This window comes from Quercus robur, chromosome 12, assembly GCF_932294415.1.
Source record: "Quercus robur chromosome 12, dhQueRobu3.1, whole genome shotgun sequence".
In the NCBI taxonomy this organism is placed as follows: Eukaryota; Viridiplantae; Streptophyta; class Magnoliopsida; order Fagales; family Fagaceae; genus Quercus; species Quercus robur.
This window is the reverse complement of record NC_065545.1, coordinates 18,586,476-18,658,564: the sequence shown is the minus strand read 5'-3', so window position 1 is coordinate 18,658,564 and position 72,089 is coordinate 18,586,476. Positions and strand designations below refer to the sequence as shown.

The window sequence follows — 72,089 nt, the reverse complement described above, 5'->3', positions numbered from 1 at the left end:
ACATTATAAAAGCATAGATTATCTAACATAATCACATAACACAGCAACACTCTTATGCAATTCACTTTCGATTACCTTCCGGACAATGTTGCGAATTGGTTCAACAATGCTGCGAGGTTCGACTGTACCACATGTAACACTTGGCAGCAAAGGAGTGAATGCAAAATAATTACGGGGCGATATCACTTGAACATCGTATGTGGGGTTGTTCAGATTCTTCAAGAAACTAGTTCCAGCCCAACCAGTTCCTAGTACCACCACCTTCTTTTTCACGTTCTCCGATTCAGATGAAGCAATGGCAGGAGCACCGTTGGTCGAGTTTGCCTCAGCATAGGAGACAAGGCCCCCACCAACAAACACAAGCCAAATAACACAAAAAATCAAATCATGAACTCACGTATCATAACATTTTACATTAAAAATCGAATTGAAAAATACAAATTCGCTCTGGAAAGGGATTAACAAAGAAACGGCCATTCAATCTAAAAACACTATTTTAAAAAATAATAATTTCCAGTTCACAAAACCGCGCTGTGTTATAACTCACAATCTTATAGCAATAGCAATTAAAATTCAATGTGCTCAAAGCACAATTTTTCATTATTCGATTAAAAAATATCTTAACACAAAATCTTTGAGCTACCTAAAATAAAAAAATATAAAAAAAATTAATTTTTTTTTTAATTCTCTGTATGTTTATGGCAGAGTTGTACGGATCTCAAACTTTCAGCACCACCAGCAACAACCTCAAACGAACCAAAAAAAAAAAAAAAATACAATCCAACGCCAACACAGCACCACCAACACCACCCTCTCCGACCATCCACTCCACAAAAAAAAAAAAAAACCAGGCAACAAACCACTGACCCAAAACCCACTCCGATGGACCAACGCCAACACAGCACAGCCACCAACACCACCCTCTCCGACCATCCACACCACAAAAAAAAAAAAAAAAAAAAAAACCCAGGCAGCAAACCCACTTACCCAAAACCCACTCCGACGGACCAACGCCAACACAGCACAGCCACCAACACCACCCTCTCCGACCATCCACACCACCAAAAAAAAAAACCCAGGCAGCAAACCCACTTACCCAAAACCCACTCCGACGGACCAACGCCAACACAGCACAGCCACCAACACCACCCTCTCCGACCATCCACACCACCAAAAAAAAAAACCCACGCAGCAAACCCACTCCGACGGAGCCACATACACCCATTCGGCATTAATAACAATCCAGTTGCTGGAGCAATTTGGGCCCAAATGCCAAATGTATTTTACAATTTGGCGTTTGAGAAGCCAAATGCTGATGCTCAACAGTTTTCATTCAATCAACTGAAAATGGAAGACAACAAAGTCCAAATACACAGCAACACAGAGAAGAAACCAGAAAACATTCACATAGAAGAAACCAGAAAACATTCACATAACACATTGAAAATCTGAAACAATATTTCATTATCACACAAAAAGTTACTTCATTACAAAGCTGTTAAAACCCATAACCTAACAACCCAGTATACAAATTCTGATAAATGTTAGGCAAAACACCGCCATTAGCCATGGTCACAGACTCAAAACCACTGTGAAATGTGGCAAAACTTAAAAGACTCAAAACCTATAAATATATATATATATATATTGCCCGTAATTTTTTTTTACTCAAAACAAAAAAAAAAACAAAAACCCAGATGCTTCGGTCTTCACTCTTCATCCTCCGCCGCCTTCTTCTTGCCCTTCCACCACGTCAAGAGCTTCTCCTTGAGCCAGAGGAAGACCCTCACGAGCAGCTCGAATGCTCTTTCACCAGCGGCAAAGAGCATGCCCTTCAAAATGGTGTGAAGGGCCGCCTTGACCGCTGGTGGAAAAGGCAAATCGGATACATGGTTTTTCATCTTTTCGATGAACTGATGGACAAGCACCTTGGCGGGTGAGTTTTCCCCAGGGCTTGAGAAAGCCCGGGAAGTGAGGAGATGGGGAGGAGTAAATGGAGCGGGTGGAGTAGAAGGGATGAGATGGGTAGTGAGGAGGAGGAGGGGACGAGTAAATGGAGCGGGTGGAGGCTTGAGAGGAGGAGAACGGGTTGGGGTTGTGGTGGTGGTAGGAGCAGAGGGTGGTGGTGGTGGTGGTGGAGGAAAGCGGGTTGGGGTTGGGGTAGTGGTAGTGGTAGACTTGATCAAAAAACGACGGAGAGCCATTTTCAAAGCTAGAGTAGAGACTGAGTTTTTTTCTTTTTTTTTTTTTGAATGAACAGTGATGGGTTTTAGGGGTGGGGTTTTAGGGGTTTTATAGGGATTGTAGGGTTAGGGATAGGGTTAGATAACCTAACCAAACGTAGTTAACCGTTTTTTTTTTTTTTTTTTTTTTACAAAGATTTCGATTTTTTAACCTTTTTCAGGGATGATGATGGGCTTTCGAAAATGTAGATGAATTGAACAGGTTGTTGTCGTTGGCCCAATTCAAGCTAGTTCAAACTTGGGCCGAGTTGAATCCCATTGCTATTTTCATTTCAGTTAAGCTATAATATCTGGCTGTACTAAAAATAATAATAAATCTATCATTTTTGTTACTCATTTTCCCACACGTGCTTAAGGGGCTAAATTCTCTCTAAGCAGTAGAATGGACACAAGCCAGCTTGGCATATATATATATATATATATATATATATATATACACATTTTTTAAATTATGATCTGTTTAACCTAAAAAAACTACGAGTTTGTGATCACCCTAAATTTTTTAAGATCCAACAAATTTTTTTTTAAAATTTTCTCTTCTTAACAATATATTAGGCCATTTCAAACAAAAAGAAGCCTTTCAAAAAAACAAAACAAAAAGAAGAAGCCCATGAAAAATTTTATTGAACTTAAATTTGAAAGTGGTGTAGCTTGTAGTAGCATTGATAATGAGACTATCGTACAACAGTTTCAAAATATGAAAACTCGTAGAAGAAAATTGTAAAACTTAATGTATTTGTGTTTTTTTTTTTCAATATATAAAATTTTATTTTTATTAGATTTTGTATAATTTAAAGTTTCTTAATGCCCACCCTCAAGAAAATTTCTGGAACCGCCATTGTCCCCAGCTCTTGGTCCCATGGGTACCCAAACCCTACCCAATTCAAACTAAGTTAAAAAAAAAAAAAAAAAAAAAAAAAAAAGGAAAATGTTCTTCTTCATTTTTAAACCTAAAAATAATTTTTCTATAGTTAATTTCAAACAATAGAGCTGAGACTTTTTTATAAAGTTTAATTTTGTCCTTTCTTTTATTTTCTTGTGAAACAAATCAAATTTTTATTAGTTTATAGGATTTAATGTACAATTTAGTAAATTTGTTACCATTTTTTTTTTTTAGGATTCAATTTGTTGCAAAAAAAAAATAAAAGACGTATTTTCCATTCCCCCATTTATGATCTACAAAGAATAAGAAACAAAGTGATCCAAAAGTATTTATAGTAGTAGAATATGTGAAAAAAAGTATAAATATGTTTTGTATACAATAATGGTCCGTTTGGATACAGCTTATTTTACAGAAACTTGAAAACATTATAACAAAATAATTTTTAAATGTGTGAATAGTGTCGTGGAACCCATTTTAATATTTTTTTTCTGAATAAAGTGGTTGTGAGACCTGTGAACAGTACATTTTGTCCCCCTAAAGCTGAAACACGTGCAGCAGCAAAAAAAAAAAAAAAGAGCAAAACGCCATACGCAAGTTCATCCAGATCCAAACATATACTAAATTAAAATTTTATAGACACACATTCAGGAAGGGACAACATAAACAAAACTCATCCCTACCCCATCATCCCTTGGCCACGGGAAATTATTATTTACTTCCGGAGTACCATAAATGCATACTCCCTCCTTTCACATGAATGGTGGGTCTCACTAATTAAATTCATGGTGGAACCCACTATTCATGTAAGAGGAGTGAGTACGCATTTATGGTACTCCGGGAGTACTTAATAATTTTTCCTTGGCCACAAAGAAAAACATGTGCTTAGGGGGATTCTTTTGTTATCCATGTTGTGAATTTAAACGGGATTGTAGTTAACTGTTTTAGTTTTAGTTTTAGTCGACTCTTTTAATTGATAAGAATTAACATTATGCTATTTTAGTGGTGTAATTAATATTGTGGGCACTTTAATATGTCATAAGAGTTTCATGGGATTAACAAAACTTTAATGGTGTAATAATTACACCTCTTGTGGACACTATCTAACGGGAATGGAATACTTACAAATTTGTTAATTGGCCATACAATGGTTCTCGACCATGTCCCTTACTAATGTTAATGCTTGGTCATCTAATCCTAATTTTTTAATACTGACATAAACTTTCTCGTGATATTATAATATAACTTCCAAGTTCCAACACTTAGAAGCTAACAAATATTCTCATATTATAGTCATAACAAATATTTCCATTATAGTCATACATAATCAGGGTTAGGACAAAATTAAAGTTATATGCTAGGTTTTGGGATTGGTGGGAACAGTGAGCCAATCGTACAGCGAGTTTCAAAAAGGTATTTGCTAGTAGCAGTAGTACTGGAAAGGTTTTCTTTTTACTCTTGGAAGATGTGTTGTTTTGTGTGTGTATATATATATATATATATATTATTCTATTGCTCCACGTTCCATGCTATTTCAAGCACAAACAGCACTAACATGAAAGCTCTTATTAGACAAGTAGTCATTACTATTATCTTTTCCTTTTTAATTTCCCAATTTCTTGAATTTACATAAATGATACCAATTATTTTAACTTGATCGTTTCAGTTGTTCCTAGCAGTGATTGATTAACTACTTTATTAATTTATCAATTTTTTTAGAATATAATAATTGATTAAAATCAATCCTGGTCTAAATTTACTAGAATTTTTTTTTCTTTTAATAGTATGTTCCTTTCAATTGATTAACACAATACCATCACACGTTAAATCTGATGTTAAATAAACACATGATGCACCGGAAGCTAATTCCAAAAACAATAAGAGAAGCTAGAAGCCTAGTGCCTAGTGCTTAGAGCCTAGAGAGGGAGGTGGGGGAGGGTTTGAGCATATGAGAGGACAAGCAGAGAATGTCTAAGCACATCTTTGCAGAGATATAATCTCGGATTGAAAAAGTAAAAAGTACTAGGCCTACTGCCACACCCATTCCATTGTTCATTAGGTTTTACTTTATAACAATGGAGTTTATGAATTCTACTGTTAGATTTTAATCACATCAATTACATAAAGAGACATGTGTGTACATACATACATATAAATCACAGCTTTACTAATCAATTTAAAACACACACAAAGCCATCAAAATCTCAAAGTGAAAACTACATTCGATTACTAAACTATTTTGCTAACGTATCATATATGACAAAAAAAAAATTAATGAATTGGAAAATGGAAAATTTACATTCGGGTAAAGGTGGCTATGGATCTCCTAAATGAAATGTTGCCGGAAACTCTATCAATTCCAAAGATTGAATTGGAGAGAAAGAGTACCAATTCTCTATAGCACTAGTAGTGACCATGCATAATGACTCACTCAGTAAAAATAGGGTAAGAAGAGGGAAATAAGATGAGAGAATAGGGGAATGATCATATAAATAGACAAAAATACTGTTAAATCCCAAGTGATTTGTTTTAGCAACAAAACACAATGAAAACCCAGATGACCCAAAACCAATGAATCCTAGCTCCAACAAAAAGCCATTTGTTTCTTTTATGTTAATTCCAAGTTATAAAACAAAATTACTTACATTTCACTATTTCCTCATTTCAATCATTTATTTACTCGTTTCATTCCTTTATAAACTCCTAAATGAAGTATAAGGTATGGTATACTTTAATTTTTCCCATTTGATGTCTTTACAACTTTTCTTGGTATTTTAAGTTGTACAAGCATTTCAAGTCTAGTTATGTCAAACTGTAAATAAAAACTCTGGTGGATTTCCTTGTTTGCACTATCCTTTTGGAGTTTCCATTTGGCAAGTTGAAGTGCACATGGATTACTCGCATATGTTGGCTAAGTTGTGTATGCCTTCCCTTCCTTATTCTATTTGCATCGGTTGAATGTGCTACTTGTCTTCATTCCCTTGTGGGCTTTTAGCACAATTTTGAATTGGAAACATGGAAAGGTAAGTCTCTTTAGGGATGAAAGTTCTATTGTTTATTATTTGATAGGGTCAATGGTTTTAATTTATTTCTTGAATTCATATACATGGCATGGAAATTTGTGACATGGTTGGGTTGTGCCATTATCCCATACCTGGATTTAGGGAAGTTGAACCTAGTTTGGGTTGGGTATACTTCACCCAAAACATTAATCAAGAATACTTGGATCCTAATACCCATTAAGCATTTGTACTTAACTAACTTGTAACCTCATGCATACTCTTTAAAAATAAATAACTTAGGACACATGGTACAAAATTGAAACTCTAATTTGGAATTCTAATTTGAGTTTCTCTTAACTTCACCTATTATTATATATATATAGATATAGATTACTATTTGAATTTTTACCCATGGATACCTAGACCAGAACCAAGCCGGATCTTTTTTTTCATAAAGGTTTTTTCTTATAAAATTAAAATTAAAAAAAGTTAACATTGTGATTTTCCAGGTATTGCATTCATATTGGGCCTGAGAGGATTGGAAATGAACTTGGGTTTGAGTTTTGTGAGTGTAAGAGATAAGTTTGGAAATTAGGGTTAGTGTGCAAAAAGAGTGGGATGGACTTAGTTTTGGGTTCGGCTTAGAGCAAACTTGGGTTGGACATAACAAAATCCTCACCAAATTGGGTTGGGTCAACTGACCCACATATAAATATATATATATATATATATATATAGATCACTTAAAATAGGTTCACTTACTTCAGCTTCTAGACAAAACTATCCAATCTGTGGAGATATTTGATTGTACGTGGGTGTGATTTTGTGGTCGTTTGTGATGTAGTGTATAGGCAAAAATATGCACAAAAAGTATAAAGTGCATGTTGCTATATATGTAAAAAACTCTATTTTTTACTTCTTGTCCAGTTGTCTGATGAGCACCGTAGGGCATGGTTTTATAGACCTTCTTAACGCATACCAGTTTAGGTCTGCCTTGCCCTTTGACAACTATGATCAATGTTTGTCCTCAAATAGATCATGATAGTTGTAAGACCCTTGACATATATACATAGTAGACGCCAAAAAATGAGCTATTGATTCTATTACAAAATTTAATGGCTCAAATATTCAATATAAAATAAAAGACTATAAAAAATCTCCTTCGTAAAATCAAAATTAATCAGATTGATGATTGTACTTATACTTCTAAATAAAGAATGAATTATACGATAGAGCATTTGTCCTCTCCATGCAATTAGTATTTTTTAAGGCAAACAAGCATTAAGATTTCCACTTCGGAAGCATCCTCCTAGTTTCGCAAATTTGTGGAAGATTTCTCTTCCTTGTACAAGTTATACGCTTCTTTCATATCTTTGAACCTTATAAGTACGTTATCATCATAAGATTGACCCATCTTATCGAATGCTTCATATGCCATTAGAGGATCATATCCAGTGATTGCCATTAATATTAATCCAATACGATTTGCTTCTCTTTCATTCCTATGATTGAAACCAAATGTAACATTATTATAATTTGACATGAAAAACATAAAACTAAACCTTTATATAACTGTAAATGTGTAGGAAATAATCAAGGTAGCAGAATTTGGATTTTCAAAACAATTATGGACACCACAAAAAGAAATTTCAACCACTTTTGGTTTTGTTTGACCAATACTAAAAAGAAAGACAAAAAGAATATATATATACACACACTCAGATTCACAAATCCAAATATAAACTCAAAAAAATTCAATCCCTTAAGGGAGTAGCTCCACTCAAAAATTCTATTAGTAGCATTGGGTTTGAATATGGATTTATAAAACAATTACTGCTAAGGACAAAACAAATAAACTACTGCAAACTACTAGAATAACTTAAACATACTCTCAAAAAGGAACTACTGGAATAACTTAAACATACTCTCAAAAATGAATTGACTTAAACGCATGGTATCAAACATCAACAAGAAGAAAATTATACCATTTTTGCGAAGCAGCCCAACTGCACTCCACCAAAGGCATTAAAGCTGGAAAGGGCTCCATAGTTAATAAATGGCCGAAACATAAGATATTCCAGCGAAACCTTACATAAATTCTTGCTATATGTCGACCCACAATATGCCCAATCTAATAGGTTTCCATAAATTCTAGAATTAATTGAATTTTCTCCTGTTCCGCCTAAATCCAACACATAAACTTCCCAATCTTTTCCATCCAAATGTTTGGTACTAGGTTTCCATATCGAGAGTTTATGATCCTCCTTAAAAGGAATGCTCTTTTCTTCAAAGCGGTTAACATGATCTTCATCTCCATTATCTCCTTCCCACTCGTGACTTGCCTTATAGTCTCTAAAATCTGGATTCTCACATGAATGCCCATTTACCTTGCAATCCTTTTCAAGTCTTAACCTGACATGCAATGCTCTAATGACATTTGCAACTATGAATTGTGCTTGAATACTTCTAGGGTCTGATAAGGGGAGTACTTAATCTTTGCTGTAACGCATTAATATGTTCCAGCGCTCGTCTGCCCTCCTTTCCTCGACTTCTTCATTGGAAACAAGTTGGATTCGTCCTGTGTATGGTACTCTCTGTATTCTCACATAAGAGAGAGTAACACAAGCAACAAAAGCAGCAAAAGCACCAAGCAGCAATCTACCTTTATTTCTTTTAAAAAATCTCATACATCTTTGTGCCCACAAATTAAGTGAAGGAGTTGTAGCTGTACTGTTTAGGAATTTCTGAGAAAAATTTGCATTGTAAAATCTCCTTGTACATGTATGAATCATATGTTCACTACAAAAAATTTGGTTATTTTCAACAGTTGAAACCGTCAAAAAAAGTACTAAAAATCATCGAAAAAAGTATTTTCGACGGTTGGAATGACCGTAGAGAACCGTTATTAAAAACTGTGTCGAGAACATTTTTCTACAGCCTATATAACCGTTGAAAAAAGTGTTACACATTTGTCAACTGTTAATAAAGGTCAAAATATTATTATAAACCGTTGAAATATATACACATAAATATAGATTAAAGTTTGCTTATTACTTTTATCCACAGGCACCTAACCCTTGGCAAAAGGTATCTTGAGATAAGTTTCAATAGTTTATAACCATTGAAATAAGTATTTTATTTAAAAAAAAAAATTGGATGCACACTTTCACATTAATCAAAATTTAATAAAATGATTAAAAATATAAATGTAAACACAATTGTGTAATTCCAAATTAAATTACAACGGTCAATCAACTACACTTATAACACAGTGAAACAAATCAACACAACTCAACTACTCTGCCTACAGACAACCCTTACACTCTTAAATTTACAGTAACGAATCCTTGTCCTTAGTCATTACTTCCCAATAGATCCTAGGCCGAAAACCAAAATTACTCCCCAACCAAACTAGCATAACAAAAGCCGAGACTCCACACACCAGCCACACGTAGAAGCAGCACACATATTCTCTCCTCTCCTTCGCAGCACAATGTAGAAGAAGAAGCCATGGCCTTTTTTCGCACTTCTTTAGAGCTTTTCCCCAGCATGTATCATTATTTCTCCAGTTGCAATCTTCAGCCTCTCAACTTTCTTCTTCAGTGCTTCATTTAAAGCTATATGAAAAGAGTCATACAAAGTGCACTGCCACTTAGCAACTTCTCTTACTATTTTATATAGAATATGTAACACAACAGTAATAGATGGCTAGAAGTTAAAAGTAGATGGGCAAGATCCTCTGCACCTATTAGATTAGCAATATGAGGTAATTAATAGTAGAAAAAGGAGGGGCCAAATTAAGTACCCGTAGAAGGAAATTATTGCATTGGTATATATATAACGTGGATTAACACCAAAGATACTTCATTTTTAAAACTTATTTTAAAACTTGAAGTTAGACCATCAAACAGCCTAGATTTAAAGTAAGAGCTAGCAAAATTTGGAAGCAAAATTGTTTTCAAAGTCAGTACATTTTGTTTAATTTGAAGGCCATAAAATTAACATTGGAAAATTTTATTTTCCACTTTTCTTTTTGGCTAATTTTACCTATCTTAGAGCATAACATAAGTTATGACTTCTGATTCCATGAAAAAGAGAAGTAGAGGTAGAATTTGGAATTCAAAACAATGAAAGATTCTTTTACCAAAAAAAAAACAATGAAAGATTCCAGATTTGTATTTTTTGCCCTCCATTTTCTTCACAACCAAACAAAATTCACAAATAAACAATTAGGAAAAGACAAAATGATTACCTCCAACGGAATTGAAGTCCACTCCCAAGAAGCTGTTCCTTCCATCTCTTTAAACTCTCATCATCCTAATCCTCATATTGCATTTGAGCCCACTGCACCGTACTCCTGAACTTCAATTTTGTTCTCCCCCATATAAGAGAGCATCTGCATACAACACAATTGTCAGAAAAGTCTATCAATTTAATTAGATCCTTTGTAATTGAATTTGGAAAAAAATATAATTGGAAATGAACGACTGCACTTTCAATAAGATAATCTTAAACAAGTCAGCATAGCACACACACATGCAATAATAATAAAAAAGGAATAAAATATGACAATACTTTCCCATCAATCTTGCCAAAACACACCGAAACACGTCAATATTGTAACCATTTATGAACAAATGATCTATGCCAAATGTCATGTTGATCTCTCCATGAACACTAACATTTGCAAATGAAGAGCTAGAACACATCATTATTACTGTCTAAATCAACAAAGGAAAATCCTCATATGGAATGAAAGTCCAATCATGCTCTTAGTCACCATTTTAAGAGTGACAAAATAGTAGAAAAGATAAAAATAAGATGTGATGTTGTCGAAAATATCACCAGTAAGCCACACGGTCCTCGCGCGCTCCAAATAGCACCTGCACAGCAAAAAGAAAGGACCTAGCAGAGAGCACCGGTGTGGTACCGGCCAAATACCCTCCGAAGGTCAAGTGAGAACTATTCTCACTGCTCTAGAGTGCTAGAGAGGGTAGATTATGCGTACCTTGGTTCGTGAGGGTGCTTGGGTTTTTATAGTAGTAGGGCTTGACCCATTTTCCTTGGAGTAGAAGTCTTTTCCTTATAGGAGTCTCCTTGGGTGTATTTTACGGGATCCTTTCTATATAGGAATCCCTTTTAGGTTCCACAAAATGTGGAGGGTAAGTCATTTACTTATACACGCAAACGTGGTTAGCAAGCATTCTTTGACTAGTGCCGTCAGCTTATATTATGCCTTCGGTCTTCATACCGTCAGGTTCAGGATGACCTTCAGCTTTATTAACCCGTTGGCCTATGGTGCCTCTCCTTACAACTTTATCCCGCCGTCAGTCATTAAACAGGGGTTGACAGCCCAGTAGATACCGTCACTAATAAACCGTCGGCTTATCTTACTTGACCAGTCTCTTTTATCCTTATCAGTTGCCCCCTACTCCATATCTCCGTCATTTTTCATACTGACGGGTTATGGAGTTCATGTTTCTGTTGATTGTCATATTCTTTAAGGAGGTGGGAAAATTATTTACATGGGACTCCTCGAGCTGCCGTGCATTTAATGCTTTGGACACGTGGCGAGTTCCCATTGGCTTTGCTTCTGACGAGGGCGTCGCTTCGTCTTCCGCGCCCTTTCATTCTGTATATAAGGGGGGCCCTCCTCCTCATTTCCCCTATTTCATCTTTGCTGATCTTTGAGAGAGAGAGACCGCTACCCTGAATTCCGTCAGCTTGTTCCTTAACTCCGTCACCTAGTGCATTGCTACCCTTGAAGCCGTTTCTCCAAGAAAGTTAACTCACTAGTAAGTTCTATTTCCTCTCTTCTTTTCATTTTTACTTATGCCTGTATAATTCATTAGTGAGGACGTCAGCTTAGGTACTTAGATTGGATCCGTCACTTGTAGGTAGTCAGATGTCAAGTGACACGTCATGTGAAGAGTCGTCATGAAGGAGCGGGCTACGACGAGGCCTTTGGTTCTGGTGATGAGTCAGAGGACTTCTCGCCTTCGTCAAAGAGAGGGATGTCGGCCCGATCTCCTAACGGTGATGAGAGTTATACTAAGGGGGGTAATGATGAAGTAGAAGAGGGAAGAGGAGAAGATGAAGGTGACGGGGGTGATATAAATGTTGACGGAGATGATACAAACGTTGACGGCGATGATAGTGACGAAGATGATAGTGACGGAGATGAGGGACCCAGTGAAGGGACTTCAGAGGGTCCTGGAGATAACTGTCCTTTCATTCTCCCTGAGGATTGGGCCGTCAACAAATTTTTACCTAGGATGAGTGATAAGGTTTTTAGGGAGTTGCGCACTCGTTACCAAATCCCAGACCATATCCCGATCCGTCTCCCTAAAGAGAATGAGAGTTGTTACTCAGGGAGAACCGCTAACGTGGGCATGTATGATGCCATATTTGCTGCGGGTCTGAGATTACTGTTGACGGCCCTACACCGTCAGCTAGCTAACTTCCTGGGCTTGTCTGTCACTCAAATTGCCCCAAATGCCTGGAGGACTTTCATAGGAGCTGAGATCTTGTGGGGTCGTCTAAGTGGAGGAAACCGTCAGATTACCTTAGACGAATTCTTTTACTGCTACAGGCCCCATCATATCATCTCGTCTAAGGGGACATACCATTTTAATGCCCGGGAGAAAAATTTGAGGCTGGTATCAGATATGCCAGATTCCAATAGGAACTGGAAAAGTAGATATTTTTTTGTTGAAGGGACGGATTGGGTTTGCTGTCAGGAGGAATGGGCGACGATGCCCCATGGTTATTTTGACAACACTTGGGCTTTTGTCGGGGATTCAGGTTAATCCCGTCAACCATGTTCATTTCATTTTTGAAGTGACGCTACTAACATTCCTTCTCTTTTTTCTTTTCAGCTTATACCCGTCCCCACATAACCGACGAACAGGAGGAGTTCATCCGTTGGGTTCTGGAAATCCCTTTGGAGGAACGTAAGTGTAGGGATTTGATTACCCTTGACACCATTCATTTATACTGTGGGGGTCCAGAACTGTCAGCTGAAGCCCGGAAATTGGACGATTTTTCCCACCGACGTAAGTACTCCTTATCACCTCCGTCAGTCTACTCCTCCGTCTCTTATTCTAACTGTTAGTTTTTTTTTTTTTTTTGTATTGTAGAGATGGAATCTGCTAAACAGAGGGTAAGGGCTGCTGCAGCCCGTCCGAAGAAGGAGAAGAGGGCAAAGGAGGCAGGGGGGGACACGTCGTTGACCCCTAAGGCCGTCACTAAGCAGGCAAAGAGGAAGCCCAACGGGAGTGATGGCCGTCCGGCTAAAAAGCCGTCGTCACTCCTGGGGATGGTGCTGCAAAGGAAAAATCACCTCTCAAGCCAAGCCATGGTGCGGGCAAAGGGGTAATGACCTCCTTAGGTCCAGTCAACGAGGGCCCCTACCGCCTCCTGACCCACAAGGACTATGCCGTTGGGGAGGTTAAGTCCTTCATAAAGCCGACGAACATTGAGCCTTGTGACCTGTTGGGGACGGAGGATTTAGGGGCATCAGCCCTTTTTGATCTCACCAGGGTATACTTGCTACCTTTTGGTCGAACTGGTTTCATTTTGTTTTGATGAACTTTGACTGACGGCTGTGTTCTTTTCTTAGGCCTTAGTGCGTGTTATGGCCCTTCAAGACCGTTGCGTCGCGAAGGAGGGAGTTGTCACTAGGGTCCGGAAGCATAATGCAAATTTGATGAATGAACAAGGGCAGTACAAGGATGCCATCCGTACGCTGAATTAAGAGCTGAAGGAAGTCAGGGAGAAGCTGGTGGAGGCTGACCGTCAGAATGACAAGCTCAAGGAGGAGGTAACGGATCTAGGCCAAAGGCTGCAGACGACTGGGGCTGACGCGGTTCGAGACTTTAAAGCAACGCAATCATTTATTGACTCTTGTGCCGAGTATTATGGCACTGGTTTTGATGATTGCCTTAAGCAGGTCGCGTCAGCATTCTCAGAGCTGGACCTGTCCGGAATTACAATGGATGATGGAGATGACGGCTCCTCTCAGCCTACTCCTACTCCGGAGTTTGACGGTGTTGTTGTCCTAGCCCAACCTACTGCCAACCCTCCTACTCTTGCTTCCAATACTCCAGCTGCGATTGTAAACGTTGAAGATCAGCAAGCTGACGGGAATCCAGCTGACACTCCCGCTCCTTAGTTATCTTTATTTGTATTTTATCCTTAATAATTTTGTAAACAATCGTTGTACTTTAACTTTTTTTTTTTTGCAAACAATTGTTTAAGTGCCCGTTTGGTTTTCTCGTGATTTTGTTTGTATACAACTGTATGTATTGCATGGTATAATACTCCCGTCACTTTCATTATATTTTATTTTATTTTTTTATATTAGTGATTGAGCCGGACGAAGTCCTTGGTAAACATTCCCGTCTATTTTGGGAACCCTGTCAGTTTTTTGAACTGGTTAGGAGACTCCGTCAATATAGCCTTTTTTGCGACTTATGAGATATCCTTCTTATCTTGTCAGTTTCCCCTTGGATTTTCTACCTTGTTCGTCATTTTCAAAGACCGTCAGCTTGGTTGCATTATCCAAGTAATGGTTCCGTTGCGTTTGGCCCGTCGGCTTTGAAGATTCGCCTGTCAATTGTCACCATTTTTATTACTTTACTGACCTTAATGTGGCCGTCAATTTTCTAATTTTCAATCATCTTATGGGCTTAATGTAAGCCTGTTGGTTCTATAATGGCTCCGTCCGTTTGGTGCGACCGTCAGCTTTTTAGTTTTAGTCTGTCATGGTCTTGATGAGCTTGTCATCTTTTGTAGGCCCGTTGGTTTTAGAACCTTGTCCATATGATGATAGCCTTATTTATTAGGTGGGACCGTCAACTTTTTAGCTTTAGTCTGTCATGGGCTTGATGAGCTTGTCATCTTTTGTAGGCCCGTTGGTTTTAGGACCTTGTCCATATGATGATAGCCTCATCTATGGGACCTTCCGCTTTTCAGCTTTTAGCCTTGATGACCTTGTCATCTTTGTAGGCCCGTTAGTTTTAGGAACCTTGTCCATATGATGGTAGTCTCGTCTGTTTAGTGAGACCGTTAGCTTTTTAGTCCATGTGTTATGGACTTAGTCGTTTTTGTTGTTCACTTTTGTGAACTTAGTTGTCCACTTCATTTTTGTTGTTCACTTTTGTGAACTTAGTTGTCCACTTCTGTGGACTTTTCTAAAATAGATACTTCAGTAATTTTGAATAAACTCCTCTTATTGCCATGCATTTGTAAATAAAAGTAATTCTAAAACCAAATCCTGCCTTTTGGGCTTAAAACAAAAAAGAGGTATTGTTGCAAAAAACTAAAGTAAATGATAAAGCTGAGGAATAAGACTAAAATTTGCTGAAATGTAAATAAAAAAGATTGGTCTTCATGCTGCCGCTCCTACTGGTAATACTTTCGTAGGTGCTCGGTGTTCCATGGGTGTGGCAATTTCTGTCCTTCCAACGTCTCCAAGTGGTAAGTGTCTTTCCTCTGTCACGACGTAACTCGGTAAGGTCCTTCCCAATTGGGGCCGAGTTTCCCTTGGGTAGGGTCCCTAGCGGCGCCAATGACCTTTCTAAGAACAAGGTCTCCAACTTGGAAGTCTCTATGTCGGACCCGAGAGTTGTAGTTTTTGACCATGCGGTCCTGGTACCTAGCGAGCCTTTGTTCTGCTGCCGCCTTGATCTCGTCCACTAGGTCGAGCTGTAGTCGTATTGTCTCGTCGTTTTTGTTCTCATTATGGTTGTGCACCCTGTAGCTCGTGAGCCCAACTTCGGTCGGGATGACTGCTTCGCTTCCGTACGTTAGTTGGAACGGTGTCTCTCCTGTGGGTGTCCTTGCTGTCGTCCTGTATGCTCGGCAATTCTTCAGGCATATACCCTTTGCCCCCTCGAGCCGAGTCTTGATAATCTTGAGCAAGGATCGGTTCGTGACTTCGACTTGGCCATTAGCCTGAGGGTGGGCGAGGGAGAAATAGTGGTTCTTTATTCCTAACTGTGAGCAAAAATCCCGGAAGAGTCGTTGTCGAATTGTCTCCCGTTGTCTGAGACAAAGATTCTAGGAATGCCAAACCTGCATATGATGCATCTCCAAACAAAGTTTCGTACATTCTTCTCCATAATGGTGGCCAAAGTTTCAGTTTCTACCCATTTTCTAAAGTAGTCAATGCCCACTACCAGGAACTTCAGTTGTCGTACTGTTGTAGGGAATGGTCCCATAATATCTAACCCCCATTGTGCGAACGGCCATGGGGCCGTCATCGGGGTCAGCTCCTCGGTTGGTTGTCTAATAATATTGTTAAACCTTTAGCATTTGTCACAGGTCCTGACATAAGTTTTGGCGTCCTTCTGCATGGTGGGCCAATAGTACCCTGCTCGCACAAGCTTGTGTACCAATGATCTAGACCCTGAATGGTTTCTGCAGATTCCTTCGTGTACCTCTCTCATGACGTAGTCTGCCTTTTTCGTACCCAAGCATCTCAGATATGGTCGGGAGAAACCTCTTTTGTACAGGACATCTTTTATTAGGACGAACCTTGCCCCCTGGACCTTCAGTTTTCTTGCAGCCTCCTTTCCGTCTGGTAAGACCCCGTCTTTTAAGTATGAAACTAACGGTGCGATCTAGCTACTGTCGGCCTATTTCCTGCATGTTGCTGGGATCTATTAGCGGAGAAAGCTACACGAAAGAGAGTACATTACCAGGGATGACCATATGTTCTGCTGAAGCGGCCTTTGCAAGGCGATCGGCTCGCTCATTTTCTCCTCTGGGAATTTGGATGATTTTGGCTTCTAGGTCATCCGCTCTCGCCCTTACTTGATCAAGGTGCTTTTTCATCCTTTCGCCCTTGCACTCGTAGTCTCCATTTATTTGGTTAGTAATGACCTGAGAGTCGCAGTAGATGACTACCCTCGCAGCTCCTGCTACTTTGGCGAGGTCAAGTCCTGCTATCAATGCTTCATACTCTGATTCATTGTTGGTAGCAGGGAAGTCAAGACGGACCATACATTCAATTGTATCTCCTTCGGGCGATAGTAGCACGATGCTGGCCCCTTCAGCTTGTCTGTTGGATGACCCGTCCGTATATATGCTCCAACGAGGGGACTCTTCTACCCCCTTGTCTTCGTCATAAGTGAATTCTGCTATGAAATCTGCGACGATTTGTCCCTTGATTGCGGTCCGTGGGCGGTACTGGATATCAAATTCGCTCAACTCTATGGCCTATAACGCCAATCGACCCGTAGCCTCAGGATTGCTCATCGCCCGTCGCAATGGCTTGTCAGTCAAGACGTTCACCGTATGGGCTTGAAAGTACGGTTTGAGCTTGCGGGCCGCCGTAACTAATGCAAAGGCAAGTTTTTCCATAGGCGGGTATCTTTCTTCAGCACCGCGAAGCGCTTGGCTCGCGTAGTATATGGGCTTTTGTACTTTTTCTTCTTCTCTGACTACGGCAGCACTGATGGCTGTGGGGGAGACAGATAGATAGAGAAAAAGCTCTTCTCCTGGCTGTGACGGGCTCAGCAGTGTTGAGGAGGAGAGATAAACCTTCAATTCCTCGAACGCTTGCTGGCATTTGGCAGTCCACTCAAATGATCTCTTCAGCGTGCGGAAGAAGGGCAAACATTTGTCCGTCGCCCTTGACACGAACCTATTTAGTGTCGCTATTTTCCGTTGAGGCTTTGCACCTCCTTCACATTTCTTGGTGGCGCCATCTCCAGAATGGCCCGGATCTTGTCTAGGTTTGCCTCGATTCCCCTTTGGGACACCATAAATCCTAGGAATTTTCCCGCCGTCACTCCAAAGGCACATTTTCCTGGATTGAGCTTCATGTTGTAAGAGCGAAGGGTGTTGAATGTTTCTTTGAGATCTTCCAGATGATCTTCGTCCCTTCGGCTTTTTACTAGCATGTCGTCAATGTAGACCTGGACATTCCTCCCAATCTGTTGTGCGAACATTTTGTTCGTAAGTCTTTGGTACGTTGCGCTTACGTTCTTCAGGCCGAAGGGCATCACCTTGTAACAGAAGAGGCCTTGGCTGGTCACGAACGAAATTTTTTCCTGATCAGCTTCGTGCATTCAGATTTGGTTGTACCCCGAGAAATTATCCATGAAGCTCAGCAACTGGTGTCGGGCCGTTGAGTCTACTAGGACGTCGACCCTTGGGAGGGGATAGCTATCCTTGGGGCAGGCTTTGTTAAGGTCGATGAAGTCCACACACATCCGCCATTTCCCGCTAGGTTTTTTTACCATTACTATGTTCGCTAGCCAATCGAGATAGTATACTTCCCTAATGAAGCTTACTTCTTGTAGTTTTCGGACTTCTTCTGCTATGGCCTGATCTCGTTCGGGGGGCGAACACTCTCTTCTTCTGTCGGACAGGTGGAAAGGCGGGCGATACATTCAACCTGTGCACCACGACTGAAGGGTCTATTCCTGGCATATCTTCATGACTCCAGGCGAATACGTCTCGATTGCCTCTGAGGAAGGTTATGAGTTCTTGACGGATTGTGGGGTTAGTGAGTGTTCCAATTTTGATTGTTCGGCCAGGATCGGAACTGTCAAGGGGTATCTCTTTTAGCTTCTCTACTGGCTCCGTTACCATCCGATGCTCTTCTATACTCAAAGCTTGAACCTGATCTTCCATTTCCATCATGGCTACGTAGCATTCGCGCGCGGCCATCTGACTTCCGCGTAGCTCCCCTACTCCGTAGTCAATAGGGAACTTAATCATTAGGTGGTAGGTTGAAGTTACCGCCTTCCATGAATTGAGCATGGATCGTCCGAGGATAGCGTTGTAGGCAGACGAGTAATCGACCACCAAGAATGTTAAGTCCTTGGTTATCTGCTGAGGGTAATCGCCTACCATTACGGACAATGTGACCGTGCCCAGGGGGAATACCCGGCTCCCTCCGAAGCCCACGAGCGGGGCATTTGTCGGAATCAATCACTCCCTGTCGATCCTTATCTGCTGGAACGCCGAGTAGTATAAAATATCTGCTGAATTGCCGTTGTCGACCAACACCCAGTGCATGTTGTAGTCTTCTACCCGTAAGCTGACGACGAGCGCATCGTCATATGGATGGTGAAGGCGTCGTGCATCCTCTTCTGAAAACCCAATTATGGGGCCTTCTCTTCGTGCTATCTTCGGCATAACTCCCGTCAGCTGAACATTTTGTACCATCTGAAGGTAGGTATTGCGGGCCTTTTTGGATGACCCAACGATAGCCGTTCCTCCTACGATCATCCTTATGTCCCCTATCGGGGGCCTCGGTCGCTCATTATCCCGTCGGGGGTGTTGGTCTTGTGAGGGTGGATCCATTTTCTCCTTGCTAACGAACTTCTGCAGTTTTCCTTGTCTAATAAGGGCCTCAATCTGCTGCTTTAGGTCATAGCAATCAGCCGTGTCATGACCATGGTCGCGGTGGAAACGGCAATACTTGTCCCTAGAACGTTTGTTGGGATCACTCTTCAGCTTTCCCGAGAACGTCAAAGCCTCTTCGTCCTTGATTTGCATAAGGACTTGATCTATCAGGGCTGTCAACGGAGTGAAGCTTGTGAATCTTCCCCCCAGGGGCTTAGGGCGCCTCTCATCCCTTCAGTCTCCCGTCCTTACTTTCTTTCGGCCTTGATCCTGCCTAGTGTCTTCCTGCCTCTCTCTTTTCTTTAGCCTCTCTTCTCGGGCCAACAACGCGTCTTCGGCGTTCATATACTTTGTGGCCCGGTAAAGTACTTTTGACATGGTCTTTGGGTCGTTTTTATACAGGGAGAACAAAAACTTACCCTTCTTCAGCCCATTCGTGAATGCTGCGACAAGTATCTTATCGTCGGCTTCGTCGATCGAGAGTGCCTCCTTATTGAAGCGGGATATGTAGGCTCTTAAAGTTTCATCCTCTCGCTGCTTGATACTCATCAAACAAGCTGTAGACTTCTTGTACCGATGGCCTCCGATGAAGTGCGCGGTAAATTGAGCACTAAGTTCTTTGAAGGTGCTGATGGATTTCGGTGTCAGTCGGCTGAACCAAATTCTCGCTGCGCCCTTCAGCGTTGTAGGGAAGGCCCTACACATGATCGCGTCTGCTATTCCTTGAAGGTGCATCAGGGTCTTGAATGTCTCCAGGTGGTCCAGAGGTTCCCTGACCCCGTCATAACTGTCTATCTATGGCATGCGGAACTTACTCGGCAGGGGGAAGGAGTTGACGGGGGCGGTGAACGGCGAGTCAGTTCGGTTGATAAGGTCGTCAAGATCACTGGACACTCGCCCCTTGAGAGCATTCATCATAACCTCCATTTGTTCCTTCATTGCTTGCATCTCTGCAATAATAGGTGGCGGAGCCGTATCTGCGAGGGAAGGGATGCTCACGTTCTGTCGCTCCGGTTTGCTCGAGGCGTTATTAGCCTGTTGTCCCTTTTGGTTTCTTCTGTCAGCACTGGTTCTGGCGCAATTGCTCTTCCAGGTCGCGATTTTGTCTAGTGAGGCGTTCCACGGCCGCGACGAGAGTCTTAACTTGCTTCTCGAGGGCGGTCGTGGGTGGTTCCTCTTCTGGAATGTTGTTAGTGGTTGCCATTGAGCAGGTGAGCACCATGTAACTTTTGTCCAGGAAGCGGTAATATGACTTTACACTACACGAGTTCCCACAGACGGCGCCAACTGATGATGCCGAAAATATCACCAGTAAGCCACACGGTCCTCATGCGCTCCAAATAGTACCTGCACAGCAAAAAGAAAGGACCTAGCAAAGAGCACCGGTGTGGTATCGGCCAAATACCTTCCGAAGGTCAAGTCAGAACTATTCTCACTGCTCTAGAGTACTAGAGAGGGTAGATTATGCATACCTTGGTTCGTGAGGGTGTTTGAGTTTTTATAGTAGTAGGGCTTGACCCCTTTTCCTTGGAGTAGAAGTTTTTTCCTTATAGGAGTCTCCTTGGGTGTATTTTGCGGGATCCTTTCCATATAGGAATCCCTTTTAGGTTCCACAAAACGTGGAGGGCAAGTCATTTACTTATACACGCAAATGTGGTTAGCAAGCATTCTTTGACTAGTGCCGTCAGCTTATATTATGCCTTCGGTCTTCATACCGTCAGCTTCAAGATGACCTTCAGCTTTATTAACCCGTCGGCCTATGGTGCCTCTCCTTACAACTTTATCCCACAGTCAGTCATTAAACAGGGGCTGACGGCCTAGTAAATACCGTCATTAATAAACCGTCGGCTTATCTTACTTGACCAGTCTCTTTTATCCTTATTAAGATGTAAGCATTTTATTGTTTCCAATGAGCACCTTGACCATGATCATTCATCTCTAGATGTCATTGAAGTCACTAGCAAGGAGCCAAGGAAGTGAGTGGGATGTGGCAAAATCAGAAAGATTGTCCCAAAGCCTAAGCCGTGAGGTTTGATCGGGACTAGCATAGATAGCGATAAGGATCCAGTTGGAGAGAGGGTTATATGCACTTACCTGAACAAATGCGTGGTTTAGTTTTGATGGTTTCTTTTTTTGTATTATTTTATTATTTCCTTTTTTTTTTTTTTTCCCTAAGCATAGTTTAGTTTTATTTTACTAGTGTAAAAGATTACTGATGACCTTTGGAGTTTGGAATAGAGATTGCGTTTTTTTTAGACTACGTGTGAGTTTGGATAGCGGCCAGCCATGCGTTTCCAGCGTTTGCGTTTTTGGTTGGGTTCCACAGCACTGTTCACAACCCGGCCAAAAACACAAAAACGCGCATTTCAATGCATTTTTGGGTCCCATGATACTACTTACACAATTAAAAATTATTTTACTATAGTGTTTTCAGTAATAAATTTTTAATTTTTAGCAAATAAACGATATCCAAATACACCCTACGAGTTTACATCTCTTCGACAGTTCGACTATATAGTGATTATATAATGGTATATATAACATCACATCATATAAGATTAGATATTTTAAATCATTCAAAATTAATTTGAATATTCTATCTTATTAGCACAAAAAAAAAAAATCGTATATTCTATCCCTATATATATATATAAATACACTTAGAACTTAAAAAAAAAAAAAAAAGAAAAAAAAAAAAAAAAGAATACTAGTAGTTTTTGATTGACCTCTCGAAATCGCTTATTTACACTCCTCTAGCTCATTCTCAACTCCGTTAGGAGTAAAAGCTATATGTACTATATATATAGTAAAGATATAATGACGTACGGATGGATAGTAACATGAACGTTTACTAATATATATACACACAAAAAAAAGGGACCTTAATCCAAGAGATTGGGATTTAGCTCATCAATTTTGGTAAAAGGGGCCACGTGTGGCAACTTTAATTTTACATCTAGTTCTAGTAATCATATTCCAACTCTGAACAACTTTTTGAATCTTTAATTTATCTTTTTTTCCTTACACTTTAGTTTCTTTGGTATTTTTTAACATGTTCTTCTTTATGAATTAAACAAGGCAGTGCCAAGGAATTGACTGCCGGTAATAAGTATTAACTACTCTTTTTAGCAACTAAAATGGATCAATCTGCGGCACGAGAGACTAGTTAAAAAAAAATGCTGCATACCATATTACCATTGCATTTGTAGGTTTCAATTACTTACTTAAGTCTGTTGTGGTTGATTTTGAGTTCAAATTTTGTCTACATCAAAAACTGATTAATGCCTTGATTTAATGATAAAAAACAATCATTATAAAGTGAATACCATAACTTCAAATCCTTAATTATTTTCTTAAAAGAAATACTATTAGATTCTAGTGACCTTTCCTACATTCTACATGAAATGATGTCAAATTTAAAAGTACAAAAATAATGGAATGAAATTCTTAATGATAAGATCCGTATACATATGTTTTGACATTTCTCTCTCTCTCTCTCTACAATTGTACATACATTAATTTTCAGCAAATAAACAAATAAGTTTTTCAGCCAAAAAACACTTATCCTAACGCACACTTACTAGCATTCACAAACATAATTTTTTTTTTTTAAATTATAAAAAACTAATTTAAAGCTTAATTTTGTCTAATAGCACCGAATAGGACTATTAGACAAAAAAGCTATGTTAGTCAATCTTTTAGCTTCAAGCTTATAAACCGAAGTTTAAGAGTGTTTACATCAATTTTATCAATTTAATATTTCAGCAAAAATTTATTTAAACTCAACTGAAGTAAGTGCGTGCAATAGCCTCACTAAATTAACTAAAGTTCTTAAAGAGGATAGTCTCATCGCTACTTGTAGTGAACCTCTATCCTCACTACATTAAATTTCAATGTTGGTAAAGTATTGAAACTAATGTATGTGTATGAAAATAATAGATAGCTAAGCAAGCAAAAGTAGAGTTTTTGAGATTAGTTTAGCTAAATATGTGAGGAAATTGATATGAATATTCTAAAGGGAAATAAAATAAGTCACAACATTGGCAAAGGAACAGAAAAGGAAAGTAACTTATAAGAATATGAACTAAATGTATTTGACATATGTCTTTTGCCATTACCTAGTGATCACATAGTAAATGTTTTTTACTAACATACTTGGTACTGGTAAGTCCCTATATGTCATATCTATCATCATAGTCAAATTAAACTTTCAACTGCATGAAGAGGCAGGTCAACGACAACATGTAACACAAAGAGCCTTCAAATTTATTCGCATAGATTGCTCTTCCTTATAGAAGAACCAATGTTCAAATCTCTTCTAGCTAATATAAGTTGTAACTATCGAATTATGAGAAAATAAAGACATGTAACACGCATTACAATAACATTCCTCATACATAAAAAATTGAAAGACAAAACATTTTACTTCATTTTTGATTGGGGTGAAAATTAGTGAGTTTTCTGAAATAAATTAGTTTTAAGATACAAGCTATGTTAGTTCATAAAATATTACCAAATATGGAAAGACTATCTCATTATCTAACCTAATAATTTTCTATAAGAGAGAGATTATGTTGGATGGTGCCTCACCAAAGTTGATGGGTCTATACATTGTTTATGCCTAATGACGAAATTTTTATTGTAATTAAACAATTAAATAGGTTAAACATATTTTACATCTCTTATATTAAAGATAAGTTAGTGAAAATTAGAATATAAAACTTGAACTTACTATAAAAATAAAATTAAGCTTTAAATTAGTTTAATTTATTAATTCAAGTATAATTTGAAAATTTTCTGTTCACATTCTTTAGAACTTTTTTTTAATAAATATATTGTTATTCTTTATAACTTTATTTTCAATCATACTTAAAAAATCATACACATTTGTTGAAAGGTGAGAAGGGATACAATTTTAGTTTTTGAATTGAACGGGCATAATAATTGATGATACCGAAAATTGTCAGTAAGTGTGGTACCGGCCAAATACCCTCCAAAGGTTAAGTTAGAGAATGTTCACAACTCTAGAGTGTCAAAACTAGGGTAAATTATGCGTACCTTGATTTCTGAGGGCTTTGGGTTTTTATAGTAATATAGAACCAACTTTTGTTTCTTGGTGAAGAAGGTGTTTCCTTGTGGGAAAGATCCTTGTAAATACACATATTTTGTGGGATCCTTTCTATATGGGGACTTTGTTGATTAGGGTTAATCATAGGGCGCAAATTATTTCCATTTGAGGTTTCTTGGAGACTATTAGCAAAGTCAACAATTTTCATTTGAGGTTCCCATAAAAAACATTAAATAAATAAAATTCATATGAGGTTGTCATGCCGAAATCAAAATCTCTACACACACATATGTAAGTGAAGTAAAGTTGTTCCATTCCTTTAGAAAATCACACCAAATTAAGCCTTGACCTGGACTCCCCATTTTCTGTGGTGGACTGTACCAATGACTATTCTTCCTCCAGTTACCAGTACGTCCCTTGTGATTCCCCTATCTATAGTTCTCTTGAGATTATTGGTGAAACCGAATGCTCCAATTGCAGCGACGTCCCTGGCCCGTCATGCGGCAACAACGTTTTGTGCTTTCGGTTCTAATGGTAAAGAAATTATTTTGTACACTCTGATGCGTTACATTTTCGCTTGGCATGATCTCATGAGCGACACACACATGGGATCATCTTAATACGAGATGATGATGTTGTAGAGTATGAGAAGTTATCTTGTGTATCATTCCTCTCACAACGTGTGTATCTTACATGATTGTGGAGTAGTTGACCTATATGTTACAAATCAATGTGTCGATTCACACCTTGTGAGAGACGATACATATATCTAATTCATTTGACATTACATATATAGTAATTATGATTTGTCTCTCACAGAAAACTTTCTCACTGACTCGTTAACATTGCACACCACGGACGGGTTGACTGAGTTGGGCCAACTGGGCCATATTCCTAAGTTCGTTTTCCTGTGCTTTGATGGTCTGGGTCATATTAAGGCTTTAAGGGTCAATGGCATGGCTGGGCTTGGTAGTTCCAACTATTCGCTCCCGGCTCAGTCCCTTCTTCTCGCTATTTTGTCCTGTGCTTGTTCGGTTCCCGCTTCAAACCTGGTCCACTCTTTTTGGGTACTGGTGGGCCCTACATTTTTAGTTCAAAAAGAAAAGACCTCTCAAAGTCACTTACTTAGGGCCTGTTTGGTCATAGTTTTTAAAAATTGTTGTTTAAAAAGATGTGAAAATTGTGGTTTAAAAAGTGTTGTCGAACAACGTGTTTTTAGTGTGAGTAAAACAAAAAAATGTGTTTGGTATCATAGTTTAAACAATATTTTTCAGTGTTCAAAAAATGTAAAATATGTGTTTGGTATGTGTGTTTTTAATGATAAAAAAAGCTGACAACATATATTAAATAATAATTTTTTAAACCCTTCTTTATCCCTTCTCTTTCTTTATTCCTTCTCTTCCGTCTTTATCCCTTTCTTTATCCCTTTCTCTTCAGTCTTCCCTCACAGCAGAGATCCAAAATAACCCACGCCGATCTGCCAAAATTCACCAACGATCTGCCACGATCTCCACCACTAACCCACCACAAACCCACTCGATCTTTACCCACAAACAAAACAAATACCCACCAATGCAAGACCCACCACCACCACAAGATTTAACACCATAGTACTCACCACCACAGCCATGGCGAGATCAACCTCCACCTGGTCTGTGAGCATCGCACCGTGAGAGACCCTCCACGCCACTGGTCATGATCCTCCACTCCATGCCGATCCCTGTGAGAGACCATCACCAGACCCATCGAAGCCACATCGAACCCATCGGCGGCCTGGGCTTGGCGTTGCTGGCCGATGGTGGCCAACAGTGGCCTGAGGGAGAGCAAAGGCAGAGGGAGAAATCACTGAGAGAGAGGAAAGGGAGAGGAAGAAATCTGAAAGAGAGAGAGACGTGGGAGAGTCAGGAGCAAGTGAGAGAGAAAAGGAATAAAAGGTTGGTGATGAATTTTAGTGGGAGAGGAGACAAATGTTAGAAAAAGCTGGTCAGTGGGTTCGGCTACAGTGAAAATTCAGTGTCATTTTTATTACAATTATGCCATCAAATAGTCTGTTTATTGTTTAAAATGTGGCCGGACCATGTTTCAAAAACCATTGTTCAAACACAGGTTTTTGAGTTGGTTGTTTTCAAACAATCCTATTTTAAGCACCATCACCAAACGGATTGTTCCAAATTTTGGACATAGTGTTCTGTGTTTAAACACTGAACACTATGTTTTCAGTTGACACACCAAACAGGCTCTTATACTCCACTCATTTAGAACTGGAACTCAGCACGGACTGAGTATTGATAAACATGGGTACAGTGGGACCAAGATCAGCATCTTAGAACCGTACACTATGTTAAGTAATTAAGAAATGTTAAAGTGCTTGTTAATATTTCTCTATATGCGTCCAACTTAATAAAAATGACAAAAAAATATTAAAAGGGTTATTAAAAAGGGTCCGGTTAATGTGTGTCCTTAGGGACACATTAAATTTTCTATTTTTGGAAATATTTTCTCGGTAATTGAAAAAGCTGTAATTACTTTTTCAATTCTCGAAAAAAAAATTTCCAAAAATAGAAATTAATGTGTGCCCTAAGGGCACACATTAGTAAAATCCTATCAAAAATGATGAAAAAAAACTGCTAAAAAATTGTTAAAAAAGACAAAAAGCTGCAAAAAGTAGACAAAAAGCTACAAAAGAGTTGTTGTTAACGGCACTGTAAGGTGTCATTAACACATCCCTAAGTAATTATATATACATTAAATTCAAAAAGGTGTTTGTTAGTGAAGCCTCCTCAGCTTTTAACCTAACCTCTGTAATAGATCATACTTTGTCATTTGATTTGTGCTATGAAGCAAAGGATGTCACAACTACACCTATGGGATCAAGTGTCCCAACCATTGATCTCGCTATGCATAGACCCGACGCTGTTTGGAGGATTACTGGGTCGAATTCAATGGTTAGGACTACAAGGGATGATGCTGACTTGTAGTGCTTGGGGTTTATGAATGGTGGTCTTTCTATGAAGACATCGATTGTGATTAGAGGGTATCAAATGGAGGATAATCTTTTACAATTTGATCTTGAATCAACTAGACTCGGATTCACCTCCTTTCTTTTGCTCCAGGGAACCACTTGTGCTGACTTCACTTTTACTTTAGTTACATATACACAACCACATTCAAATAAGCCTAAGCCCCCTTTTGTGTCTATACTGTTTCATTTTTTGTTTTTTTATCATTTTTCTCTAAGCACCCTTTCATTTTAAAGCAAAATTACACTTTCCTTTACCCTAATCTTTGACCTCGATTACACTTACTGAGCTATTGTAACGCACGATCGACCCTTTAATTTAAAAAAGACTATCGACAGTTACCAATTTATCTCTTTACTGTCTGTTTTGGAAAGGTATAAATTGGTGTTTCAATCTATCATACTTAACAACAAAAGTGATGGTCGGGGTGATTTTGAAACAAAGTTACAACTTTAGGGGGTCAATCATACATTTTCTTTGTTCAAGGGATTAAGTGTACTTAGGATAAAAGTTAAAGTGAAAAAATGTAATTTACCGTATATCTAGTGACTTTAAGAATGTTAAAGACTACTTCAACTATGGTTTGATAGTTTTCTTTTTTGTTTTATTTTATTGTTTCCTTTTTTTTCCCCCTCATTTTTCTAAGCATCGTTTTATTTTACAAGCGTAAAAGGTTACTGATGACCCTTGGAATAAACATTGTGTTCTTTTTTGTGACTACTTCGAATCTTTGACAATTCGACTATAGTGACAATTTTTTGATATATAGTTTTCATGGGCATTTAGAGTTTAAGGTGATTTTTAATTATTTGGTTTTCAAATGAAAATAATCCATCTGTTTTTGTTAGTATATAACCATATATAATGTCACATCATCGAAAATTAGATATATATCATCATTCAAAACTAATACGAGTATTCTATCCCAATATATATATACTTAGAACTAAAAACAGAATACTAGCAGTAGTTTTTGATTCACATCAAGAAGCGAATACTTTTTTATACACATATTCCTTATTCTAGTTCATAATTAAACACATCTCATTAGTTTTATGATTAACTAACAAATTTAGAGGGAAGGAAATACTTAATTCTTAAATATCATGAAACTTATATACATGAGCAAGCAAAGCGTAAAAATTTGAAATGAAAATGTAATATAATCCCACATCATTTAAAATTTGAAATAAAGTCGCATTTAATATATTTCTAAATTTGTAATATTTAATGTGAATCATAAAATATATCTGTTTCAAATTAAGTGAATTATTTTCAACTCAACTCACATCACTATGCATTTTTGCATATCACCACATGACACATCAGAATAGTGAGCATTGAATGGTTATGATGTGGGAGGACGTTGGGGTTGTCCTTGTGGTGGATAACCCTGTGGCTGTGGAACATGATTGCTTGGTGGTGATGGTGGTGGTTTAATGAATTCAATTAATGTTAAAAGTATGATGATGGGGCAAGTTTTTCATTGCATTACAGTTAAGATTTTCACAGCCACCACCACCTCCATAGCTAGAAGAAGCCTCACAATGACTTGAGCCTGCAGCTTTTGCAGGCTTAAGTTAGGCCCATCCTTCTTTTCACTTTGAACATCACCAATAGATGCATTTGCATGACCCTCTTTGTAATCATTAAATGTCATTTTCAATGTCCTAGATTGAACAAGCTCCACGTTTTTCAACCTCTCAAGTTTAGCCAATTCTTGAAGTTCTGCTATTTGGAAATCTCTGAATTGCTCTTGTCCATTTTGGTTATTAGTAGCTGCAACATGTGTGTTATGGTTAGGCACAGGGTGTGGTGATGGAATATGCATTGTTGCACATGGTAGCTCTCTTTTTTTATATATTCCTTCAAGACGGTCAGCAAGTGTGTGAGGATCTATTTCAGTTGTAACTTTTACTCTCCCGGATTCTCCATTAGCCTCAATAGAATACACTCCTAGCAAAATAATATAAAATGTTACAGTTTTGCAATTTTGACAAAATTTATCATTAAATAAAACCGAAACTTGAAGTTACCATGAAGTTTTGACAACAATTGCCTCACCCTCCTTTGACATTTCGGACAAGGTAGTCTGAAAACGTAAGTCTGTAACAAAATCATTCAAGGAGATTTTATAAGAGTTTAAAAACCAAATAAAACCTATATCATATAATTTCTTTGAAGTAAAAGTTAAGGTATTAGTGAAGAGCCTTCTAGCTCAATGATGTTGCTCGGTTTTCTCAATCGAGATAATTTGGATTACTCCATCCCCACTTCTTATAAGGAAAAAAGAAAATAAAAGCTATAGGTACTATATAGTACTAAAGATACACTCATGGATGTATAATTACGTGAACGTTTACTAATATATATACTAAAAAGGATCCTTAATTCCTTAGTCCGAAATTTTGTATAGTGAAATATATTGGAGAAAATTAACACAAGATTAAAAAAAAAAAAGACATATTATACTATAAATCGTATGCTAAGTAGAAACAAAATAAAACATTAATTGGCAAGTATAGAACTTTTGTGATCAAAATTGCAATCGATTGCTGTTAAACTTGAAAACCAATGAATCCGAACAAAAGGACAAAATGTTGTCTTGCAGCTTGTGACTTGCTTAGAGGACCAACATGACTATCATAAAATATGTAATAAAACCTTACACTAATGCTAGAGGAACTAAAGAGAAAAATTCATGAGCCAGACTTCTAAATTTCATGCAATTATCTAAATCCTGTAGCATTTAGCAAGCTACCTGAGGAGCAATATGGAAGTCCATTACATGTGGGTGGTAGTACTCCATTACTCCATTAAAAGTAGCTTCAAAAACTTCACAGCCAAATACAAGTACAGAGATCTTCTGTTGCCTTCAAATTACTTATGTTGTTGGGTCAGGATATACTCGGGAATTCTTGCAAGTGATGAAGAATTTTAACAAAAAGGCAGACAGAAATTCCTTGCAATATGAAGGAAATAAAAAGGCCAATATTTATAAAGGAGAAAAATGATACCTGTCTTAATTTAGAAATTAATTATTGATCTCATGTCATTAAAATGATGATCAAATCTTCATGAATCTTATTTATATCCAGATTAAATGTCAATATAGTGCCTGATTACATTTTGCTTTTGAAATTTTAGGTGCCTATCAGGAAAGCATTAATTGATATAAGATGAAATCTTATGTTTAATGAGTAAAGATTTGATGACTATAAGGACTTCACCTGAACTACAACCTGAAATTTTTTGTAATATATCATCAAAATTTGTAGCTATAAATACCGAGGGCATGAGGATTAAGATAGTATCCTCTGTATGATCCCCTGAAGCAAATCTTTGGATTAAATTATTGGATGGAGAAGATCATTCGCAATTCCTATGGGGAAATGGTTGTGCAAGTTTTGCACAAAGTAGTCCTAATGGAGGAAGAATATTAGGATTTGTTACACAAAAGACAATCACTATAAACACTTCTAAAACAGACACGGATATATGGGTATGACATGATGACGAGAGTGTCCGTGCTTCCTAGACTTCAAAAGACAATAAAATTTGCAAAAGAAAGGAATCAGCTATGTCGCTTGTTTAATCCCATTAACTATCATTGATGTAAAATCTTCTGAAAATCGATTAATTTTTCAGTAACTAACTATGCTGAGCATAGACTAAACAGGAGGATAGTACTGTATATGTAATATGTTTAGGGAAAGAGGCCTAGAGAGTTGACCAAGAGCCCATTGATATATATAGTTGAGAAACTACTTTAACCCAAAATCGTGAACCAATGGATTTGGGCTCTTTTTTCTTAGTCCTTTTGTGCTCATTGTTAAGACCAATTCACTTGTTCATTAGAGATCTTGTATCAATTTGTTTGGCGAGTGGGAGAGCCTTAAACTAAAGGGCCATGGTCTAATACTCACCTTTATTATTATTATTTTTATTTTTTATAATAAATTTACTTGCATGGTTCCAAATCAACATTTGCATAGAGTATGTCTATAAGGAGAATTCTAATGGACTAATGCATACATTTTTTTTTTTTGGTATGTTACTATTAACGATTAAGATTAGATAAGTTTAGGATCTTTTGGATATACTGTAAATTTCTTTAAGACATTTTTTACTCTCCCCGTGTGTGTGTTAAAATATTTAGTATTTAAAAAAAAAAAAGATTAGATAAGTTTGATAAATACTTTTTTTTTTTTTTTTTAATGTGAACCACAGAATTAGAGGGGTGTTTGGTAAGGTATTTCAAACAACGATTTTCAGTGTTTAAATAACATTAATATTACACGTATTTTCACACACTTTTTCACTCACACGTATTTCCAAAAAATACAAACATTACTAGAGTAACAAACACCCCCAGAATGACCTAATAAGTTGAAAATCAAATTCCAATTCCAAGGGATTCTTACACCCAATAACCATTTATTTCAATTGTATAAAAAACAAAACATGGAGTTTCAACTCCAAATTTCTAAACTAGAAGAGACCCTTCCATGACAGTAATGGCTTTTCCTCGCAGAAGCACTGTTTGGTTTTGTTAGTCTAAATGAATGTTTAGTACTCCACCTCTAGGTGATGCCTGGACAAAGTAAACAATGTAAATTATACAATGAAGACAAAGATTACATAAGTTTCAATGCACTAGAGATAGCAAGAATACCGCATAAGCAATCAAATCACACTTCCCCAATTTTTTGCTCCAGTATGGTGTTAAGGCACAATTTGCACTCCCAGTTACAGGATCCTAAAAGAGAAGTGAGAAGTAAGAGGACTCCCCACTAGTTCAATTTCAATTTTAGACAATAACCGAAAGAGGAGTTACTTTTTTCCCCTTTCCTTTTTTAGTTCTGAATTCTAGTAGCACCCCAGAAACTAAAGGATTTCTAATGTTATCTAGAAATTGATTTATAACATCAAGTTTTTGAAAAGCATTACATTGTTTGAGACCAAATATTTTACCTCATTGATCCCAAATTTTGGGCCGAAATATCGATAGTAATAGTCAAATCCAGACCCTAGGGGAGCAACCCCTGAAATAATTATCCCCCTTCCTGGACATTTGCGTATTGCATCAAACTGTGGCTGTAGTTCTTCAACAGCTTGTCCTGATGGGAGAATGACCAGCAAAAGACCATTATCTTAGTTCCTAGTACTTAACAAAAATTTCATCTGTCAGTCAAAAAGATGCCACTTTTGCTTTGAGAATCACTTAGGCACACAAAGGTTGTTAGAAATATTCCAACCAATTATACATCGAATCTAATGATCATGTCAACAGATAAGACTAGTCATGATTCTCAATTGGGTCAAAAACAATACACACAATAGTTCATATCATTCATGTTAAGCCAACATTATATTCTCTCAGGGAACTTTCAAATGCATATATTACTATATGATACTCAAAACTTATGAGTAAAAGATATATTAAATCAAAGAGAAAAAGTATGGAGGTATTACAACGATATCATCTTTAGCAGTTGTCCTCTTTATATCAATCACAGAAGCACCATTCAGGGCATTGGAAATTGTTAAAACCTCAGCAGAATTTAAATCAGTCATTGGGGTGGTAGGAAAATTCAATTCAATAAGAAAGATCTCATGTGATTCGCCATTCTGAGAATTCAAACCATCGGTTGTTTTGATTTCGGGAACCCTTCTAGCAGTCACAATTCCGGATACAGTGACAAATTCCACAATGCTAGAATTCATAAAACTAGAAGTAAAGATTGTGTGTGCAGCAGCCAATGTGGCATGACCACAAAGCTGAAGCTGCAAAAGGTTATCAAACATTGCAGTGTCAATTACTCTTTAATCAAAATTTGGCTGCTATAAGATTCACATGCAAATAAATCATTGTAAGATATTGAATTCCAAAAGAAAATAAACATTCTTAAATACATCATGTTATGATTAAGCCTTAAATGAAATCTAACTGATAATGAACATAAATGGCATGCCAATCGAAATCATATGATCCGTCTGGTGTTTTTTGTGCTGAAAAGCGCTTTAAGCCAAAAATTGGGGTGTCTAGCAATCCTAAAAGAGTTCTTTCAAGAGGTCCCCAAAGCTCTAAAGTTGAAAATTGGAACTTTTAGGGAAAAAACTCTATAATTCACTATTAGTATTTTATAATTTTTTCACTTTTCTATCTCTCCAACTAAACGAACCCTAAGGGCCTAAAACACTATTCACTGTAATTTGACGAAAACACAAAACATTAAAGTTGTACTCCCTCCGTCCCACTTTGTTTGTCCTCTATTCCATTTTGGGATGTCCCAAAATATTGTCCTGTTTCTAAAAATAAAAGTTATTAGTTTACTAATGTTCCTATTATACCCCCAAGCCTCATTAAGAATAACTCTTTTTAAAAAAAGCTAATAAATTTATTTAAGGGTAGTTTTATAAACTTATACATTTTTATAAAGTAGACAAGATAATAAATGATGTTCCCTTCAAATATTTGACTTTTCAAACAGGACAAACAAAATGGGATGGAGGGAGTATATCGCAGTAGCTCTATTACTAAAGTTCTACAATTTTTATAATTCCTACAATATGTCAAACGGGCAAATAATGCTGTCACAATATAAAAAAGTTCAAATTTTTATCTAGAACTATATTACTTGGCAAGCCAAATTTTTATCTAGCATGATAGCCATTTGGATTAGCTTTTAGCTTTCAACTTTAAGCTTTTTAACTTATTTACTTATGCATGGGCAGAACTACCGTTGGACCGGGGGGCAATGGCCCCCCCTAATTTTTTTTTTAAAATTTATTATTATTATATATATGTGTATTAATTTTAGCAATTTTGTTTTATAAAATTACATCTTATTTCCCTTTAACAATATAATTGATTCTTTTAAGAGTAATGTTATACTCACAAACTTTTTTATAACATTTTTACAAATTTTTTTTACAGCAAATTCTTATTGGTTCACATATGGGCACACTACTCACATCATTTTTTTACTTATCAGTAACCATTTATTACATAAATAATTTATAAAAAACTTGTAACTCTAGAATTTTCCTCATTTTAGTGACCATAAAAAAATTTATAGATCTAAAATCTAAAACAAAATATACAAGCCCAAAAAAAAAAAAAAAAAAAAAAAAAAAAAAGCTCAACAACAAAAATTACGAGTAAAACTAAAAACAAAATTAGGCTCAATTAACTAATTTTATCAAAAATAAATAACCTTGCCCTTTTAAAAAAAAAAAAAAAATCTACACAAAAATAATTTTATTCTTACCTACCAAAAAAAAAAAATCTCAACATCTAAGTAGCAAAATCAGAGGTTGAAATCTCAACGATAAAATTGTCCCCCTAACTCAAAGTTCTGGCTCCATTCCTGTACTTATGTACATTTTCTTCGAATCCCAGATTTTTTAGATACAGATATGTTAGTCTTTTTTTTTTTTTTAAATAATAATAATAATAAAAATAAACTGAACTTTTGTAGCCCTCATAAAAAGGCTATTCAAAGGCGCATTTAACTGTTTTTTTTTTTTTTAAACTAATTCCTTTTTCTTTCAAATTTCAAAATTCTAATATTTCTTTTTCTTTTTTTTGGGCGGCAAATTAATATAGCCTCCCAAAGAAAGTAGTAAATTAATAATAAATATCTTTTCTTTTTATAATTCTCTACTTTCTTTTTTACCAACTACAAGTAGCATGTCCTTCTCCAAAAAAAAAAAAAACAAGTAGCATGCGTACATACACAACAAATTTTTATTTTATTTTTATTATCTGATTTGCTATTTCTTTATTTTGTCAATGAGTTACAAGCCAAAGCACATACCTCAGCTACAGGGCTGAACCATCTGATACGGAAGTGAGGAGTGGGTGAGTCAGAGTGAGTGAGCTGAGTCAAGTAACACGTAGTGGAGATGTTGAACTCGGCTGCCACCAGTTGAAACCACTTCTCGTCCCTTTGATCTTCTTCCTCTAACAAACATACAGCTGCCGGGTTCCCCTTGAACGCTGACTCAGTGAACGTGTCCACCTGCCAATTAAGTCCCACTACAAACTCAGAATCCCATTGATAAATATGTAACACAGATAGAGAGAACTGAGAAGTACCACGCAGTACTTGACAGGTTTCTTTGCCATGTTTCAATGAGAGTTACGTTTTTCAGATCGAAGAAGTGAAAAAATGGAGTCTGTCTCTCTTTTTTTCTAAGTCTAAATATATGGTATATTGGTCAACATACGTAAGCAATTTACAAAAGAGACTAGCCAGTATGGGAATTTTTAGGTAGGAATACTTAAAATAAAGCTCAATTCACAATTATTGAAGTACTAGGAAAAGTTCAATTTGGTTACTACTCTACTGTACGTTAATAGTGTCAATATTATTATTAGTCATTGAACTTTCAATTATGTTGATTTAATTCCTCAACTTAAAAACAAGTCTATTTTATCTAGGGGTGGCAAATAAGTGGGGTTGGGGTGAACATAATTGTGTTGGGTATATAAAACCCATTTACCTATTAAAATCCATTTAATTAATTGCTTCTAACCCAAATCCAACCCAACCCAATTATTATGGGTAAACCCCAACCCACCCAATTACCCAATTATCAAAATTATCAAAATGCCACTAAAGTGAAAATGACCAAAATACTCTAAAATCTTCAAAAATGACCAAAATACCCTCAAATTTAAAATTACCAAAATACCCCCAAAATCCAAAAAATGACAAAAATACCCCCGAAATCTAAAAAATGACCAAAATACCCCAGAAACCCAAAAAATGACCAAAACACCCCCGAAACCTAAAAATTAACAAAATACTCCTGAAACACAAAGAATGACCAAAATACTCCCGAAACCTAAAAAATGACCAAAATACCCCCGAAACCCATAAAATTACCAAAATACCCCCGAAATCCAAAAAATGACCAACATACCCCCGAAACCCAAAAAATTACCAAAATACCCCCGAAACCCAAAAAATGACCAAAATACACCCGAAACCCAAAAAATTACCAAAATACACCCGAAACCCAAAAAATTACCAAAATACCCCCAAAATCCAAAAAATGAACAAAATACCCTTAAAACCCAAAAAATGACCAAAATACCCCCAAAACCCAAAAAATGATCAAAATACCCCCAAAACCTAAAAAATGACCAAAATACCCATGAAACCTAAAAATTACCAAAATAATCACGAAACCTACAAAAAGACCAAAATACCCCCAGGAATCCAAAAAATGACCAAAATACCCTTGAAACCTAAAAATTACCAAAATACCCCCAAAACCCATAAAATGACCAAAATACACCCGAAACCAAAAAATTACCAAAATACCTCCCGAAACATAGAAAATGACCAAAATACGCCCGAAACCTAAAAATGACCAGAATACCCCCAAAACCCAAAAAAAAAAATATCAAAATACCCTCGAAACCTAAAAAATTATCGAAATACCCTCGAAACCCAAAAATTAACTGAAATACCCCCAGGAATCCAAAAAATGACCAAAATACCCTTGAAACCTAAAAATTACCAAAATTCCCCCAAAACCCATAAAATGACCAAAATACGTTTTTCAGATCGAAGAAGTGAAAAAATGGAGTCTGTCTCTCTTTTTTTCTAAGTCTAAATATATAGTATATTGGTCAACATACGTAAACAATTTACAAAAGAGACTAGCCAGTATGGGAATTTTTAGGTAGGAATACTTAAAATAAAGCTCAATTCACAATTATTGAAGTACTAGGAAAAGTTCAATTTGGTTACTACTCTACTGTACGTTAATAGTGTCAATATTATTATTAGTCCTTGAACTTTCAATTATGTTGATTTAATTCCTCAACTTAAAAACAAGTCTATTTTATCTAGGGGTGGCAAATAAGTGGGGTTGGGGTGAACATAATTGGGTTGGGTATATAAAACCCATTTACCTATTAAAACCCATTTAATTAATTGCTTCTAACCCAAATCCAACCCAACCCAATTATTATGGGTAAACCCCAACCCACCCAATTACCCAATTATCAAAATTACCAAAATGCTACTAAAGTGAAAATGACCAAAATACTCTAAAATCTTCAAAAATGACCAAAATACCCTCAAATTTAAAATTACCAAAATACCCCCAAAACCCAAAAAATGACAAAAATACCCCTGAAACCTAAAAAATGACCAAAATGCTCCCGAAACCTAAAAAATGACCAAAATACCCCCGAAACCTATAAAATTACCAAAATACCCCCGAAAGCCAAAAAATTACCAAAATACTCCCGACACCCAGAAAATTACTAAAATACCCCCGAAATCCAAAAAATGACCAACATACCCCCGAAACCCAAAAAATTACCAAAATACCCCCGAAACCTAAAAAATGACCAAAATACACCCGAAACCCAAAAAATTACCAAAATACCCCCAAAATCCAAAAAATGAACAAAATACCCTTAAAACCCAAAAAATGACCAAAATACCCCCAAAACCAAAAAATGATCAAAATACCCCCAGAACCTAAAAAATGACCAAAATACCCATGAAACCTAAAAATTACCAAAATAATCACGAAACCTACAAAATGACCAAAATACCCCCAGGAATCCAAAAAATGACCAAAATACCCTTGAAACCTAAAAAATTACCAAAATACCCCCAAAACCCATAAAATGACCAAAATACACCTGAAACCAAAAAATTACCAAAATACCTCCCGAAACCTAAAAATGACCAAAATACCCCGAAAACCAAAAAAAAAATATATCAAAATACCCTCGAAACCTAAAAAATGATCGAAATACCCTCGAAACCCAAAAATTAACTGAAATGCCCCCTGAAACCTAAAAAATGACCAAAGTACCCCTGAAACCTAAATATGACAAAAATAACCCCTAAACCTTAAAATGACTAAAATATTCTCGAAACCTAAAAAATGACCAAAATACCCCGAAACCTATAAAATGACAAAAATGCCCCTTAAACCTATAAGTCGATAAAAATGCACCCTAAACCTAAAAAATTACCCAAATCCCTCCTAAAATAAAAAAATGACCAAAATACTCCCTAAACATAAAAAATGACCAAAATAACCCCTAAACCTAAAAATGACTAAGATAACTCAGAAACCTAAAGAATGATTGAAATATCCCCAAAACCTAAAAAGTTATTTAACGACCTCCAAAACCTAGAAAATTACAAAAAAAAAGGCCCCAAAATCTAAAAGTTAACTAAACACCCCTAAAACCTAAAAAATTAGTGACATTCCCTCAAAACCTACAAAATGACTGAAATACTCTTAGAACCTTTAATTTAACTAAAATACCCTCGAAACATCCAAAATACCGTAAACCCCTATTTTGGTAATTTTAGAGGCTTCGAGTGTATTTTGTTCATCTTATAGGATTAGTGGTATGTTGGTCATTTAGATATTTTGATGGGTATTTTGGTCTTTTTTAGGTTTAGAGGTATTTTGGTCGTTTTAGGGGTTTCAGGGTATTTTTGGTAATTTTAGAGGTTTCAAGTAGTTTGTGGCCATTTTAGAGGTTTTGGGTTTATTTGGGTAAGGTTTAGGGGTATTTTCGTCACTTTATAGGTTTGAGGGTATTTTGGTCATTTTCTAGGTTTCATGGGTATTTTGGTCATTTTTTAGGTTTAGGGGGTATTTTGGTCATTTTATAGTTTTAGGGGGGTATTTTGGTCATTTTTAAGTCTCTAGATTATTTTGATCAATTTTTAGGTTTCGGGGTTATTTTGGCCATTTTTTAGGTTTTGAGGGTATTTTTGTCATTTTTTTAGGTTTCGGGGGGGTATTTTGGTCATTTTTTAGGTTTTGGGGTTATTTTGGTCATTTTTTAAGCTTTGGGGTTATTTTGCCCCTTTTTTAGGTTTCAGAGGGATTTTGGTAATTTTTAGGTTTCGGGGGTATTTTGGTCATTTTTTCGATTTCGGGGGTATTTTGGTCATTTTATGGGTTTCGAGGGAATTTTGGTCATTTTTAGGTTTTGGGGGTATTTTGGTCATTTTTAGGTTTCTAGGGTATTTTGGTCATTTTTTGGGATTCGGTGGTATTTTGGTCATTTTTTGGGTTTTGGGGGGTATTTTGGTAATTTTAATGGTTTTGGAGCATTTTAGAGTTGGGTAATTTGTAGAAATGATAGTTAGATCATAATTGGGTCTAATTGGGTACCCAATTAAAACCCAATAAACATTAATGTTAATTGGGTTTAATTGGGTTAATACCCATTTAACCCAATTAATAATTGGGTGGGTTTGGGTGGACAAATGGGTTTAGGTTGATTTTGCCACCCCTAATTTTATCCTTTGATTTGATTCCTCAAAGTTTATAGACGATCTTCTATCATGACTCTTGACCACATGTAACACAGGAAAAACATAAAAAGGGGGCTAGTTACATAATCATGTTATTACCCCCCTTGATCGCTAAGTTGACGTTTTCTCACATAACTTTTCTAGAATAGCTTTATACTGGTGCCTAAAATTACATGGAGAATCACAGGAGGCGGAAGAAAATTCTATAAAATAATTTGGCTAGGTGCACATGAGGATGGCAAACAGAATATATGGGAGCGATTAAAAAATAAAATGATTAATTTTTTTTTTGGTATATACAGCTTCCATATTATATACAATAATCTAAAATAAATACAATTTAGTACACAATACGACTATATCTTGTAATAGTCTAAAAAATTATTAATAGTTTAAAGATTAGTAAGACAACAACCATTGAATGTATAATAACTTATTATATTTATATGTAATATTAATTAAATACAAATATATGATAAAGAAGAATAATAACAAACTTAGGAGTGTGACTAGGAGTAAATGTGAACTAAGAAAAAAAAATTGATATAAATTTTTGCGTTTGAAGTGTACGGTTTTTTAACCATACACATGGTCACTCTCTTAGAATTGGAGCAAATAGAGATAAAAGCTAAGAAAACTACTTGATCAAACAATTATTGTACTAAGAAAACATAGATTGGAGAAAGAGAAATAAAGAATGAAGAAAGAAATCACAGATATAAATATAGATCAATTGGTTGGAACGGTAGTGTAATTTTTTGTTGATGAAGAAGAAAAGTGCAAGGAAAAACAACTTCATTTTGTTGTCAACAGAAAAGTAAATTAGAGTCCCAGATAGAAGGTTTATTTATTTATTTATTTTTAATGAATGAGCAAAAATTTGAAACATTTTTTTCTTTATTAGAAAATTAAATATTTTAAGAATAATGAGCAGTTTTCCAGTCAGTTTGGGCCAAATCTGATGAGATCCGACAAGATCTCATCAAGACCCAACAAATTCGGCCAACCAGACTTCGACCGAAGACTAATTGCTACCTGAGTAGGTCTACTTGAATTGACTCCTCATATCGGTCAGCACCCGGTCCAGATCTTGGGGACACAAGTGATCGGGTCAATTCCAACCCTTCTGGGTTGGACAAAAACCCAACTCAGTCTAACCCATGAACAACCCTACTCACAGTTTGCCATATTAGAGTTGATCACATTTTTTTTATTTTCCTTAATTTGTTAGTTAGAGAAGTAAGATTTGAATTCGACATATTTATTAATACTAAAAAAAAAAAAATATCAATTGTGGTATAACTCTTGACAGCCTCATTACACTTTAATGGGTCTTCTTTAAATTGATAATTAATTGTGTATTCTACTATCATCATATCAAAGATTTAAAGATTCGTGGAAGTTGGGGAAGGGGGCCTCACCACACTTTAAAGTTTTAAGATTCAAAACAATAAAAGAAATCGGAAGCAATAAACATGTGATCATTTAATGGTTTTGTTGATTTGATTATTAGCTTGTGGACTAGCACGAAAAGCTCTATACAAATCTTATCAAGCAATTTTGGCATGCCCAATTGCCCACTCAAGCAACAAAAGGAAAAAGAACATTTCCATGTTCTCAAATTAGATGCAATAATTATCATGGGGTTAAGATGATATCAAGATACTACAACTATCTCAAGGGACCCTCCTATTACCATTGAATAACTACTTTTACCATAGAGAAATTTAATGCAAATAAGTTTTATTATATTGAAAAGTTTAGATATTAGACTAAGGAAAAAAAAAATCTACATTGTAAATAGATCAAATTATTCAAATTAAAAAACTACGTTGTAAATAGATCAAATTATTCAAATTTGTAAGTTAAGAAAAAGGTCAGATTTGGTTTATATGGAAGAGATTCAATTTTAAATTTGATTTGATTGGGGATTTTACCATGAGATTATTCAAATTTATACGCATACATCAATCGTTCAATATTAACCAAAGACAACTACTGACAAATGCAAAAATCCCTGGTCCACCATAACCAGTCCAGCGCACAGACAAAGAAGCATGACTCACAGACATTTTACTGCGGTTGGAGGTGGACAGTGGAAATCAAGTCACTTATTAGTCCTTTCTAGCCAGGTGGACCAATATGTGCTTGAGAATGTCAAAAAGGTAAAACACCCCATTTTGTGTGTACGTTGTGCCTTTTTATTTCTTTTGACATCTGCTCTTCTCCTAATTTTTGTGTTATGATTTTATATTATCTTGGAATTTTTATATGAGAGTGGATTGTGTAATAATATTTCTACGTAATAAAATAATATATCTTATAATTACCTTTATTTATAATATAACACATTATTTATTAATTTTTTTTCTTTGTTTCTGTTCAACAACCACAATCACCACCACAGTCGCACTACACACACCTGACACCACCACCACCACCACTAGTAGCAACCCATAATCTACCTTCAACACCAAAAAAAAAAAAAAAAAAAAAACCCAGGCAGCAAATCCACTGACCCAAGATCTCGTCAAGACCCAACAAGTTTGGCCAGCCAGACTTCGACCGAAGACTAATTGCTACCCGAGTAGGTCTACTTGAACTGACTCCTCATATCGGTCAACACCAGGTTCAGATCTCGGGGACCCAAGTGATCGGGTCGATTCCAACCTTTCTGTGTTGGACAAAAACCCAACTCGGCCTAACCCGTGAACAACCCTACTCATAGTTTGCCATATTAGAGTTGATCGCATTTTTTTTATTTTCCTTAATTTGTTAGTTTTGCCATATTAGAGTTGATCGCATTTTTTTTATTTTCCTTAATTTGTTAGTTGGAGAAGTAAGATTTGAATTCGACGTATTTATTAATACTAAAAAAAAAAAAAATACCAATTGTGGTATAACTCTTGACAACCTCATTACACTTTAATTGGTCTTCTTTAAATTGATAGTTAATTGGGTATTCTGCTATCACCATATCAAAGATTTAAAGATTTGTGGAATTGGGGAAAGGGGGCCTCACCACACTTTAAAGTTTTAAGGTTCAAAGCAACAAAAGAAATCAGAAGCAATAAACATGTGATCATTTAATGGTTCTGTTGATTTGATTATTAGCTCGTGGACTAGCACGAAAAGGTCTATACAAATCTTATCAAGCAATTTTGGCATGCCCAATTGCCCTCTCAAGCAACAAAAGGAAAAAGAACATTTCCATGTTCTCAAATTAGATGCAATAATTATCATGGGGTTAAGATGATATCAAGATACTACAACTTTCTAAAGGGACCCTCCTATTACGGATTCACATCCCATGCAATACCTAGGGTATTGCACGGGGTGCAATAGTTCTAATATCAACCATTGATCTAATCCAATAGTTGTAAAGGATTGCCATGTCATCGATCCATGTCTCATTATTTTTTTTCTCCACTTTCTCCCACTCCACTTCTCTTTCTCTTTCACTTCCTCTTTCAGATTCACCAAATTTCAAAAAATTTCTCTCTTCCACCAAACCTTGCCGTTCGTGGGACACAGGCGTCGAATCTCCATGATCATGGCTACAAATGGAAGCTTCTGAGGCTCACACGACCACCACCAGCGGTGCTTGCCGGCCTGACCTTCTCCTCTCCCAACGTCTCCCTGTTTTCTCGTTCTCTCAAGTCTAGCTGTGGCCAAGCTTCTGGTTGCCCCTTCTCTGGCAGTGCTTCTCAGCGGCATCACCAACGTTGGTGGCCGACGGGTCCTCATTTTCTCCTTAATTTATTTTCTCTTCTATTTTTTTTCTCTTTATGTTTGCTTTTAAACACGACTGAAACCCATGTTTTTTTTTTTTTTTTTTTGATTAGTTTGATATTGGGTATGGCAGAATGTTCAATTGGCAATAACCCCATGTTCTATTTTATTTTAATGTTGATCTTGGAAATGCGTAGAAGATTTTGTGAAAATGTCTATTAGAAACTTTGAAGTAATGTTTCTTGGTTGAAGCTTGACCCATTTAAGCTTGACCCATTTCCCTTTCCTTGGCTGAAGCTTGACCCACTTATCTCAAATTTCTTAGTTTCTTTCATTGAAACATTACTATGCTTCTTAGCTTAATAATAATTTCTGAAATTGGAATTTATCACGGTGTATCAGTTTTTTCTCATTGTCTTAGTTTGTTATATTTTATAGTTTTCTCTCATTGTCTTAGTTTGTTACTATCATGTTTATTTTATTTTAAAGTTGATTTGGAAATGCACGGAAGATGTTTGTCAAAAAATATATTTGAAACTTTGAAGTTAAGCTAATTTATATGCATATTGTGCAGTCTTGAGGGAGATCATCAGATTGTGAAATGCACCAGGATGCTCCCCCAATAGGCTGATTCTTTTCATTTCATAGCTAACAAGAGAGGGATCTAGGCTCTAGCTAAGGTGATGAACAGAGTTAACGGTTGATTCGTTTCACTTCCTACACCAAGAAGACTGTCAAGTTCTTGTTTTTTCAATTTCAATTGGCCAATTCCATTTCCAATCTTGACTATGGGGAATCCAAGAATCAACTAATGGCTTTGTCAACAATAATGTATCTTGTATTTATCAGCATGTATCTTCTGCAAACGGGGAAAAAAAATAGAATGAAATGGACTTGTTCTGGCCAGGGTGTTGTGTTTTTGCCTCCTGTTGTTGCTACGGAATTGAATAGCTGAACAAGTTTTTGCATCTTCATATTATAGATGATTTTGTGCTGCTAAGCTGATTTTGTGTTGACAAATATATGTAATGTATGCAATTTTATTTGTGTTATAAGCTTTCTTAATGCATTTCGAATTTTTATCTAGACTAAATGGAGTCGTTTTTTGTGTATGAATTTGCTTGGAGCAAGTACTTAATGCATTTCGAATTTTTATCTAGACTAAATGGAGTTGTTTTTTGTGCATGAATTTGCTTAGAGCAAGTACTAATATTGACGATGACTCAAAAACACAAATTATATTGAAGTGTTTACTTGACTCTTTATTCTTTTGAAAACAAGGAATACATATCAAGAGTCTTCAAAGAATGCTTGGCCAATTTTACAATCAAAATTCAATTCAAGAGAGTTGACAAGAAATGAATTTGATCTAAAAATGAACAGAACTTTATTAGAATGTAGCTTTGACCACGAGGCCATATAACAACAGTTCTGTTGAAATATACACTTTGTTAACAAGAAACAAATCTTCCCATCATCATAAATTCATAATACAAAATTCCCACAAAAGAAAAAAAAGAAGAAGGTCTTGTAAGCTTCAAGATCAAGTTCTTTGACAACCGTAAGCGGCATGACCTGCTCATTAAGTTCCAGCTAGTGTGCCTCCTGCCTGCTCATAAAGTTCCAGCTAGTGTGCCTCCTGCTTCTTGACTGTACAATACGAATGTAATTATAAGTTTATAACTAAGCCACCCATCACATGCATAGACATAAGCAAAGTATACCTTTTAAATTTAAAGAAGCCTACATAACCTCAGTGGCTTTCAATGTTCCAATCTAAAGGCATTATTTATTTGTTTTTAACTTTTACATATATTTAACAAATCTTGGAATCAGTGGCGACTCTAGAAATTTTTTTCAGGGTGTTCCCCAACAAGTATAAATTACTCAATTTATTAACAACAATAACAATAAAAAAAAAAACACGCAAATATATAAAGTTTACAATTGTTTTCTTATCAAATATTGGTTTATAATTCTAGTAAAAGAATAAACAATAAACTATAAGTTCATTTGAAATATTAATAAAATTATTAATTATTGTTGTTTAGTTGTTTCATTAATTTGTTTGTCTTTTATAAACTATACTTTGTTATATTGTTGTTTCATTAATTATAAAATTATTAATTGTTGTTTAGCCTAACATAATTTAATTTGTTTGTCTTTTATAATGTGTTGGTTAATTAAATTATTAATTATTGTTTATTAGTTGCTTCCCCCAATTAATTATTGGTTAATTAAATTATTGTTTATTAGTTGCACTAGCACACATCTCATGTGCATTTACTTCCCCTAATTCAAATATCCCACCTCGGTCCCATGTCCCCATCCACCCCCCCCCCCCCCCCACTGAGGTTATGTAGACTTCTTTAAATTTAAAAGGCATTATTTATTTATTTTTAACTTTTACATATATTTAACAAATCTTGGAATCAGTGGCGACTCTAGAAATTTTTTTCAGGGTGTTCCCCAACAAGTATAAATTACTCAATTTATTAACAACAATAACAATAATAATAAAAAAAAACACGCAAATATATAAAGTTTACAATTGTTTTCTTATCAAATATTCGTTTATAATTCTAGTAAAATAATAAACAATAAACTATAAGTTCATTTGAAATATTAATAAAATTATTAATTATTGTTGTTTAGTTGTTTCATTAATTTGTTTGTCTTTTATAAACTATACTTTGTTATATTGTTGTTTCATTAATTATAAAATTATTAATTGTTGTTTAGCCTAACATAATTTAATTTGTTTGTCTTTTATAATGTGTTGGTTAATTAAATTATTAATTATTATTTATTAGTTGCTTCCCCCAATTAATTATTGGTTAATTAAATTATTGTTTATTAGTTGCACTAGCACACATCTCATGTGCATTTACTTCCCCTAATTCAAATATCCCACCTCGGTCCCATGTCTCCACCCCCCCCCCCCCCCAAACTCAGACAAGCCCCATTACCCCCAATCACAAAAGTCAATAAAAAAATTCACAATCACAAATCACAATATACTAAAAGACAATTAATTGTATCTCACCAACACCAACACCAACGGATAAAGTAAAAAACAGGGGCAAATATTAATAAAGTGATAAGAGAAAACTAAACAATCAGATAAAATCTCAAAGAGAGAGACTCTTATTTGCTTTTAGTCTTCAGATAAAAAGAGAGAGACAGAGAATCTAAGAGAGAAACACATACCCATTAATCCATTAACCTGTATATGTAAGAGACTAAAAAGAGAAAAAGATGAAATACCTTGAGGCAATGCTATAAATACCATTTCGAAACCCGTTTCAGTTTGTTAATTAGAATAGAATATTTCGGTATCAGACTATTTCAATGTATCATTTCGAAATCACCACAAATAAATAAATAAATAAATACATATTATTCATATATATAAAAAAATAAAAATTCAATATATTAGTTTTTTTTTTTTTTCAACTCTTAGAAAAAGTAAGTCTGCATTTGGTTATTTTCATAAATAAAATAATAAAATCATTAATGATATTTTTGTAAATAAAGCCAATATTTTGAGTAATTAAAATCATAGAACCTTCTTGAAATTCACTTTCCCATTTCCCAAACCCACCCACGTGAACCACCCTTTCTCACCTATCCAATTTATTTCAATTGTCTCTCACACTAGTCAATATTCTTTTCGAAGTTTCAAACGGCTGGACACCATCACAGCAGTGCAGTTTCTCTTTCTCAGTCACTCATCCTGTTCTTCTTGTTTTTCTTTTCTCAGTTTTTCTTGCTGCCACCATATTTTTTTTGTTTTTTTTTCTTCGATGTTTTAAACTGAGACGAAGACAGTCACGATGTGCTCTGTTGCAGCGTTGCTTGAGGCTTAGGCGCCATCTGTTGGTTGTTGTCATTGATGTGCTTTGTTGTAGTTTTGCTTTATTTGATGAATATGTTGCTCTGGTTTCTTTAGGTTAGGTTGTAATAGCGTATATTGAGTTTTGGTTTTTTATTTTATTTTTTAATTTTGAGAATCCGTGGGTTTTCTACCATGTTGGATTTGCTTTACCTTGTTTTTTTTTCTTTAGATTGGGTTTGTAATCTGTTGTTTAGGATTGATGTTGGGCTTTTTTTTTCCTTGGTAAGCTTGCTCTTTTACAAATTTTTTTGGCTTGCTCTTTTACAAATTTTTTTGGCTTGAAAGTAGAACAAATAATTTCTTTTTTAAATTTTTTTATTTGAGGGTGTTCCTCTTTTTTTTTTTTTGAAAGCAGGGTGTTCCTGTTCCTAATTTTTTTTTTTAAGGATAAACAAATAAAAAAAAATTAATTATTATATATATATATATATTTTTTTTTTTCAGGTCAGGGTGTTCCTGGGAACATCCTGGCCTAAACGTGGCGTCGCCACTGTGTGACCTTCATCCTCCCATAATCGAACACCTTCATATACCCATCCAATCCCACACTCAAAACTCTATGCTCCCTCCCTTCCTCAACATTCTCCTTCCCAACTCTCCCTACACAAACTGAAGTAACCATCTTGGTATGACTCTCCATCGAATAAACCATCTTCCCACCTCCAATAAAATCCCAGATCTTGGCCACAATAAATGTGTCTTAACATTTTGCCTTCTCCTTACTTTTTTTGTCAACATTTACAAAAGTAGAAACACAAAACTTACAGTATTTCATTTGTTAGATTGATCAGTGTTTCAGATGCATAATCAAAGCATATTCCAAAAATACAAAGGAAAAAAAAGATAATACAGCACATAAAAACAGAGGACACGTCTTACCCAAGAGTGGGTCTCTCCTTTGAGCTACAGGAATGAAACCAAAACACTAGATCAATAAAAATGAATGGCTATTTTTCAGCAAATTATGGATCATAACTGATAGTATCAAAGGTGGATTTTTTCAGCAAAATCAAACAAACCCAATTCAAAAAAATTAAGATAAGATCAAAACAAATACTCTCCAGATAATAAAAATCCAAACAACAAGATCCCCCAATCATTTAAAAAAAAATTCCTGAAGTGTCGATTAGAGAGACATAGGAAATTTACCAGAACCACCACCGGAATTGGTGGAGCGGAACACGGTGGCTGTTAGCTGTAGCCATGGAGATTGAGCCATGGAGTCCTAGGGAAAGATCTGATGGAAGAGAGAGGGAGAGAGAGTTTTTTGAAATTTGAGGAAGCTGAAGGGTGTAGAGAAAAGAGTAAAGAAACGGGTGAAAGTGGTGTCACGTGGATCAATGACGTGACTCTATGATGTGTCATATTTATAACGGTTAGATTAAAGTAATGGCTAAGATTGAAATTATTGCACCCCATGCAATACTCTAGGTATTGCACGGGATCTCAATCCTTATCGGTAGAGTCTTAAAGCTACATATAGCTCACTAATGATTGATGTGCTCATAGTTCAAAGGTAATACATCCTATCAACCTTAACTCTCTTCTAAACTCGCAGCCTTCATCACTATGACTAGATCCAATCTCCAGACAAGCTGTATTTCTTTGGCCATTACCAAGTTTTTAAATCCCATAGAGGTGAACCATAACTAGAAGCAGATGGGAAATTGGGTATTTTTTAGTTCACTAAATAGTAATTCTCTCAACTTCAGACTTTTAGTCCTTTCTCTTTTGTTTTAAAAAAATAAATGACAAACAAGTAATCTTTTTACTGAAAAGAAAACAGAGCAGAGCAGAGTTCTAGAAGCGAAATATGGAAAGGTAAATGAAAAACAGAGAGATATTTTCTATATGAGAAATTGTAAAATGCATTCCTCACTTGATTACTGAAATGACCTTTGGTATTTATACTTATACAGACACACATCGAAAAGAAAAGGCAGGAAACCAAAACTGAAATGTAACAAACTCTAAAACGGAAAAGCAGTCATCTTTAACAGAATTTTAAACAAATTAATGACATGATGACTTCTGAGTTTATGCTAAACAACATAGGTAATAAAAACTGTACGACTTATAGCTTAGTGATGAATTCTGAAGGTTATAACACAACTTGCAGCACAGCAAAAAATAATTTAACACGACCTGTCATTTGCAGCTTTTGTCTTAACATTCTATAGTCTATACGACTGTATATACTATATAGTATATAGAGAAGAATAGTATGATTGGCAAATGTTGTAAAAAAAAATTCTATAATCTATATAAATTTGACTGTTTGTGGCTTCTTAGTTGATGTCATTAGTTAGTTTTTGAAATGTTACACTGCACCCTCAAAATTCAATCCTATACAAGATTCTTTCTTCAAAGGTTTAATCCCAAATCAGAATAAATAAAATGTATCACAAACTATGATTCCAGGACAGATTGCCAAATTATATGTAAAATCCAATCAAACTTCGTTAATAGAAACATAAGAACATCACAAAACCACACCAAAGAGCTTCAACATCAAGACAGAGAAAGGTATATTTACAGAAATTCTAAAGGAGATACCTATAAAAAATAAAAAAAATTCTAAAGGAGACATTTTCACTTGGGTAGGAATAAGAATTACTTCTTTGATAAGTGATAAATCTAAGAATAGGCACTTCCTGCTTTTAAATTTTTTGGAAAAAGAAAACTGTTGTTATCACCTTACTGAATGCCAGAATAGGTCATTTGCAGAAGTCAAGCTCCTCACCAATAAAACCATCTTATTTTTTCAATATAAGCAGAAGACGACTTTGTAGGCAAGGTTTAAAGAGTCACTATACCATAGTATCCACCAAGAATAATGAGACTATACGTTGGAATCTTCCAAGGTACTTCCAGCTTTTAAATTTGTTGGAAGAGGATAACTACTTGTTACTACTGATTCATGTACTGAATGACAGAATAGTGCATTTGCAGAAATTGAGCTCCTCAGGTAAGATTTAGAGAGTCACTGTACTATAGTATCCAACATTAATGAGAATATATGTTTAAATTTACTATTCTCTATTTAAAAAAGGGTGGAGAGGTCACATTACTAAAAGAAGCTAGGTGCCCAAATAAGCCAAGTCATCATAAAGTGAATGCCTACCATTACGGCCATTTAGGTGGAAATGGCCAATGTTATTTCCTATCACTAACATGTCAAAAACAACAAGAGTTTGCTGTATTCTTCAACCTCCAATTTCAATGTTGTCTAGGCACTAACTTGACCTGATGTCTCATGGTGATTTTTGAGTCGATGTAAATGCATACATGCATCTATCCTTTAATCTTCTAAAAGCTCCATAAACCATGTAAATGACAGATAAATAAGAGCAAACAGAAATTAGATATTTAAAACAAGTTTAACAATACTACATCCAGGTTTGCTTGAGAGTGTATGTGGAATTTATATAAATGGAACATAAATTTCAAATTTAATCCTGGAATATATTTGGAAGACCCCAAAATTTCAAAAATTCAACCTACTTAGTCCATCAATATACGTTAGAATTTCCTATCGACAGCTCAAATACTAAACAGGCAATGGCATTACCAAACTACAGTTACAAAAGCTGACCTTTAATGATATAATATAAACACCATACCAAACCAACATAACAGACCTCATGTATGTCTATTCTAAGAACACAGAACAACACAACAAAAGAGGCATATAAAAACCTCATTGGGATGAATGAATAAAAATAAATAAAAGCTTGATATGATATATCTCATTGAGTAACTATAGTTCCTCAAAAAATTACAAAACGAAATGAATAATAACACAAACAAAATTTCATGACATCAATTGTCATGACAAGAAAGCTGCAAGCAGGTAATCAAATAATACAACTACCTCATAAAAAACCAAAAAGGCAATAAAGGTTCATCCCCTTCCAGCAATCCTCAATAAAGGAGAAATGATACCCTGTAGCTCTTGCAAAGAATGTTGTATCCGTATCTCCTCCTCAACAGACCGCTTAAGGTTTCTAATTTGACCCTTCAAGGCCTCAGAACCCCTGATATCTTCAACCAGCATTTCAAGAACCTTCTTCGTCAATCCCATCAACAAACCTGAGAATCTTGGCACTGTAGAATACTTTTGTAAGAACATCAACAGCAACCCAAGCTCCTCATTATCCAGATTCTCAACGCACTTCAACAATTTCCTCCTTGCCACCAATTCCTCCATCACCGCCACCACATTCTCCGGATTCTTATTGCCCAACACTGACAGCAGTGCCTCCTTGTGCCTAAACTTCTTCAACAACTTACCATGCTCTGCCAACTTTACCTTCTTTGGCCTCATAACCAAATAATCCCCCTCCTTAGGCTTATCGCCCTGCCCTCTATGAAAATACCGAAAATATGAAGGCCTCATAACCCTTCTCTCCTCCTCCACACCTAAACTCCAAAAGCTTCTCAAACCACTCTCCACATTCTCCTCCCCACATTCTCCTGCTTCGTTTTTCTCTTCCCAACATACATTACCCCATTCGAACTCCCAATCACTCTCACCCCACAATCTGGTGAAAACCCAATTGACATAAGTGGTGCTGGGAACCTCATAGAATGTGTGACCTTCATCCTCCCATAATCGAACACCTTCATATACCCATCCAATCCCACACTCAAAACTCTATGCTCCCTCCCTTCCTCAACATTCTCCTTCCCAACTCTCCCTACACAAACTGAAGTAACCGTCTTGGTATGACTCTCCATCGAATAAACCATCTTCCCACCTCCAATAAAATCCCAGATCTTAACCGAATTCCCACCTGCAGTAGCAACTAACCCAGTCAATCTCACATCCCAGAGCTTAACCGTATGATCATAAGACCCAGGGACACACATTTCATGACTAACAGGTGAAAAATCACCACAACGCACATAGTCCTTACTCCTTATGACCCAAAAGCTCTAAAAGTGGAGTCTCAGAAGCAACATCCCAGTACTTAACAACATCATCATCGCCCCAGAGAGAGACCAAATGGAGCTTATCATGAAGTGGGTATTTGAGAAAACGTACCGGGCGTGTGTGGGACCTGAGTTTGCGAAGTGGGGTCCGCGTTTTGACATCGAACACTTGGATTAGACCCGAGAGGTCAGATGCAGCGATCAAGAGGCCGTCACAGCGGAACGAGGCAGAGGAAACGACGTCGGAGAAGGAGGAGATGGTGGAGGAAGGAGAGAGGGTTTGGGGATTGAAGATTTTGAGGGAAGTGGAGTGAGTGGCGGCAAAAGAGTGAGGTGGTGAGGGAGAGAAAGTGAGGGAAGTGATGGAGGAGATGAGGTCTGGGATTTGGTGGGTTTTGAAGGAGGACCAGTACTTTGATTCTGGGGTTTGGTTTGGGGTTCTGGGTTTGGGTTTGAGCTTCGGTTTGATGGGTTTGAAGGTTGAATTTGGTTCCGCCATGGAAGGAGGTTGTGCAAAGTGAAAGCTCTAAATTTTGGAAGTTCAGGGTTTTAGACAGGGAATACCGAATATGTGTTATGTGTGCTTGTGGGGTTTTAGACTGAGAATACCACGCAGGAAGGGGTAAAAAGGTAAAATAATTACGGGGCGATATCACTTGAACATCGTATGTGGGGTTGTTCAGATTCTTCAAGAAACTAGTTCCAGCCCAACCAGTTCCTAGTACCACCACCTTCTTTTTCACGTTCTCCGATTCAGATGAAGCAATGGCAGGAGCACCGTTGGTCGAGTTTGCCTCAGCATAGGAGACAAGGACCCCACCACTGCAACGAGAAGCAACAAACACAAGCCAAACAACACAAAAAATCAAATCATGAACTCACGTATCATAACATTTTACATTAAAAATCGAATTGAAAAATACAAATTCGCTCTGGAAAGGGATTAACAAAGAAACGGCCATTCAATCTAAAAACACTATTTTAAAAAATAATAATTTCCAGTTCACAAAACCGCGCTGTGTTTATAACTCACAATCTTATAGCAATAGCAATTAAAATTCAATGTGCTCAAAGCACAATTTTTCATTATTCGATTAAAAAATATCTTAACACAAAATCTTTGAGCTACCTAAAATAAAAAAATATAAAAAAAATTAATTTTTTTTTTAATTCTCTGTATGTTTATGGCAGAGTTGTACGGATCTCAAACTTTCAGCACCACCAGCAACAACCTCAAACGAACCAAAAAAAAAAAAAATATACAATTCAACGCCAACACAGCACCACCAACACCACCCTCTCCGACCATCCACTCCACAAAAAAAAAAAAAAAACCAGGCAACAAACCACTGACCCAAAACCCACTCCGATGGACCAACGCCAACACAGCACAGCCACCAACACCACCCTCTCCGACCATCCACACCACAAAAAAAAAAAAAAAAAAAAAAAACCCACGCAGCAAACCCACTTACCCAAAACCCACTCCGACGGACCAACGCCAACACAGCACAGCCACCAACACCACCCTCTCCGACCATCCACACCACCATAAAAAAAAAAAAAAAAAAAAAAAAAAAAAAAAAAAAAACCCAGGCAGCAAACCCACTTACCCAAAACCCACTCCGACGGACCAACGCCAACACAGCACAGCCACCAACACCACCCTCTCCGACCATCCACACCACCAAAAAAAAAAAAAAAAAAAAAAACCCACGCAGCAAACCCACTTACCCAAAACCCACTCCGACGGACCAACGCCAACACAGCACAGCCACCAACACCACCCTCTCCGACCATCCACACCACCAAAAAAAAAAAACCCACGCAGCAAACCCACTCCGACGGAGCCACATACACCCATTCGGCATTAATAACAATCCAGTTGCTGGAGCAATTTGGGCCCAAATGCCAAATGTATTTTACAATTTGGCGTTTGAGAAGCCAAATGCTGATGCTCAACAGTTTTCATTCAATCAACTGAAAATGGAAGACAACAAAGTCCAAATACACAGCAACACAGAGAAGAAACCAGAAAACATTCACATAGAAGAAACCAGAAAACATTCACATAACACATTGAAAATCTGAAACAATATTTCATTATCACACAAAAAGTTACTTCATTACAAAGCTGTTAAAACCCATAACCTAACAACCCAGTATACAAATTCTGATAAATGTTAGGCAAAACACCGCCATTAGCCATGGTCACAGACTCAAAACCACTGTGAAATGTGGCAAAACTTAAAAGACTCAAAACCTATAAATATATATATATATATATATATTGCCCGTAATTTTTTTTTACTCAAAACAAAAAAAAAAACAAAAACCCAGATGCTTCGGTCTTCACTCTTCATCCTCCGCCGCCTTCTTCTTGCCCTTCCACCACGTCAAGAGCTTCTCCTTGAGCCAGAGGAAGACCCTCACGAGCAGCTCGAATGCTCTTTCACCAGCGGCAAAGAGCATGCCCTTCAAAATGGTGTGAAGGGCCGCCTTGACCGCTGGTGGAAAAGGCAAATCGGATACATGGTTTTTCATCTTTTCGATGAACTGATGGACAAGCACCTTGGCGGGTGAGTTTTCCCCAGGGCTTGAGAAAGCCCGGGAAGTGAGGAGATGGGGAGGAGTAAATGGAGCGGGTGGAGTAGAAGGGATGAGATGGGTAGTGAGGAGGAGGAGGGGACGAGTAAATGGAGCGGGTGGAGGCTTGAGAGGAGGAGAACGGGTTGGGGTTGTGGTGGTGGTAGGAGCAGAGGGTGGTGGTGGTGGTGGTGGAGGAAAGCGGGTTGGGGTTGGGGTAGTGGTAGTGGTAGACTTGATCAAAAAACGACGGAGAGCCATTTTCAAAGCTAGAGTAGAGACTGAGTTTTTTTCTTTTTTTTTTTTTTGAATGAACAGTGATGGGTTTTAGGGGTGGGGTTTTAGGGGTTTTATAGGGATTGTAGGGTTAGGGATAGGGTTAGATAACCTAACCAAACGTAGTTAACCGTTTTTTTTTTTTTTTTTTTTTACAAAGATTTCGATTTTTTAACCTTTTTCAGGGATGATGATGGGCTTTCGAAAATGTAGATGAATTGAACAGGTTGTTGTCGTTGGCCCAATTCAAGCTAGTTCAAACTTGGGCCGAGTTGAATCCCATTGCTATTTTCATTTCAGTTAAGCTATAATATCTGGCTGTACTAAAAAATAATAATAAATCTATCATTTTTGTTACTCATTTTCCCACACATGCTTAAGGGGCTAAATTCTCTCTAAGCAGTAGAATGGACACAAGCCAGCTTGGCATATATATATATATATATATACACATTTTTTTAATTATGATTTGTTTAACCTTAAAAAACTGCGAGTTTGTGATCACCCTAAATTTTTTAAGATCCAACAAATTTTTTTTTTTAAATTTTCTCTTCTTAACAATATATTAGGCCATTTCAAACAAAAAGAAGCCTTTCAAAAAAACAAAACAAAACAAAAAGAAGAAGCCCATGAAAAGATTTATTGAACTTAAATTTGAAAGTGGTGTAGCTTGTAGTAGCATTGATAATAAGACTATTGTACAACAGTTTCAAAATATGAAAACTCGTAGAAGAAAATTGTAAAACTTAATGTATTTGTGTTTTTTTTTCAATATATAAAATTTTATTTTTATTAGATTTTGTATAATTTAAAGTTTCTTAATGTCCACCCTCAAGAAAATTTATGGAGCCGCCATTGTCCCCAGCTCTTGGTCCCATGGGTACCCAAACCCTACCCAATTCAAACTAAGTTAAAAAAAAAAAAAAAAAAAAAAAAAAAAAAAAAAAAAAAGGAAAATGTTCTTCTTCATTTTTAAACCTAAAAATAATTTTTCTATAGTTAATTTCAAACAATAGAGCTGAGACTTTTTTATAAAGTTTAATTTTGTCCTTTCTTTTATTTTCTTGTGAAACAAATCAAATTTTTATTAGTTTATAGGATTTAATGTACAATTTAGTAAATTTGTTACCAATTTTTTTTTTTTTTTTTTTTTAGGATTCAATTTGTTGCAAAAAAAAAATAAAAAACGTATTTTCCATTCCCCCATTTATGATCTACAAAGAATAAGAAACAAAGTGATCCAAAAGTATTTATAGTAGTAGAATATGTGAAAAAAAGTATAAATATGTTTTGTATACAATAATGGTCCGTTTGGATACAGCTTATTTTACAAAAACTTGAAAACATTATAGCAAAATAATTTTTAAATGTGTGAATAGTGTTGTGGAACCCATTTTAATATATTTTTTTTCTGAATAAAGTGGTTGTGAGACCTGTGAACAGTACATTTTGTCCCCCTAAAGCTGAAACACGTGCAGCAGCAAAAAAAAAAAAAAAAAAAAAAAAAAAAAAAAAAAAAAAAAAAAAAAAAGAGCAAAACGCCAAACGCAAGTTCATCCAGATCCAAACATATACTAAATTAAAATTTTATAGACACACATTCAGGAAGGGACAACATAAACAAAACTCATTCCCGCCCCATCATCCCTTGGCCACGGGAAATTATTATGTACTTCCGGAGTACCATAAATGCATATTCCCTCCTTTCACATGAATGGTGGGTCTCACTAATTAAATTCATGGTGGGACCCACTATTTATGTGAGAGGAGGGAGTACGCATTTATGGTACTCCGGGAGTACTTAATAATTTTTCCTTGGCCACAAAGAAAAACATGTGCTTAGGGGGATTCTTTTGTTATCCATGTTGTGAATTTAAACGGGATTGTAGTTAACTGTTTTAGTTTTAGTCGACTCTTTTAATTGATAAGAATTAACATTATGCTATTTTAGTGGTGTAATTAATATTGTGGGCACTTTAATATGTCATAAGAGTTTCATGGGATTAACAAAACTTTAATGGTGTAATAATTACACCTCTTGTGGACACTGTCTAACGGGAATGGAATACTTACAAATTTGTTAATTGGCCATACAATGGTTCTCGACCATGTCCCTTACTAATGTTAATGCTTGGTCATCTAATCCTAATTTTTTAATACTGACATAAACTTTCTCGTGATATTATAATATAACTTCCAAGTTCCAACACTTAGTGCCCGTTTGGTTCCACATTTTCAGCTCAAAAAGCACTTTTTAAAAAAAGCCAGCCCTAAATTTGCGTTTGGTCAAGCCCAAAACGCAACTTTTATCAAAAAGTTGCGTTTTGGGCATAGAGCAAAAACGCGAACAAACGCGAAAAATTTTATGGACCTCTGAGGGTCCATAAATGAAAACGCGCAGTGCACGTTTTGGATGGTTACCGTTGCTACGGTAAAATTACGGAAATACCCATTCAATTAGAACATCAACTCTTTCGGAAACAGTAGATCAAGAACAGAAAAAAAAAAAAAATAGAACAGCTCTTTCGGAAGCAGCAGATCAAGAACAGAAAAAAAGAAAAAAAATTTAGAACAACTCTTTCGGAAACAGTAGATCAAGAACAGAAAAAAAAAAAAAAAAATTAGAGCAACAACTCTTTCGGATCAACAGCAGATCAACAACAACAACAAGAAAATTAGAACAACAGCAGATCATGACCCTCCGATGGATCAAAAAGACTGACGAAAAAAAAAGGGGAGGGAGAGATTTACTGACCATCCAATCTTCCCGATCATCCAATCTTCCCGATGATCCAAGAACAAGAAAAAAAAAATAGAAAAAGAAGAAGGAGAGCTGGTTCCTTCATTCGTTTCGAAGTGCTAAGAGAACAAAAAAAAAAAAAAAAAGAAGAAGAAGGAGAGCGACTGTTCTGGCCTGAAGTGCTAAGAGGAAAAAAAAAAAAAAAAAAAAAAGAAGAAGAAAGAGAGCGACTGTTCTGGCCTGAAGTGCTTAAGAGGAAAAAAAAAAGATGAAAGAGCTGTGGAATGAATGTTCTGGATGGTGCTGGTGTGGTAGGAATAAAAGAGGAATGAAGGAAAAAACAAAAGAAGGAAAAAACAAAAGAAAAGAGTGTGGGTACGTGGGTGGAGGAGAAAAAAAGAGGGAAAAAAAAAAAAAAAGAAAAAAAGAAAGAAGGGAAGGAGAGCCCGTGTGTGTGTGTGTGTGTGGGGAGAGAAAAAAAATTATATCACAATATTTTTACAATAAATCTTAAGGTAGGTTATTATTAGCTAATATTAGTGAGAAAAAAATAATTTTTTTAGAAAGAGAAAAAAATAATTTTAATAGTATGTTAAAATTAAAATTAGTATCAATTTTTATCACAATATTTTCACAATACTTTCATAATAAATCTTAAGTGGTAAGTTATTATTAGCTAATATTGGTGAGAAAAAAATATTTTTTTTAGAAAAAGAAAAATTGATTTAAGTATGATGAAATAATTGATTTAAGTATGAAACAAACTCACATAAAAAAAAAAAAAAAAAAAGTATGAAATAAATTCTCTTATATATACATTGTCCTTTTTGGTCATTTACCCCTCAAAAAGCCACTTTTAACAGTTTTTACCAAACACTCAGCTTTTTCATTATGCACTTTTTAACAGCTTTTACCAAACACTCAGCTTTTTGAAATTCCACTTTTTCATTATGCACTTTTATAAAACTCCACTTTTTCATTATGTACTTTTTCAAAAAGCTGAACCAAACTCACCCTTAGAAGCTAACAAATATTCTCATTTTATAGTCATAACAAATATTTCCATTATAGTCATACATAGTCAGGGTTAGGACAAAATTAAAGTTATATGCTAGGTTTTGGGATTGGTGGGAACAGTGAGCCAATCGTACAGCGAGTTTCAAAAAGGTATTTGCTAGTAGCAGTAGTAATGGAAAGGTTTTCTTTTTACTCTTGGAAGATGTGTTGTTTTGTGTGTTTGTGTATATATATATATATATATATATATATATATATTATTCTATTACTCCACGTTCCATGCTATTTCAAGCACAAACAGCACTAACATGAAAGCTCTTATTAGACAAGTAGTCATTACTATTATCTTTTCCTTTTTAATTTCCCAATTTCTTGAATTTACATAAATGACACCAATTATTTTAACTTGATCGTTTCAGTTGTTCCTAGCAGTGATTGATTAACTACTTTATTAATTTATCAATTTTTTTAGAATATAATAATTGATTAAAATCAATCCTGGTCTAAATTTACTAGAATTTTTTTTTTCTTTTAATAGTATGTTCCTTTCAATTGATTAACACAATACCATCACACGTTAAATCTGATGTTAAATAAACACATGATGCACCGGAAGCTAATTCCAAAAACAATAAGAGAAGCTAGAATCCTAGTGCCTAGTGCTTAGAGCCTAGAGAGGGAGGTGGGGGAGGGTTTGAGCATATGAGAGGACAAGCAGAGAATGTCTAAGCACATCTTTACAGAGATATAGGGCCCGTTTGGTCATAGAGTTTAAAAATTGTTGTTTAAAAAGATGTGAAAATTGTAGTTTAAAAAGTGTTGTTAAAATACGTGTTTTTAGTGTTTATAAAACAAAAAAATGTGTTTGGTATCATAGTTTAAATAACATGTTTTAGTGTTCAAAAAAACATAAAAATGTGTTTGGTATGTGTGTTTGATTTAAAAATAAAGTGAAAAAACTGACACCTTTAACCAAAATAAACATTTTTTTATTCAAAAAATATTTTTTTAATGCCTAACAGGACTGTATGGGTGCGACTGCCGAGACAATACAGCTTTGATGTCTGACGTGGGCCATACAATGTTCAACATAATTACACAATTGCCACTAAAACACTAGTTTTTGTTGTTTAAAAACAGGTTAGAGATGATTTCAAAAATATCATTTTAAACACTGATTTTTGAACACTATTTTCCAAACAATCCCTGAACAGGAATGACACACCAAACGTCCTTTTTTGTTTTTGGACACTAGTGTTCAGTGTTTAAACACTGAACACTACTGTTTAAACTGATAAACCAAACATGCTCATAATCTCGGATTGAAAAAGTAAAAAGTACTAGGCCTACTGCCACACCCATTCCATTGTTCATTAGGTTTTACTTTATAACAATGGAGTTTATGAATTCTACTGTTAGATTTTAATCACATCAATTACATAAAGAGACATGTGTGTACATACATACATATAAATCACAGCTTTACTAATCAATTTAAAACACACACAAAGCCATCAAAATCTCAAAGTGAAAACTACATTCGATTACTAAACTATTTTGCTAAAGTATCATATATGACAAAAAAAAAAAAATATATATATATATATATATATATATATGACAAAAAAAAATTAATGAATTGGAAAATGGAAAATTTACATTCGGGTAAAGGTGGCTATGGATCTCCTAAATGAAATGTTGGCGGAAACTCTATCAATTCCAAAGATTGAATTGGAGAGAAAGAGTACCAATTCTCTATAGCACTAGTAGTGACCATGCATAATGACTCACTCAGTAAAAATAGGATAAGAAGAGGGAAATAAGATGAGAGAATAGGGGAATGATCATATAAATAGACAAAAATACTGTTAAATCCCAAGTGATTTGTTTTAGCAACAAAACACAATGAAAACCCAGATGACCCAAAACCAATGAATCCTAGCTCCAACAAAAAGCCATTTGTTTCTTTTATGTTAATTCCAAGTTCTAAAACAAAATTACTTACATTTCACTATTTCCTCATTTCAATCATTTATTTACTCATTTCATTCCTTTATAAACTCCTAAATGAAGTATAAGGTATAGTATACTTTAATTTTTCCCATTTGATGTCTTTGCAACTTTTCTTGGTATTTTAAGTTGTACAAGCATTTCAAGTCTAGTTATGTCAAACTGTAAATAAAAACTCTGGTGGATTTCCTTGTTTGCACTATCCTTTTGGAGTTTCCATTTGGCAAGTTGAAGTGCACATGGATTACTCGCATATGTTGGCTAAGTTGTGTATGCCTTCCCTTCCTTATTCTATTTGCATCGGTTGAATGTGCTACTTGTCTTCATTCCCTTGTGGACTTTTAGCACAATTTTGAATTGGAAACATGGAAAGGTAAGTCTCTTTAGGGATGAAAGTTCTATTGTTTATTATTTGATAGGGTCAATGGTTTTAATTTATTTCTTGAATTCATATACATGGCATGGAAATTTGTGACATGGTTGGGTTGTGCCATTATGCCATACCTGGATTTAGGGAAGTTGAACCTAGTTTGGGTTGGGTATACTTCACCCAAAACATTAATCAAGAATACTTGGATCCTAATACCCATTAAGCATTTGTACTTAACTAACTCGTAACCTCATGCATACTCTTTAAAAATAAATAACTTAGGACACATGGCACAAAATTGGAACTCTAATTTGGAATTCTAATTTGAGTTTCTCTTAACTTCACCTATTATTATATATATAGATATAGATTACTATTTGAATTTTTACCCATGGATACCCAGACCAGAACCAAGCCCGATCTTTTTTTTCATAAAGGTTTTTTCTTATAAAATTAAAATTAAAAAAGTTAACATTGTGATTTTCCAGGTATTGCATTCATATTGGGCCTGAGAGGATTGGAAATTAACTTGGGTTTGAGTTTTGTGAGTGTAAGAGATAAGTTTGGAAATTAGGGTTAGTGTGCAAAAAGAGTGGGATGGACTTAGTTTTGGGTTGGGCTTAGAGCAAACTTGGGTTGGACATAACAAAATCCTCACCAAATTGGGTTGGGTCAACTAACCCACATATAAATATATATATATATATATATATATATATATAGATCACTTAAAATAGGTTCACTTACTTCAGCTTCTAGACAAAACTATCCAATCTGTGGAGATATTTGATTGTACGTGGGTGTGATTTTGTGGTCGTTTGTGATGTAGTGTATAGGCAAAAATATGCACAAAAAGTATAAAGTGCATGTTGCTATATATGTAAAAAACTCTATTTTTTACTTCTTGTCTAGTTGTCTGATGAGCACCGTAGGGCATGGTTTTATAGACCTTCTTAACGCATACCAGTTTGGGTCTGCCTTGCCCTTTGACAACTGTGATCAATGTTTGTCCTCAAATAGATCATGATAGTTGTAAGACCCTTGACATATATACATAGTAGACGCCAAAAAATGAGCTATTGATTCTATTACAAAATTTAATGGCTCAAATATTCAATATAAAATAAAAGACTATAAAAAATCTCCTTCGTAAAATCAAAATTAATCAGATTGATGATTGTACTTATACTTCTAAATAAAGAATGAATTATACGATAGAGCATTTATCCTCTCCATGCAATTAGTATTTTTTGAAGGCAAACAAGCATTAAGATTTCCACTTCGGAAGCATCCTCCTAGCTTCGCAAATTTGTGGAAGATTTCTCTTCCTTGTACAAGTTATACGCTTCTTTCATATCTTTGAACCTTATAAGTACGTTATCATCATAAGATTGACCCATCTTATCGAATGCTTCATATGCCATTAGAGGATCATATCCAGTGATTGCCATTAATATTAATCCAATACGATTTGCTTCTCTTTCGTTCCTATGATTGAAACCAAATGTAACATTATTATAATTTGACATGAAAAACATAAAACTAAACCTTTATATAACTGTAAATGTGTAGGAAATAATCAAGGTAGCAGAATTTGGATTTTCAAAACAATTATGGACACCACAAAAAGAAATTTCAACCACTTTTGGTTTTGTTTGACCAATACTAAAAAGAAAGACAAAAAGAATATATATATATATACACACACTCAGATTCACAAATCCAAATATAAACTCAAAAAAATTCAATCCCTTAAGGGAGTAGCTCCACTCAAAAATTCTATTAGTAGCATTGGGTTTGAATATGGATTTATAAAACAATTACTGCTAAGGACAAAACAAATAAACTACTGCAAACTACTAGAATAACTTAAACATACTCTCAAAAAGGAACTACTGGAATAACTTAAACATACTCTCAAAAATGAATTGACTTAAACGCATGGTATCAAACATCAACAAGAAGAAAATTATACCATTTTTGCGAAGCAGCCCAACTGCACTCCACCAAAGGCATTAAAGCTGGAAAGGGCTCCATAGTTAATAAATGGCCGAAACATAAGATATTCCAGCGAAACCTTACATAAATTCTTGCTATATGTCGACCCACAATATGCCCAATCTAATAGGTTTCCATAAATTCTAGAATTAATTGAATTTTCTCCTGTTCCGCCTAAATCCAGCACATAAACTTCCCAATCTTTTCCATCCAAATGTTTGGTACTAGGTTTCCATATCGAGAGTTTATGATCCTCCTTAAAAGGAATGCTCTTTTCTTCAAAGCAGTTAACATGATCTTCATCTCCATTATCTCCTTCCCACTCGTGACTTGCCTTATAGTCTCTAAAATCTGGATTCTCACATGAATGCCCATTTACCTTGCAATCCTTTTCAAGTCTTAACCTGACATGCAATGCTCTAATGACATTTGCAACTATGAATTGTGCTTGAAGACTTCTAGGGTCTGATAAAGGGAGTACTTAATCTTTGCTGTAACGCATTAATATGTTCCAGCGCTTGTCTACCCTCCTTTCCTCGACTTCTTCAATGGAAACAAGTTGGATTCGTCCTGTGTATGGTACTCTCTGTATTCTCACATAAGAGAGAGTAACACAAGCAACAAAAGCAGCAAAAGCACCAAGCAGCAATCTACCTTTATTTCTTTTAAAAAATCTCATACATCTTTGTGCCCACAAATTAAGTGAAGGAGTTGTAGCTGTACTGTTTAGGAATTTCTGAGAAAAATTTGCATTGTAAAATCTCCTTGTACATGTATGAATCATATGTTCACTACAAAAAATTTGGTTATTTTCAACAGTTGAAACCGTAAAAAAAAGTACTAAAAATCGTCGAAAAAAGTATTTTCGACGGTTGGAATGACCGTAGAGAACCGTTATTAAAAACTGTGTCGAGAACATTTTTCTACAGCCTATATAACCGTTGAAAAAAGTGTTACACATTTGTCAACGGTTAATAAAGGTCAAAATATTATTATAAACCGTTGAAATATATACACATAAATATAGATTAAAGTTTGCTTATTACTTTTATCCACAGGCACCTAACCCTTGGCAAAAGGTATCTTGAGATAAGTTTCAATAGTTTATAACCATTGAAATAAGTATTTTATTTAAAAAAAAAAAATTGGATGCACACTTTCACATTAATCAAAATTTAATAAAATGATTAAAAATATAAATGTAAACACAATTGTGTAATTCCAAATTAAATTACAACGGTCCATCAACTACACTTATAACACAGTGAAACAAATCAACACAACTCAACTACTCTGTTTACAACTCAACTACTCTGCCTAAAGACAACCCTTACACTCTTAAATTTACAGTAACGAATCCTTGTCCTTAGTCATTACTTCCCAATAGATCCTAGGCCGAAAACCAAAATTACTCCCCAACCAAACTAGCATAACAAAAGCCGAGACTCCACACACCAGCCACACGTAGAAGCAGCACACATATTCTCTCCTCTCCTTCGCAGCACAATGTAGAAGAAGAAGCCATGGCCTTTTTTCGCACTTTTTTAGAGCTTTTCCCCAGCATGTATCATTATTTCTCCAGTTGCAATCTTCAGCCTCTCAACTTTCTTCTTCAGTGCTTCATTTAAAGCTATATGAAAACAGTCATACAAAGTGCACTGCCACTTAGCAACTTCTCTTACTATTTTATATTGAATATGTAACACAACAGTAATAGATGGCTAGAAGTTAAAAGTAGATGGGCAAGATCCTCTGCACCTATTAGATTAGCAATATGAGGTAATTAATAGTAGAAAAAGGAGCGGCCAAATTAAGTACCCATAGAAGGAAATTATTGCATTGGTATATATATAACGTGGATTAACACCAAAGATACTTCATTTTTAAAACTTATTTTAAAACTTGAAGTTAGACCATCAAACAGCCTAGATTTAAAGTAAGAGCTAGCAAAATTTGGAAGCAAAATTGTTTTGAAAGTCAGTACATTTTGTTTAATTTGAAGGCCATAAAATTAACATTGGAAAATTTTATTTTCCACCTTTCTTTTTGGCTAATTTTAGCTATCTTAGAGCATAACATAAGTTATGACTTCTGATTCCATGAAAAAGAGAAGTAGAGGTAGAATTTGGAATTCAAAACAATGAAAGATTCTTTTACCAAAAAAAAACAATGAAAGATTCCAGATTTGTATTTTTTGCCCTCCATTTTCTTCACAACCAAACAAAATTCACAAATAAACAATTAGGAAAAGACAAAATGATTACCTCCAACGGAATTGAAGTCCACTCCCAAGAAGCTGTTCCTTCCATCTCTTTAAACTCTCATCATCCTAATCCTCATATTGCATTTGAGCCCACTGCACCGTACTCCTGAACTTCAATTTTGTTCTCCCCCATATAAGAGAGCATCTGCATACAACACAATTGTCAGAAAAGTCTATCAATTTAATTAGATCCTTTGTAATTGAATTTGGAAAAAAATATAATTGGAAATGAACGACTGCACTTTCAATAAGATAATCTTAAACAAGTCAGCATAGCACACACACATGCAATAATAATAAAAAAGGAATAAAATATGACAATACTTTCCCATCAATCTTGCCAAAACACACCCAAACACGTCAATATTGTAACCATTTATGAACAAATGATCTATGCCAAATGTCATGTTGATCTCTCCATGAACACTAACATTTGCAAATGAAGAGCTAGAACACATTATTATTACTGTCTAAATCAACAAAGGAAAATCCTCATATGGAATGAAAGTCCAATCATGCTCTTAGTCACCATATTAAGAGTGACAAAATAGTAGAAAAGATAAAAATAAGATGTGATGTTGTCGAAAATATCACCAGTAAGCCACACGGTCCTCGCGCACTCCAAATAGCACCTACACAGCAAAAAGAAAGGACCTAGCAGAGAGCACCGGTGTGGTACCGGCCAAATACCCTCCGAAGGTCAAGTGAGAACTATTCTCACTGCTCTAGAGTGCTAGAAAGGGTAGATTATGCGTACCTTGGTTCGTGAGGGTGCTTGGGTTTTTATAGTAGTAGGGCTTAACCCATTTTCCTTGGAGTAGAAGTCTTTTCCTTATAAGAGTCTCCTTGGGTGTATTTTACGGGATCCTTTCTATATAGGAATCCCTTTTAGGTTCCACAAAATGTGGAGGGTAAGAGTAATGTTATACTCACAAACTTTTTTATAACATTTTTACAAATTTTTTTTACAGCAAATTCTTATTGGTTCACATATGGGCACACTACTCACATCATTTTTTTACTTATCAGTAACCATTTATTACATAAATAATTTATAAAAAACTTGTAACTCTAGCATTTTCCTCATTTTAGTGACCATAAAAAAATTTATAGATCTAAAATCTAAAACAAAATATACAAGCCCAAAAAAAAAAAAAAAAAAAAAAAAAAAAAAAGCTCAACAACAAAAATTACGAGTAAAACTAAAAACAAAATTAGGCTCAATTAACTAATTTTATCAAAAATAAATAACCTTGCCCTTTTTAAAAAAAAAAAAAATCTACACAAAAATAATTTTATTCTTACCTACCAAAAAAAAAAAATCTCAACATCTAAGTAGCAAAATCAGAGGTTGAAATCTCAACGATAAAATTGCCCCCCTAACTCAAAGTTCTGGCTCCATTCCTGTACTTATGTACATTTTCTTCGAATCCCAGATTTTTTAGATACAAATATGTTAGTCTTTTTTTTTTTTAAATAATAATAATAATAAAAATAAACTGAACTTTTGTAGCCCTCATAAAAAGGCTATTCAAAGGCGCATTTAACTGTTTTTTTTTTTTTTAAACTAATTCCTTTTTCTTTCAAATTTCAAAATTCTAATATTTCTTTTTCTTTTTTTTGGGCGGCAAATTAATATAGCCTCCCAAAGAAAGTAGTAAATTAATAATAAATATCTTTTCTTTTTATAATTCTCTACTTTCTTTTTTACCAACTACAAGTAGCATGTCCTTCTCCAAAAAAAAAAAAAAACAAGTAGCATGCGTACATACACAACAAATTTTTATTTTATTTTTATTATCTGATTTGCTATTTCTTTATTTTGTCAATGAGTTACAAGCCAAAGCACATACCTCAGCTACAGGGCTGAACCATCTGATACGGAAGTGAGGAGTGGGTGAGTCAGAGTGAGTGAGCTGAGTCAAGTAACACGTAGTGGAGATGTTGAACTCGGCTGCCACCAGTTGAAACCACTTCTCGTCCCTTTGATCTTCTTCCTCTAACAAACATACAGCTGCCGGGTTCCCCTTGAACGCTGACTCAGTGAACGTGTCCACCTGCCAATTAAGTCCCACTACAAACTCAGAATCCCATTGATAAATATGTAACACAGATAGAGAGAACTGAGAAGTACCACGCAGTACTTGACAGGTTTCTTTGCCATGTTTCAATGAGAGTTACGTTTTTCAGATCGAAGAAGTGAAAAAATGGAGTCTGTCTCTCTTTTTTTCTAAGTCTAAATATATGGTATATTGGTCAACATACGTAAGCAATTTACAAAAGAGACTAGCCAGTATGGGAATTTTTAGGTAGGAATACTTAAAATAAAGCTCAATTCACAATTATTGAAGTACTAGGAAAAGTTCAATTTGGTTACTACTCTACTGTACGTTAATAGTGTCAATATTATTATTAGTCATTGAACTTTCAATTATGTTGATTTAATTCCTCAACTTAAAAACAAGTCTATTTTATCTAGGGGTGGCAAATAAGTGGGGTTGGGGTGAACATAATTGTGTTGGGTATATAAAACCCATTTACCTATTAAAATCCATTTAATTAATTGCTTCTAACCCAAATCCAACCCAACCCAATTATTATGGGTAAACCCCAACCCACCCAATTACCCAATTATCAAAATTATCAAAATGCCACTAAAGTGAAAATGACCAAAATACTCTAAAATCTTCAAAAATGACCAAAATACCCTCAAATTTAAAATTACCAAAATACCCCCAAAATCCAAAAAATGACAAATACCCCTGAAACCTAAAAAATGACCAAAATACCCCAGAAACACAAAAAATGACCAAAACACCCCCGAAACCTAAAAATTAACAAAATACTCCTGAAACACAAAGAATGACCAAAATACTCCCGAAACCTAAAAAATGACCAAAATACCCCCGAAACCCATAAAATTACCAAAATACCCCCGAAATCCAAAAAATGACCAACATACCCCTGAAACCCAAAAAATTACCAAAATACCCCCGAAACCCAAAAAATGACCAAAATACACCCGAAACCCAAAAAATTACCAAAATACCCCCAAAATCCAAAAAATGAACAAAATACCCTTAAAACCCAAAAAATGACCAAAATACCCCCAAAACCCAAAAAATGATCAAAATACCCCCAAAACCTAAAAAATGACCAAAATACCCATGAAACCTAAAAATTACCAAAATAATCACGAAACCTACAAAAAGACCAAAATACCCCCAGGAATCCAAAAAATGACCAAAATACCCTTGAAACCTAAAAATTACCAAAATACCCCCAAAACCCATAAAATGACCAAAATACACCCGAAACCAAAAAATTACCAAAATACCTCCCGAAACATAGAAAATGACCAAAATACCCCCGAAACCTAAAAATGACCAGAATACACCCAAAACCCAAAAAAAAAAATATCAAAATACCCTCGAAACCTAAAAAATTATCGAAATACCCTCGAAACCCAAAAATTAACTGAAATACCCCCAGGAATCCAAAAAATGACCAAAATACCCTTGAAACCTAAAAATTACCAAAATACCCCCAAAACCCATAAAATGACCAAAATACACCCGAAACCAAAAAATTACCAAAATACCCCCGAAACCTAGAAATGACCAGAATACCCCCAAAACCCAAAAAAAATATATCAAAATACCCTCGAAACCTAAAAAATTATCGAAATACCCTCGAAACCCAAAAATTAACTGAAATGCCCCCTGAAACCTAAAAAATGACCAAAGTACCCCTGAAACCTAAATATGACAAAAATAACCCCTAAACCTTAAAATGACTAAAATATTCTCGAAACCTAAAAAATGACCAAAATACCCCGAAACCTATAAAATGACAAAAATGCCCCTTAAACCTATAAGTCGATAAAAATGCACCCTAAACCTAAAAAATTACCCAAATCCCTCCTAAAATTAAAAAATGACCAAAATACTCCCTAAACATAAAAAATGACCAAAATAACCCCTAAACCTAAAAATGACTTAGATAACTTAGAAACCTAAAGAATGATTGAAATATCCCCAAAACCTAAAAAGTTATTTAACGACCTCCAAAACCTAGAAAATTACAAAAAAAGGCCCCAAAATCTAAAAGTTAACTAAACACCCCTAAAACCTAAAAAATTAGTGACATTCCATCAAAACCTACAAAATGACTGAAATACTCTTAGAACCTTTAATTTAACTAAAATACCCTCGAAACATCCAAAATACCGTAAACCCCTATTTTGGTAATTTTAGAGGCTTCGAGTGTATTTTGTTCATCTTATAGGATTAGTGGTATGTTGGTCATTTAGATATTTTGAGGGGTATTTTGGTCATTTTTTAGGATTAGAGGTATTTTGGTCGTTTTAGGGGTTTCAGGGTATTTTTGGTAATTTTAGAGGTTTCAAGTAGTTTGTGGCCATTTTAGAGGTTTTGGGTTTATTTGGGTAAGGTTTAGGGGTATTTTCGTCACTTTATAGGTTTGAGGGTATTTTGGTCATTTTCTAGATTTCATGGGTATTTTGGTCATTTTTTAGGTTTAGGGGGTATTTTGGTCATTTTATAGTTTTAGGGGGGTATTTTGGTCATTTTTAGGTCTCTAGATTATTTTGATCAATTTTTAGGCTTCGGGGTTATTTTGGCCATTTTTTAGGTTTCGAGGGTATTTTTGTCATTTTTTTAGGTTTCGGGGGGGCGTATTTTGGTCATTTTTTAGGTTTTGGGGTTATTTTGGTCATTTTTTAAGCTTTGGGGTTATTTTTGCCCCTTTTTTAGGTTTCAGAGGAATTTGGTAATTTTTAGGTTTCGGGGGTATTTTGGTCATTTTTTGGATTTCAGGGGTATTTTGGTAATTTTTAGATTTCGGGGGTATTTTGGTCATTTTATGGGTTTCGAGGGAATTTTGGTCATTTTTAGGTTTTGGGGGTATTTTGGTCATTTTTAGGTTTCTAGGGTATTTTGGTCATTTTTTGGGATTCGGTGGTATTTTGGTCATTTTTTGGGTTTTGGGGGGTATTTTGGTAATTTTAATGGTTTTGGGGCATTTTAGAGTTGGGTGATTTGTAGAAATGATAGTTGGATCATAATTGGGTCTAATTGGGTACCCAATTAAAACCCAATAAACATTAATGTTAATTGGGTTTAATTGGGTTAATACCCATTTAACCCAATTAATAATTGGGTGGGTTTGGGTGGACAAATGGGTTTAGGTTGATTTTGCCACCCCTAATTTTATCCTTTGATTTGATTCCTCAAAGTTTATAGACGATCTTCTATCATGACTCTTGACCACATGTAAGACAGGAAAAACATAAAAAGGGGGCTGGTTACATAATCATGTTATTACCCCCCTTGATCGCTAAGTTGACGTTTTCTCACATAACTTTTCTAGAATAGCTTTATACTGGTGCCTAAAATTACATGGAGAATCACAGGAGGCGGAAGAAAATTCTATAAAATAATTTGGCTAGGTGCACATGAGGATGGCAAACAGAATATATGGGAGCGATTAAAAAATAAAATGATTAATTTTTTTTTTGGTATATACAGCTTCCATATTATATACAATAATCTAAAATAAATACAATTTAGTACACAATACGACTATATCTTGTAATAGTCTAAAAAATTATTAATAGTTTAAAGATTAGTAAGACAACAACCATTGAATGTATAATAACTTATTATATTTATATGTAATATTAATTAAATACAAATATATGATAAAGAAGAATAATAACAAACTTAGGAGTGTGACTAGGAGTAAATGTGAACTAAGAAAAAAAATTTGATATAAATTTTTGCGTTTGAAGTGTACGGTTTTTTAACCATACACATGGTCACTCTCTTAGAATTGGAGCAAATAGAGATAAAAGCTAAGAAAACTACTTGATCAAACAATTATTGTACTAAGAAAACATAGATTGGAGAAAGAGAAATAAAGAATGAAGAAAGAAATCACAGATATAAATATAGATCAATTGGTTGGAACGGTAGTGTAATTTTTTGTTGATGAAGAAGAAAAGTGCAAGGAAAAACAACTTCATTTTGTTGTCAACTAGAAAAGTAAATTAGAGTCCCAGATAGAAGGTTTATTTATTTATTTATTTTTAATGAATGAGCAAAAATTTGAAACATTTTTTTCTTTATTAGAAAATTAAATATTTTAAGAATAATGAGCAGTTTTCCAGTCAGTTTGGGCCAAATCTGATGAGATCCGACAAGATCTCATCAAGACCCAACAAGTTCGGCCAACCAGACTTCGACCGAAGACTAATTGCTACTTGAGTAGGTCTACTTGAATTGACTCCTCATATCGGTCAGCACCCGGTCCAGATCTTGGGGACACAAGTGATCGGGTCAATTC

The 72,089-nt window shown here is 35.5% G+C and overlaps 2 protein-coding genes, 1 long non-coding RNA gene and 2 pseudogenes across 3 annotated transcripts; 1 reads left to right on the top strand and 4 right to left on the bottom strand.

The window, feature by feature from the left end:
• Window positions 1–1,709: 1,709 nt before the first annotated feature.
• Window positions 1,710–2,204, bottom strand: LOC126708229 (uncharacterized). Its single transcript, XM_050408032.1, has one exon. The coding sequence runs from the start codon at window positions 2,202–2,204 to the stop codon at window positions 1,710–1,712; it is 495 nt and encodes a 164-aa protein (XP_050263989.1).
• A 29,623-nt stretch (window positions 2,205–31,827) lies between these two features.
• LOC126709029 (uncharacterized) lies at window positions 31,828–35,808 on the bottom strand (annotated as a pseudogene).
• Window positions 35,809–43,223: 7,415 nt separating this feature from the next.
• LOC126709030 (uncharacterized) lies at window positions 43,224–44,609 on the top strand. The gene is made up of 2 exons (XR_007649301.1): window positions 43,224–43,637; window positions 44,205–44,609. It is a non-coding gene; the product is annotated as an uncharacterized LOC126709030 (long non-coding RNA).
• A 6,643-nt stretch (window positions 44,610–51,252) lies between these two features.
• LOC126709027 (protein SLOW WALKER 1-like) lies at window positions 51,253–53,285 on the bottom strand (annotated as a pseudogene).
• Window positions 53,286–54,815: 1,530 nt separating this feature from the next.
• On the bottom strand, window positions 54,816–55,310 carry LOC126708228 (uncharacterized). Its single transcript, XM_050408031.1, has one exon. It carries the CDS (start codon window positions 55,308–55,310, stop codon window positions 54,816–54,818), a length of 495 nt encoding a protein of 164 aa, XP_050263988.1.
• Window positions 55,311–72,089: the final 16,779 nt, after the last annotated feature.

Coding starts and splice junctions, on each gene's coding strand:
- LOC126708229 (XM_050408032.1), bottom strand. CDS start 2,204: ATGGCTCTCCGTCGTTTTTTGATCAAGTCTACCACTACCACTACCCCA.
- LOC126708228 (XM_050408031.1), bottom strand. CDS start 55,310: ATGGCTCTCCGTCGTTTTTTGATCAAGTCTACCACTACCACTACCCCA.